This window comes from Nicotiana sylvestris, chromosome 10 (assembly GCF_000393655.2).
Source record: "Nicotiana sylvestris chromosome 10, ASM39365v2, whole genome shotgun sequence".
NCBI classification, from domain to species: domain Eukaryota; kingdom Viridiplantae; phylum Streptophyta; class Magnoliopsida; order Solanales; family Solanaceae; genus Nicotiana; species Nicotiana sylvestris.
In genome coordinates, this window is record NC_091066.1 from 171,412,110 (window position 1) to 171,484,198 (window position 72,089).

General features: G+C 35.7%; 5 protein-coding genes across 6 annotated transcripts in view; 3 read left to right on the forward strand and 2 right to left on the reverse strand.

The window, feature by feature from the left end:
- LOC104224805 (putative fasciclin-like arabinogalactan protein 20) overlaps positions 1-1,625 on the reverse strand; it is a 1,985-nt gene extending 360 nt beyond the window's left edge. The window contains exon 1 of the mRNA XM_009776513.2: positions 541-1,625. Coding sequence (XP_009774815.2) covers positions 542-1,615 — 1,074 coding nt within the window. The 5' untranslated portion in view covers positions 1,616-1,625 and the 3' untranslated portion in view covers position 541. The remainder of the gene's footprint in view (positions 1-540) is intronic.
- Positions 1,626-14,900: 13,275 nt separating this feature from the next.
- On the forward strand, positions 14,901-16,954 carry LOC104236148 (pentatricopeptide repeat-containing protein At1g71060, mitochondrial-like). Its single transcript, XM_070160792.1, has 2 exons — positions 14,901-16,586; positions 16,701-16,954. The coding sequence occupies exon 1, from the start codon at positions 14,925-14,927 to the stop codon at positions 16,446-16,448; it is 1,524 nt and encodes a 507-aa protein (XP_070016893.1). The 5' UTR covers positions 14,901-14,924; the 3' UTR covers positions 16,449-16,586; positions 16,701-16,954.
- A 9,885-nt stretch (positions 16,955-26,839) lies between these two features.
- Positions 26,840-32,273, forward strand: LOC104225054 (G-type lectin S-receptor-like serine/threonine-protein kinase At4g27290). 2 transcript variants are annotated; one of them, XM_009776814.2, is made up of 7 exons: positions 26,840-28,229; positions 28,986-29,117; positions 29,224-29,405; positions 29,899-30,109; positions 30,214-30,460; positions 30,697-30,847; positions 31,623-32,273. In XM_009776814.2, the coding sequence occupies exons 1-7, from the start codon at positions 26,879-26,881 to the stop codon at positions 31,935-31,937; spliced, it is 2,589 nt and encodes an 862-aa protein (XP_009775116.1). In that variant the 5' UTR covers positions 26,840-26,878; the 3' UTR covers positions 31,938-32,273. The 2 variants fall into 2 exon arrangements, with proteins under 2 accessions (XP_009775116.1, XP_009775117.1); XM_009776815.2 differs by having other exon boundaries at positions 26,841-28,229; positions 28,989-29,117.
- Positions 32,274-33,278: 1,005 nt separating this feature from the next.
- Positions 33,279-35,227, forward strand: LOC104225053 (heavy metal-associated isoprenylated plant protein 20-like). The gene is made up of 3 exons (XM_009776813.2): positions 33,279-33,466; positions 33,767-33,842; positions 34,857-35,227. Exons 1-3 carry the CDS (start codon positions 33,389-33,391, stop codon positions 35,147-35,149), a joined length of 447 nt encoding a protein of 148 aa, XP_009775115.1. The 5' UTR covers positions 33,279-33,388; the 3' UTR covers positions 35,150-35,227.
- A 5,992-nt stretch (positions 35,228-41,219) lies between these two features.
- LOC138880258 (secreted RxLR effector protein 161-like) lies at positions 41,220-41,672 on the reverse strand. The gene has a single exon (XM_070159937.1). It carries the CDS (start codon positions 41,670-41,672, stop codon positions 41,220-41,222), a length of 453 nt encoding a protein of 150 aa, XP_070016038.1.
- Between the last annotated feature and the right edge of the window lie 30,417 nt (positions 41,673-72,089).

Below are 72,089 nucleotides of genomic sequence, written 5' to 3' on the forward strand. Positions count from 1 at the left end.
TGCGTACACACTACCCTCCCCAGACCCCACTAAGTGGGATTATACTGGGTTGTTGTTGTTGTTGTACACTGTTCCAAACAATTTAACTATTTGTAAGTAAAAAATCAAAAACTATTTTTCGTATCACGATAGCCACTAAACTATTTTTGCATAACTACAAAATCTTTTATAGTTACCTAAGTATTACAATAAGTTACTAGAAGGAAGCAAATAAGTTATTTTTTTTATGAAACTTAGGCAATAAAATAAAAATTGAATTACTAATTATAAAATTTCCCAAAATTATTGCAACATCTTGTTAATTATACCTCAAAATTCACTAGGATCAATGGCTATGGAAACACACAAACACACACACTAATCTTGAAAATGGAAAAATCAATCAAACACAATGCACAACAAAATTACCACATTAACCCAAAATTCACTGCGTTCAGGGGCTATGAAAAAACACACACACACACACTAATCTTGAAAAAGCAAAATCAATCAATCAAAAATAATGCACCAAACAAACTCAAAAATAAATTACCGCATTACCTCAAAATTCACTGTGATCAGGAGCCATAGAAACATCAAAATTTACCGCATTATTACTCTCATCCTTACCAAAATTTTCACCCATTTCTTCATCAATCTCATCAGGCAAAGGAATCACACTCTGCAACCCATGCACAACAAGCCAATCATTATAATACAAATCCGGATATGTAATTTCCACTCCATTAACAAACGCCACGTCATTAACCTTCTTAATCATCATATTAAACCCACTAACATAATTCTTAATCTCAGTCCCATTATTCAAATCAGTCCAGTACCAAACACACGGTACTAAATGCCTCAAAAATAACTGCTGATACTCAGAAAAATCCCCTGCGTACCCAACAATCGCGTCATCCATTGGTGCAAATACCGTTAACTTTAACGGCGGTGAATCATTATTAATCTTCAAAAACCCAATTAACTGTAACTCCAAAAACGAAGCCATGATTAAGTACCCCTTTGACTTCAACATCAACGACACCTCATAAAACCGAGAAAATGGATCAAATGTGATACACTGAGGACTTGATTTGAAATTCGGGTTTTGATTTGTATTCGGGCGGGTAAAATTTTGGCTGAAAAAATCTTCAATTGCAAAAACGACAACATACCCGTCATCGTAAATCGGAGACCCAACGATTTTGATGTTGTTTATTGAAATTTGAAGATCAGTAGCTAAGCTCGTGATGTAAAGTGAGCTGGAAGGAGAGAGAGAAGGGATTTTGGACGAAAAAGGGAGGGATTGAAGTGAAGAGAGAGAGAGTGAAAGAGGAGAAAAATGGAGGAGAAGATGAGAGAGAGAGGGTTGACCGGAGTTAACGAAAGAGGAATCAGGTGGAGTGAAGATTGTGAGAGCGGAAGGTGAGAGTGAGTGTTTGGTGGCGCGTGAGAGAATGGTATCAGAGATGAGTTCGAGAGTGAGTGACATGGAAACGTAGCCGGAGTTTGAGAGTGTTTCGGCGGCGTTTAAGAGGGACTGCGGCGGCGGCGGCGGTGGTGGGGCGGTGGTTTGTGACGTGGAAAATGAGAGAACTGAACTGAAAATAATGAAGAAGAAGAATGCTGCCATTGTTGTTCGATTTTTCGTTTTCATTTTCTGTTGCAGAGTGTTGGGTTTATGTAGGGATTTTTTGACGGTTATTTTCAGGGAATCAGAATTAGTTGTAAGTTTGTAAGATTATAAAATTCGTACCTCTAGTTTTGATAATTACAGAATGGTCCTATAGGAATAATTGTGTGAACTCTGCGTCAAAAGTTATGGGTTCAGTTGAACTCGTAGGTTATACGCCGCATCCGCCACTGCTTATCATAATGATAAAACTAATGACTACTATATATTTTTAAACCTTTTAATTTTGTATTGTGGATGATTTACGTGGTTAGAAACTGATTGTAATAGCAATAATACTCCATACACTATATGCCAAAATAATAAAATTCGTTTAAGCTTTTATATATATAGGGTAAAAAAGGAGAACGGCATTTTGGTAACTCCCTAACCTTCGCAACCATGTGTTAGAAATTAATGTCTTCTATAACTTCGCCACTTTGGTAATGCATCTTTCTGAAAGCAAGAATACCACCGGAGGCGGAGCTAGAATTTTAGCTCGTTTTAATTACTGGGTTAGCAATTAAATATTTTTATATATTTAATAATTTTTTTAATACAAATACAGTGTTTAAACAAAAGCTACTGAACCTGTAGCTACCACACCAGGAAGGATCAATCACCCATAAACACGAGAACTACATACTCATTATCATAAAAATAACAACTTAGACCAAACAGAAAATTTGTAACTTCGATAAAATTTAAGTGAACGTGAGCATTCACTGGGTTGTTGTTGTTCATTTAATTTAAGTGAAATTCTTGGGCGCTGTCACAAAAAAGCGCCTGGATGCTTCCTGATCAAGAGTCTGATACTCTATTGGAATTATGAATTCTTTGTAGTTTTGATACGTCAATGGGATGCAACACGACAAACAAGGTATAAATATTCAAGATACATGAACTGATTGCACAATTTATAATAGAGACTTCACCAAGAGGATAATTTTTTTTCATGAAATAAGTAAAGAAATAAAGCTCAAATTTTGGGAAAGCCAAAAGCTAAAGGAAAAACTTAATTTAAATCGAAAATCATACCTAATTAGAGGCTGGCAGCGATTAGCAACTGATTGAATAGTTGTTTATTATAGAGTTTGATACCGTTCGCTAGCCCTAATTTAAAAAATTAAGTCAATAAGGAAAGATTTAATAAATACAATTTTAGTTGTTTTTAAAGTTTTAATATTGTTAAATTACTATTTTGTTCAATATAAAATGTACTTTTAAAGGGTAAAAAATGCGAACGACATTTCGCTAAGGGCCTTCGTGTTTTTAATATAATATACTAGTTTCTATGTACATGCGTTGCATGTATATTTCTCGCTAATTATTAAAAGATAAGGTAAAAAATGTTGTCTTCCTCCAGCTTTATATTAAAGATCAACCTTTTGCTCTAACTTTAAATAATATACATTGTTCACGTCATGTATCAAAATTGTGTTAATTATGACGACTTTAGAAAGACAACGTAATTGTCAACCAAGCGATGATTTTAGATAGACAACGTCATTTTGCTCTTCTTTGTCAAGTCTTCTTCTACGTCAAATTTCTTTTTTATGATATTTTTATTTGTCTTTCTGAATAAAAGCAGAAAAATCCAAGTTTATATTAAAAAAAAAACTTAATTACTATCTAACTTTAAACAATATATAGGTGTTTTTTTATGGCATGTATCAAAATATGCCAATTAAGCATTGATCTTAGAAAGGTGGCCATATACTTTACCCTTTTGATTATTAAGTTATTTTCCCATATATCTAATGTATATATATAGCGAGCCAAAAGTTCAATTTCATACAACTTATGTTAGTTGTATGATGTGATGTGAGAATAAACGATGTTGGAATCCAATTCATGTCTTATATTAGTAAAATTTTACCAATAGAGACATTCATATAACTACCAATTAACAAAATATTGTGCTAAAACACAAGGTGTATATCAAGAACCAATACAATATAAATAAATAACACCAATAATCTATAAAAGAGAATTTATCATACTTTTCATATCTCTGGGTACCCTTAACTGCATGCTCTCAATAACATATAGATTTTAAGAAGTTGAGATAGTTCAAAATTGTTATATTAACGGACATTATTTGGAAAAGAAATTGCTATAATTTGGGAGTACGCAAATACAGTGACAATATAAAAAATATCAGCAAACTTTGATTCAAACATATCCTGCACCGATAAAAAAGAAGAAGAAACATATATAATGACACGTTTTCTTATATTCTAAAGATTTAAAACATAAATACTTTTAAAAGGAAGTTTAAGGGTCCTACGCATATTTGATTCATATTACAATTAGAACTGAAGCAACTTCGTGGGAGTTTAAGCATTTGTGTATGTTTACTGCCTTGCTATTTGACTCATCTTACAATTAGAACTAATATTGTAGTTTAACAGAAAAAGAATTTTGGGTAATATTATTTTGAATATTTACAATTACATCTACCTTTAACTTGCTTCATTATACAAATATTATAGGGTATAAAAGTCAATCAATATTTCAGGGATATTTTTGTCGTTCAACATTTAGCATAAATTATTCGTACTTTTATAATAATATAGATATATAAATTATACTAAGCAATATTTAACGATAATTTCTAAATTTTTTTGTATACTTTTCTTCATTATAATTTTATGAGTTTAAGTGCTATGTACTGTGTAGTATAATACAACCAACCCCATTCGAATTACTAATTACTCCTTCTATTCTTATTTATGTAAATTTTTTTGCTTTTCGATAGTCAATTTAGCTAATCTTTGAAGTTAAATTGAAGTAGATTAACTCAGTATCCTCATGTCAATATGATGAAAAAAATGTATTTCAAAATGTAATTAAGAAACTAGGGATGTCAAATTTGGATCAAGCCCAAAATAACCCGCCCAACCCAGGTTGAGCTAGTTATTGACCCATCCATTTACTGAACTCAATCCATTTTGACCCAACCGATCTCAACCCATTTAAAATGGGAGAAATTCAAAAATAGCCAGATTTACAAGTGGTTATTTAAAAATAACCACGGTTTCAAAAGTAATTAAAATTTAGCCACTTTTCATGTAAAGATAAATCTGAAAGAAAATACTGTTCAAAATCTGGAAAAATACTCCGGTATAATATACTGGAGTTCTCCAGTATAATATACCGGTCCAACATAAAATACTGGAGATTGGAGCATCGGTACTCCAATCTCCAGTATATTATACTTGAACTTTCCGCGTGTTGGAGTTCCAGCATAATATGCAAGAAGTTCATATACAGGTTCACTGATCTCCAGTATATTATGCTGGAACTTTCCGTGTTGCAGCAAAATAGTGACATTTTTCAATGACTTTGTAAACGCTGGCTATTTTCAAATGACCAATCTAAAAACTGGCTAGCCCATGTTATTTTTACGTTTAAAGTTGGGCTAATTTTTAGCCCAAATTAATCCATGAATAACTTTGCCAAAATATTTTAGAAATCATAATAAAAGAAAAAAAAATCGTATTTAGGGTGTTATTTCGAACTTATCGAAATAGTAACCCGTCGTCGTTCGATCGAGGTTGAACTCTTCTCTTTTTGGTGAAGGCTCTTGGCCTTAAAGGTTGCTATATCGAACTTGTCGAAATAGTAACTCGTCGTCGTTCGATCGAGGTCGAACTTTTCTCTTTTTGGTGAAGGCCCTTGGCCTTAAAGGGTGTTATTTCGAACTTGACGAAATAGTAATCCTTCGTCGTTCGATCGAGGTCGAACTCTTCTATTTTTGGTGAAGGTCCTTGGCCTTAAAGGGTGTTATTTCGAACTTGTCGAAATAGTAACCCGTCGTCGTTCGATCAAGGTCAAACTCTACTTTTTGGCAAAGGCCCTTGGCCTTAAAGGGTGTTATTTCGAACTTATCAAAATAGTAACCCGTCGTCGTTCGATCGAGGTCGAACTCTTCTCTTTTTGGCGAAGTCCTTTCGCCTTAAAGGGTGTTATTTCGAACTTGTCGAAATAGTAACCCGTCGTCATTCGATCGAGGTCGAACTCTTCTCTTTTTGGCAAATGCCCTTGGCCTTAAAAGGTACTATTTTGAACTTATCGAAATAGTAACCTATCGTCGTTCGATCGAGGTCGAACTCTTCTCTTTTTGGAGAAGGCCCTTGGCCTTAAAGGGTGTTATTTTGAACTTATCAAAATAGTAACCTGTCGTCGTTCGATCGAGGTAGAACTCTTCTCTTTTTGGCGAAGGCCCTTGGCCTTAAAGGGTGTTATTTCGAAGTTGTCGAAATAGTAACCCATCGTCGTTCGATCGAGGTCGAACTCCTCTCTTTCTGGCGAAGGCCCTTTGCCTTAAAGGGTGTTATTTCAACCTTGTCGAAATAATGACCCGTCGTCAATCCCAGTTTTTGGAGAGCCAAATATCTTCTCTGAGAGTCCCAGTCCGTTTGGCATTGCTCGCAACAGAGGGTACAACGTTGGATAATGTGAAACGTTGCTATTTCGCTTAGGTTCGCTCTGCGTACAAATTATAGATTCCTTATCTGGCTCATGTCTTCCGGCTCGGAGGTATCACCGGCGGGCGGTATCACAGTTGCTTTGTAGTAGTTTTTCGTCCTTTAATTGAGGTGTTTCTTTATTCATTCGCCTGTGCGGCCATTGTATTCCTACTTGAGCAGAGAGTTGGAGACGAGTTAGAACGAAACTTTCCTTGCCCCCGTCTGGTGGTCCGATGGGGGAGAACTGGTTGATAACGTCGTTCGCCATGTTAGGCATATCGATGGTTGATAGGTCGAAGGTTTCTAAGCCTGGTTATTTTGTTCGACTCTCCTCCCCCTACTGCACTGCTCCTTTGTCTCACGTGGGTTGGATTTTTCCTTCGCGCTCCTTTTGGTGAGTGATCATATTTCTTGTCTTTGATTTGGGAGAGACTAGGAAATTTCACTAAGAAATTCCCACAGACAGCGCCAAATTTTTTGACTCAAAAGATATCGAAACTTTTTTGGGCAAATCAATCAAAGAAGATGAGGATGTAAATCTTAGTCAGACATAATTAATTTCAGATCAAAGAGCTAGCAGTATGGATCACATGTAGGATGAAAGAAATATAAATGATCTTATTGAGATTCAATATTGTATCCCTCATCGATCAATGGGGAGACAACTTTACATATTTTCCTAGAGATCTGTTCTTCTCTCTCAAGAATACAAGAAGAGAGCTTTTTAACTTCAAAGAGAGATAGGAGGAGCCGCCCCCTTTATTGAAAGCTTTCCATTGCTATATATAGTCGAGACACCCTTGCCCTTTGTTTGGACCGACGTCCGCATGCCTCCAATGTATCTTGGTCGTCCCTTTAAGCGCTGTTCCTTCTGGCTCGACGGATGTCGGGAAAAGGGTGTAGAGTGGGCTATGTTATCTTTCACTGCTCGGTCTCTTGGGTGGGACGTGTTAGGACCGAAAAAATCAAGCTCACGGGGGAGCTAGCAAAGCAAATCTTGAACGACGATAAATCAAACAACACAAGAGAAATATATCAAAAGAGACACAAACATATAACGTGGTTCGGTCAACTGACCTACGTCCACTGCGGAGATGAGCAATCCACTATATAAAAATGAGAGTACAAAATATTGAGAGAACAACCTCACGAAGAGACAAACCCAAATAACACACTAACATTTGTCCCGTAAAGTTCTCCCTCTACACACAACTCTCAAACCCCATATAGCTACATTGTGGATGCTACTTAATGAGAAAGACGGATTCTCAATTTATAGAAGTCCAAATATTTTCCTACAAAAAAAAGGACTAAAGTATAGGAGAATTATAATTTCCTTCTATAAAAAGGAAAACTCAATTAAGGTAATTATATTGCCCTTTCCTTCAACAAATAGGAAATCCAAATATGGTAAGAAAATTATGACAAACACCTAACAATTCTCCCCATTGGCCGGAATTTTTTGACAAAATAAACTTGATCCACCTTCTTCACATAGCCTTCAACATGTCATATCTCCAAATCTCCACCATAAAGTTTGTCTCAACGTGCGTAGCACACTGGTCAAATTTTTCAGAAAAAAATCACGATTATCGTCAAATATGTTGCGGCTAGAACTGAACCCGCCAAGATGAACCTGTCTTGAACCTCGCTCTGATATCACTTGTTAGGACCGAAAAAATCAGGTTCATGCAGGAGCTAGCAAAGCAAATCTTGAACGACGATATATCAAACAATACAAGAGAAATATATCAAAAGAGACGCAAACATATAACGTGGTTCGGTCAACTGACTTACGTCCACCGCAGAGATGAGCAATCCACTATATAAAAAAGAGAGTACAAAACATTGAGAGAACAACCTCATGAAGAGGCAAACACAAGTGACACACTAACACTTGTCCCATAAAGTTCTCCCCCTACACACGACTCTCAAACCCCATATGGCAACATTGTGGATGCTACTGAATGAGAAGGATGGATCCTCAATATATAGAAGTCCAAACATTTTCCTACAAGAAAAAGGACTAGCCAAGTATAGGAAAATTATAATTTCCTTCTACAAAAGGAAAACCCAATTAAGGTAATTATATTGCCTTTCCTTCAACAAATAGGAAACCAAATATGGTAAGAAAATTATGGCAAACACCTAATAATTCTCCCCCTTGGCCGGAATTTTCTAACAAAATAAACTTGATCCACCTTTTTCGCATAGCCTTCAACAGGTCGCATCTCCAAATCTCCACCACAAAGTTTATCTTAACGTGCGTAGCACACCAGTCAAATTTCTCAGAATAAAATCACGATTATCGTCAAATATGTTGTGGCTAGAACTGAACCCGTCAAGATGAACTTGTCTTGAACCTCGCTCTGATATCACTTGTTAGGACTGAAAAAATCAGGTTCACGCGAGAGCTAGCAAAGCAAATCTTGAACGACGATATATCAAACAACACAAGAGAAATATATCAAAAGAGACGCAAACATATAACGTGGTTCGGTCAACTGACTTATGTCTATCGCGGAGATGAGCAATCCACTATATAAAAAAGAGAGTAAAAAACATTGAGAGAACAACCTCACAAAGAGGCAAACACAAGTGACACACTAACACTTTTCCCGTAAAGTTCTCCCCCTACATACGACTCTCAAACCCCATATGGCTACATTGTGGATGCTACTGAATGAGAAGGATGGATCCTCAATTTATAGAAGTCCAAACCTTTTCCTACAAGAAAAAGGACTAGCCAAGTATAGGAGAATTATAATTTCCTTCTACAAAAAGGAAAACCCAATTAAGGTAATTATATTGCCCTTTCCTTCAACAATATCAACAAGCCACCTCGTGGCGTACATATCTCAGGCCCTCGGCCTCAAATCAGTATCAGTATTTCCTCACAACTAGGCCATCGGCCTTACTTAGTCAAAAATACTTACAAGCCCCTCGGGCATTAGTAAAACAGTATTTCTCAGCCCAAAACATCATTTGAAATATAATTCAAGTCTCAAAATAGAGTAAAAATGGCTGAGTAGTAAAACAGTGGAAAATAACATGACTGAATTCAATTAGTAAGTCAAAACAGTGAGGAAATAGTAATAAAAATCCCCGAAGAGTTCAAATAGTTGGCACGAAGCCCAAATATGGCAATTAGCCCAAATCATGATGATAACATATAAGTTTCAGTCAAATACGCGGTAAAATCATCAATCGGGACGGACCAAGTCACAATCTCCAATAGTACACGACCTCACGCTCGTCATCAAGCGTGTGCCTCACCTCAATATAGCACTACGATGTGCAATCCGGGGTTTCAAACCCTCAGAACATTATTTACAACCATTACTCACCTCGAACCGGCTAAATCTCTAAGTCGCGACGCCTTTTCCCCTCGAATCGACCTCCACGCGCGTCGAATCTATCCAAAATCAGAACGAATACGTCACAATATGTTAAAGGAACAAAGCCCAATCGAAAATAATCAACAAAGGGCGCGATTCCCGAAATTACTAAAACCCGAGCACCTGGCCCACGTCTCGAAATCGGGTAAAATTTATATTTTCAGAATCCTCATATCCTCACGAGTCTAATCATACCAAAATTATCCAATTCCGGTACCATTTGGTCCTTCAAATCATCATTTTATATTTTTGGAAGATTCCACAACTTTTCTTCCCAAATTCCATCCCAACTCACGAATTAAATGATGAATTAAATGATAGATTCATGTATTCTAGCCAAATTTGATTTAGAATCACTTACCCCGATGAATCTCTTGAAAAACCTTCGAAAAATCGCCAAAATCCTAGCTCTCTAGGTCAAAATATTAAATAAAACCCAAAACCTCGTATTTATAAAGTACCCCACAGATTTCCACCTCTGCGGACCGCACAAAAACGATCGTGGTCCGCACAAAACTAGTGCGGTCCGCACAAAAACGACTGCGACCGCATAGGTTTTCATCTGCAGTGACAAACTTTAGTATTTTGGCCATAACTTTCGCTACAAATGTCCAAATTGAGATATCTTTATTTTTCTGAAAACTAGACACGAAGGGCTATAACTTTTGTTTTTGAATCATCTCCAAATTCCTTGTAGATCAAAAGATATGAGCTTCCGAAGTAGGACCAGTGAAACGTTCCCCACCGCGGCCGCACAGTATTTTGTGCGGTCCGTACAACACCTGCCGCGGCCGCACTTCATTTTGTGCGGACCGCACTGGTGGGTTCCGAGGCCTTCAACCCTTCTGGACCTGCTATAGCTTTGATTTTTGGCCTAAAACATCCCGGAACTTCAAACCAATTGTACCAACACATCCCATGACATTGTTCAAACTTGTTCAAAACTTCGGAACACTCACGACAACATCAAATCACCAATTTAACATAGGATTCAAGCCTAAGAACTCCAAGAACTCTTAAATTATACTTTCGATCAAAAAGTCTATCAAATCTCGTCCGAATGACCTGAAATTTTGCACACACATCCCAAATGACATAACGAAGCTACTGCAACTCTCGGAATTCCATTCCGACCCCTATATCAAAATCTCGCCTATCAACCGGAAATTGCCAAAATATCAACTTCGCCAATTTAAGCCTAAATCTTCTCTACAAGTCCGAAAACACATTCTGATCGCGCTTCTAAGTCACAAATCACCTAACGGAGCTAACCAGATCATAAAAATTCCAATCCGAGGTCATATACAAATAAGTCAAATATTGGTCAAACCTTTCAAATTTCAAGCTTCCAAATTGGGAACTGTTCTTCCAAGTTTATTCCGATTATATTGAAAACTAAAACCAACGATTTACATAAGTTATATTGCATCACACAGGGCAATTCATGCTCGAGAACTGGCGAGCGAAATGCAAAAGCTCAAAACAACCGATCGGGTCGTTACATAGAAATATGAGCCATTACTTGTTCCTTCTTTACGTGCAGTCCTAACTGTTTTGATTGGCGCCTAAACTTTTATCCTTTAAACAACTTAGGAGGGTCTAGAACTGTCCAAAAGTAGAGGTCCTAAAATACCTCCAAGACCACAAGGAAGGGACGGGTAGTGCACGCATAGGACATTTATCAAGGCTATTAGAACGCTTTAGGCTATGACCAAGGGGAGGGAATTGAGTAGTAAGGATATGATGACTACGCGCTAATGTCACGTGTAGCCTCTCATTGAGGAGTGTTTATCGGACATTGTGTGGGGTGATCCTATAGGCCAACCAACCTAGGACCCCTCTTTCTCAACTCTTATAATTTTTTTTAAAAATAAATTTACTTCCCCTTATTTATGTTCCAACCTTTTCCCTTGTTTTCATTACTTGAACCTTACAATGTCCAAAACATGCCTTTATTTGCAAATATGTATTTAAACTATTTATTTGTTAAAATGACTAATTCATAAGTATAAGTTCGGCCGGAACCCACCATTGTGGACGGAGAGGGGTGCCTAACACCTTCCTCTCAAGGTTATTTCGAGCCCTTACCCTAAGTCTTTGGTAATACAAACTAGTCCAAGAGTTAATTACTCTAGGTGCCCTAACGCACCATAATCTGTTAGGTAGCGACTCTTCAAAAACCTAAATTTCCAAAAGGAAATGAGTTATTACCCCCCATGAATGTTGAAACCCGGACTTCTCTCTCCCCACAGAGAGGGAAAAAAGAGGGCGCGACACCTTGGTCAAACTAAATGTACATATAAGCTAAAAAATCATAAGTTGGGGGTGACCAACTTATGACTGATTTTAGCTTATAAGGACTTTGAGTGTTTACGAAATGCATATATAAGCAAAAAAGTGCTTATAAACCAGTTTGACCAGCTTATAAGCTTAGCCAAACACCCTCTTAATCAATTGTAATTTGATTAACACTTGTTTTATCTGAATCAATGGAAAAGTGAGTGAATGAAGAACAAAAACAAAACTAAAAGCGAACTATGGTTCTTATTTCTATTTTTGGTTTTTCTGTTTTGCTTATTGATTTATATTGGAGAAGGTCTAATTCTCAACTCTATAATTGTTTTTAGGAACAAAGCTTGATTTACACCTCAATTATGTAAAACTCAGCAATCTCAAAAAATACAGATTTTTATATGACTTTCATTAATTTATTTTTCTTAAAAAAAAATTAATCAGTTCAATTTTGTATGTGATGCTTATGGTATTAAATATTTACGGTAAGCCTGGGCTGTGCCCGGGCCCAACGACCATAGTCAAAGGTAAAAAATTTATGTAGCGTCCAGTTTTGTTTCATCCGTTGAATTTATGCCTACTTTTTAAGAAAAGTTTAATTGATACTCAAATTTTTTGCAAAATGAGTTTGTTAAATTTTTTGTCGTTTGGATAATTTAATGATTGGAATTTGTTCTTTATGATTTTTGAAGGTTATGTTTTAAATTTGAGCTCATTTGAAGTAGACTTACATTGAATCATGTATTAGTGGGCGTTTGGACATAAGAATTGTAAAATTTCAAAAAAAGTGAGAAAAAAAAATCAAGTGAAAATGGTATTTGAAATTTAGAGTTGTGTTTGGACATGAATATAATTTTGGGTTGTTTTTTAATTTTTGTGAGTGATCTGAGTGAAAATTTCGGAAAATAACTTTTTGGAGTTTTTCAAATTTTCGAAAAAATTCAAAATTCAAGTTCAAGTGAAAATTGGAAATTTTATAGCCAAACAATGATTTCGAAAAAAGTGAAAAAATTTCAAAAAAAAAAGTGAAAAAATTCTTATATCCAAACGGGCTCTTAGATTGTTGAAAATCGAAGAACAAGTTTATATTTAAGAGTTGTATTCAATAGATTGAACTACTTAAGATTCGAATTTCTGAAGTTGCATTTGAAAGATAGAAGAACTTCAGATTTGATTTCTAAATTTGCATTGAAGAAATTAAATAACTTCAAATTCGAGAGGATACACTGTATAAAATTTCGTGGAATGCGGGTATAACTTCAAAGGTTACCCCAAAAGTTAGTATATATAATATATTATATTTATTAGTAGTATACATCACATAAACCATTAATATTGTACATGAAAGGTATGTTGTGTTGTATACTTAAAACAATATTAAATATGTTTATATTATATAATATATTGTACACGATATTTATTAGTAATATACATCAGGGTCTTTTTCTCAACATATATGAGATATATTATGAATGTGAAAAGTTAAAAGTAGTTATAACTTATTTAATTAAATTTTGAATAAGTTATATTATGTGTAAATTCCTCATTTAGATATACCTATAACATAAATTTTACCTATAATATTGGTTATTTAAAATAATATTCATAGTTCTCAGGTAATGCTATATCTCCCATTCAGAATAAGTATCTTCTGGAATATTTTATCTTAAAGCGAAGTCATGAATTTTCTCAAGAGTGTTCAAATTAAAAGAAGTGAAAAAAAGTTCTTCGACAAAAGGTGTTCGGTATATATTATATACCTCTAAAATATAATATTTTGCCTATATATACAGTTTAATTTTTAGGCAAATGGTGGTCAATTGATCATCCTTTAACACATGTAGCTTCATCCCTGATCTTAAATGGCACTATTTTTTTTTTTCAATCCGAGGGGAAATAAGCTATTTAAATATGAACAACGAAAATAACATTATAGGTAAGATGGATACCTTTTTTCCCTTCTTTATGTCAAGTTGGATGCATATATTATTTTTCTGATTTTTGTTGTTAGCAAATATTTTATTGTCGATTTTCGTCTTCTTAAGCTGAAGGTCTTTTGGAAACATCCTTTCTATCCCTCCGAGGTAGGGGTAGGGTTTGCGTACATTTTATCCTCTTCATACCCTACTTGGAAAATTTTACTGAGTTGTTGTTATTGTTTTATGTCAAGTTGGTCTTTGTTTTACTCTAACCAAAATTGTTTTACCCAATAAGAAATTATACCATTATTTTTATAAGATTTTAAAGATGAATATACTAAAATTCGATCAATCTCAATATATAACGATTGAGAATAAAGATCGATTTTAAACTAGAAAGATGCGCTTTTTTGTTTAGTCAAAAAAGGACTCTACTATTATTTTTTAATGAAATTTTAAAAATAAATATGCTAAAGTTAAGTCAATTTTAATTTACAATATCAGACATAATCATCAAGTTCTAATTTATAAAATGAGATTTTTTTGTTGACTATGATATTTAAAACTACTAATTTTTAGATACACTTGAAACTTTAATGATGGGAAGAAGTTCATGTTTAAAAAGTAAACATATAATATTATATATATATATATATATATATATATATATATTATAATTAAATGTCAACAAACTATATTAGTCTTGTAATTTTAAATTTAGCTTTAAAGATTTAAAAAAATGAAAATTAATGATTAATTCACGTACCTATATAGACATGTTTTGAAGCGTCTTAATATCTGCACTTTCTCAAATTAGCATGTCTTGTCTTAAATCACATCATTTTAAAAATTTCTCAAGAAAAGATTAAAATTTAAACCTCCAAATGTTTATCACAAATGTTTTACTTAAAAGAAAGAATAGCTTTGAAATAATATAAAATATAGGATAATTAATTTATGCAAAGCACTAATGTTTTACTATTTTATATGTCAAAATATTTAAGCAAAAATTGGTTAATTATTTCTTTTGTGCAAATGTATAAAACAAAATGTCTGGACCAATGGGAATAATGTGTTTGGGTACAATTACTAAATTGCCCACACTGTTGCTTCTAATATATAAAGAGAATATAAATACGTTCTGTCCCGTCCAATCAAGAGAAAATATTTGCAATTCATCCCAAAAATGAGTCTCCATCGATCCCTTCTTCGCATACCTAAAACCCTAATAACCCCCTTTCGCAAATTAGTGCCCTTTTTTCAAATTAATTATTATTCAGTAAATACCCATGTCATTTCTAATGTTAATGACCAAAATCTAAATCCCAAAAACCCAAAAATTGTCCAAGAAGCAGAAAGAATCTGCAAAATTTTATTGAACACCACCTGTTCGACGAAATGTGTAACTGATGCTTTGGGTTCGGTTTCAGTAAATGTGAGTCCTTTATTAGTTGAGGAGGTTGTAAAGAAGCTCAGCAATTCTGGGGTTTTAGCATTGTCTTTTTTCCGTTGGGCTGAGAAACAGAACGGTTTCGTGCATACTTCAGAGAGTTATCATGGGTTGATTGAAGCTTTAGGAAAGATCAAACAGTTTAAAATGGTTTGGATTTTGGTTGATGAGTTGAAGAAAAAAGGGTTGTTGTGTAAAGAGTCATTTGCACTTATTTCACGGAGATATGCTCGTGCTAGGAAGGTAAAAGAAGCTATCGAGGCGTTTGAGAGGATGGAGAAATATGGGTTGGTTGTTGAGTTGCAAGATTTTAATAGATTGCTTGATACATTGAGCAAGTCTAGGAATGTTGGGAAAGCACAAGAGGTGTTTGATAAATGGAAGAATAAAAGGAAATTCAAGCCTAATATTAAGTCATATACTATATTGTTAGAAGGGTGGGGTGGAGAGAAGAATTTGTTGAGGCTAAATGAAGTTTATCAGGAGATGAAGGCTGATGATATTGAGCCTGATGTCGTGAGCTATGGAATCATGATCCATGCTCATTGCAAGGTTAAAAAGTATGGTGAGGCGATTGAGTTGTTACGCGAAATGGAAAGGAAGAAGATTAGGGTAACCCCTCATGTGTATTGCACGTTGATAAATGGTTTGGGATCGGAGAAAAGGTTGGTTGAGGCTCTTAAGTATTTTGAGCTATATAAGGGTAGTGGTTTTGATCTTGAGGTATTCACGTTTAACGCAATGGTGGGAGCTTATTGCTGGTCTATGCGTATGGACGATGCATATAAGTTACTTGATGAGATGAGGAGAAGTAAGATTGGTCCAAATACGCGAACATATGATATCATTCTTCACCATCTTATAAAGGCCAGAAGAACGAATGAGGCTTATTTGGTGTTTCAGAAAATGAGCAATGATCCTGGCTGCGAACCGACTGTGAGTACATACGAGATAATGGTGAGGATGTTCTGCAATGAGGACCGGACCGATATGGCTCTAAGGGTATGGGATCAAATGAAAGCTAGGGGAGTTCTTCCGGGAATGCATATGTTTTCGACATTGATTAACAGCTTTTGCCATGAGAATAGATTGGATGATGCCTGCACATACTTTCAAGAAATGCTTGATATGGGCATGAGACCTCCACTTCCCTTGTTTGATAATCTAAAACGGGCACTTCCTGAAGAGGGAAAAGAGGATACTGTTAAAGCTTTGTGGAGGAAACTTGAGAAACTAAGGAAAAGCAACTTAGTTGGATAGAGACAACTTAAGGTGGAACCACGGGTTCAAGCCGTAGAAATAGCGTCTTGCAGAAATGCAAGATAAGGTTGCATACAATAGACCCTTGTGGTTTGGCCCTTCCCCGGACCCCGCACATAATAGAAGCTTAGTGTGCCGGTTTGCCTTCTTTTTTTTTTTTTTTTGTATTCTTCACAATTGAATCGATTGAGTTTTTTTGGAACATCCAAGGTGCCTCATTATGTCCATTTTCACTTTTGTCCCCGCTTGCAGCCAATACAACCACAATCTAACTTGCACGAGATTCAACAACCGAAGCTATCGGTAGTCCCCAGGGGGCGGCATATTAGGCATGAGAGAAAAGCATATTGGCTAGTGATTGTGAGGCCCCAATTCTTGACTGGATCTCGCTTCATCAAATTCTTTTCAAAGAAATTGAGCACTAGCACATATGGCTATGGATACTACAAACAAGCTTTCTGCAATTACTGCCGAAATGGGCAATGCAAAGTGAACTTTTATGTTTAATGAGGATTCGAATAGCCAAATCTAACTTGTTTGGTACTGAATCGTAGTAGTATTTGTTTTTTATATTTCTTCTTTAATATTGTTATTCTACACTTTTGTAAGCGCCTCGCGAGTAGTTGGTGCTAAACTCAAACTAAAATCTTGACCTACATAGGATGTTGAGAAAAGAAATGCCAATTAAGTAATTCTAATCCGTTTAAAACCATTGCTAAGGAAAAGTGGAAACCTAGATGAAAAATAGAGTACAACAAATGTTTAGCATCGCAGAATATTAATATTCTCAAGATGGAGAGTGGTATTGAAATACATCTCAATTCTACTAGTCAAACTATTTCATATTACTCAAAGTCAAGAACCTACAATTTCATTCACTTTAACTCTAAAACTATTGTTACCAAAACCAGCAGTATAATTTCCAGTTTCCAAATGTCACAGCACTAAAGTTCCACCATCAACCTATCCTGTATCATAAAACAAAAAAGCACCAACATATCAAAATCAATTCACACACAAAATAAATCTTTAAAAAAAAAGGCAGAATCAATCAAACACAATGTTCCAAACAATTTGTAAGCAGTGGCGGATGCAGGATCTCCACGAAGGGGTTCAAAATTCTTCTTTCTAAATTGAAAAATAACTTATTAGCTAAAAGTAAGAACTATATATACTCTATTATAAAAATTTAATGAAAAGATAACATAACTATTGGGATTAATTTTTATGCATGTTGTATTGTCACAACCAATTGCATCTAATAGCTTTGACAATACTATTCCTATGTTCTTAATCTTTGACATCAGTCAATTTTATTTTAATTTTTATATGTATTTCTGTATCTTATCATCATAGGCAGATCCGGGATTTAAATCTTATGGGTTCAATTTTAAGGCTTTTAACATTGAACCCATTGTATTTTTAAATTTATGGGTTCATATCTACTATTTTTGCAATTTTAATGAATTTTTACATACAAATTTTTACGCCGCGTCGAAAGTTATGGGTTCAGTTGAACCCGTAGGTTATACGCCGCATCCGCCACTGCTTATCATAATGATAAAACTAATGACTACTATATATTTTTAAACCTTTTAATTTTTTATTGTGGATAATTTACGTGGTTAGAAACTGATTGTAATAGCAATAATACTCCATACACTATATGCCAAAATAATAAAATTCGTTTAAGCGCTTTATATATATATATATATATATATATATATATATATATATATATATATATATATATACACACACATTCACGGGTTATACGTATATTAATGCTTTCATGCTGGAAAAGTGTCACTTATATAGATTTAAATATATTGCAAAAGTATTACATAAAGAGAGTCCAAGAGGGTGAAAAATCATAGTTAACAGACAATTGTCCCAATTCAATTAATAAGAACATAATTTATATAAAATAAATTTTAATTGATTTTAAAGTTCTACATAGCATGACTAACTACATTCACACCTCAAATAAGAACCATTATAAAATTTTAGTTGACAATCCAAATAATTTAAAAATTATTTTAGTTGAATTTTCGTTTACGTACAGAGCTCAAGGACTCACATTTTATATAAAAATTTACCTTGTATAAATTATTTCCTTATTTGAATTAAGTAACATAACTATAACAATTTTCATGTTATTTTTTCTTATATATAGTATTTTAAAATTAACTATTGTGCATATGAAATAGAAGATTTATACAAACTTATCTCATAGGCTAGGCTTATATATAAGATTTATCGTGGAATTTCCTATTCCTTTTTCCGGTGTTTTTTCTCTTTAATTTCTCTATCCCTCGTTAATGATCAAACCATTTACATACAGAAATAAAAAATTAATAAGCTACCTCAAATTATTCTTTGTGCACATGTATAAATAGCACTATAAAATTTTAGTTGATGCTTGTCTTAATAGTTAATACTGATGTTGCACTTTGGTAATGCATCTTTCTGAAAGCAAGAATACTACTAGAGGCGGAGCTAGAATTTTAGCTCGTTTTAGTTACTGGGTTCGCAATTAAATATTTTTATATATTTAATAATTTTTTTAATACAAATATAGTGTTTAAACAAAAGCTACTGGGTTCGACCGAACCCGTAACTACCACACTACCTCCGCCCCTGAATACCACACCAGGAAGGATCAATCACCCATAAACACGAGAACTACATACTCGTTATCATAAAAATAACAACTTAGACCAAACAGAAAATTTGTAACTTCGATAAAATTTAAGTGAACGTGAGCATTCACTGGGTTGTCGTTGTTCATAAAATTTAAGTGAAATTCTCGGGCGCTATCACAAAAAAACGCCTGGATGCTTCATGATCAAGAGTCTGATACTCTATTGGAATTATGAATTCTTTGTAGTTTTGATACGTCAATGAGATGCAACACGACAAACAAGGTAAAAATATTCAAGATACATGAACTGATTGCACAATTTATAATAGAGACTTTACCAAGACGATAATTTGTTTTTCATGAAATAAGTAAAGAAATAAAGATCAAATTTTGGGAAAGCCAAAAGCTAAAGGAAAAACTTAATTTAAATCGAAAATCATAACCTAATTAGAGGCTGGCAGCGATTAGCAACTGATTGAATAGTTGTTTATTATAGAGTTTGATACCGTTCGCTAGCCCTAATTTAAAGTAAGGAAAAAGAATTTATATTAGGAAAAATTAAGTCAATAAGGAAAGATTTAATAAATACAATTTTAGTTGTTTTTAAAGTTTTAATATTGTTAAATTACTATTTTGTTCAATATAATATATATTTTTAAAGGGTAAAAAAGGCGAACGACATTTCGCTAAGGGCCTTCGTGCTTTTAATATAACATATATAAATTATACTAAGCAATATTTCACGATAATTTCTAATTTTTATGTATTTTTTTCTTCATTATAATTTTATGAGTTTAAGTGCTATGTACTGTGTAGTATAATACAACCAACCCCATTTGAATTACTAATTACTCCTTCTATTCTTATTTATGTAAATTCTTTTGCTTTTCGATAATCAATTTGGCTAATCTTTGAAGTTAAATTGAAGTAGATTAGCTCAGTATTCTCATGCCAATATGATGAAAAAAATGTATTTCAAAATGTAGTTAAGAAACTAGGGATGTCAAATTTGGACCAAGCCCCAAATAACCCCCTCCCCCCCCCCAACCCAGGTTGAGCTGGTTATTGACCCATCCATTTACTGAACTCAGTCCATTTTGACCCAACCGATCTCAACCCATTTAAAATGGGAGAAATTCAAAAATAGCCAGATATACAAGTGGTCATTTAAAAATAGTCATGGTTTCAAAAGTAATTAAAATATAGCTACTTTTCATATAAACATAAATATGAACGAAAATACTGTTCAAAATCCGGAAAAAAACTCCGGTATAATATACTGGAGTTCCAGTATAAACTCCGGTATATTATACTGGAGTTCCAGTATAATATACTGGAGATTGGAGCATTGGTGTTCCAATCTCCAGTATATTATACTTGAACTTTCCGTGTGTTGGAGTTCCAGCATAATATGCAGGAAGTTCATACACAGGTGCACTGATCTCCAGTATATTATGCTGGAACTTTCCGTGTTGCAGCAAAATAGTGACTATTTTTAATGACTTTGCAAACACTGGCTATTTCTGAATGACCAGTTTAAAAATTGGCTAGCCTGTAAGCACGTGATTTTTGACCCTCCCCGAGAATTTTCACATTTTTAGCGTGAATATGTGAAACTGGGTCTAGTATAGCTATTTTAACTATTTTTACTTTATTTCGTTGCAAAAAGAAAAATTACAAAAAATATATATATAATTTTAGTTTATGTATTTCTCATAAACTTGAAAAATACAAAAAAAAATTGTACTTTGTTTTGGTACTTTATATAAATTCGAAAATTACAAAAAAATATATATAATTCTATTAATATTTTGTAGTCGTTTTAATACAAAAAATATTATTTTATATTTTGTCTTTATTAAAAAAACGAAAATTACAAAAAATAGTTTTATTAATATTTTATAGTCATTTTGACTTTGATACAAAAATATTACTTCATATTTTATCTTAATACTTACGAAAATTACAAAAAATAGTTTTATTAATATTTTGTAGCTATTTTAAATCCTTAAAAATATTTAAAAAGATATAGTTTTGTTAAATACTAGTCTTATTTTTGGTAGTTATTTTGCTTACATAGGACTAGTTAAGCAACATTTTCTATTTCTCGGCTCCGGGCAAAAGAATAATATTCGGGTTCAAACTACCCGGTTTTTAGGCCTAATTTTCGGACCTAGCCCATAATAAACCGTGTCCAGGACACATGGGGAACCCCACCACGCGTGGGGGACATAAACCTTGAACCCCACCACGCGTGGGGCTCATTTTTCTTGGCAAAACATTACAAAACACGGACAAACACATTTGACAAGGGGAGGACTTTGAAAATTTTGGCAAAAAATACTGTTCATCTTCTTCTTTGAGAAGAAGAAGCAAAAACCCTAAACCATCGTGAAAAAAAAACCACCCTCCTCCTCCTAATCTTCCCACCGGAAAAACCAGACCCGTCGTACCCCCCGTCACCAAAACCCACCAGCTCCATCGCCCACCTCCACTGTCCGAACACCACCCCAAACAGCTCCCCCTCCTTGTCGTCAACCACTGCCCGTCGCCACCATCAAACGACCACCCCATCTCCTCCCAAACTCCCTCGCGACCACTCCGTCATCTTCCCCGGCGACATTGCTGCTCGTCGTCACCCCCACCAAACGCCACCACCCTCGTTCCACCTCCAAACCCTCTCCAGCTGCCTCGTCCGTCAAACACCCGTTAACAGCCCCCCCTCGTTGTCACTGCCCAGTCCGTCACTCCCCGGCGACCACCAGCAGTCTACCATTTCTGCTTCGTCCGTCGTCCCCCACACACCACAACCACACGATCAGTTGAACCTCCATAATTGGTCATTCACGCTACTGTCCAGCAGTGGGTTCCCTGCGTTCCATTTTGTTGTGCGATCTCTTTTGTCATTCAAAGTGTCGTTGCATCCCAGCCCGTTAGTTTGAGTCCATTTTTGGAGATCGTTTGTTGAGGTCTGTTCGGAGGCGTGTATCGAAGCTTCGAGGTTGTTGTCCGAGGTTTCGTCGCAGGTCCAACGCATCGGACGATAATATCAAGTAGGTCATCTCTGTCCGTGTCCTTCATATTTGTTGTTTAGTAACATGTACATGCGCTTGTTGAAATATAATCCTAGTTCATGCGGATAGTACGCGAAATTACGCGAGACATATATACATGATGATTGCGAATTGCTATATTTGATAATTAACTCCGTATGGTGTTGAAATTTGGCCGTGAATGTCTTTTCCGTTGTTTCGTTATTTTAAGTAGCTATTTGACATTTTGTTTCTTCATGTTTAAATTGTTGTTATCCAAATATTGGTCGTAATAGAGGTTTGCACATATTCTGAAAGGTGTTAATTATTTAGTTTGTCTTAATAGTTGTTTATACATGTGGTAGTAATGTTGAAATTATAGTAGCAATGATAATTCCGCGGAAAAATACTCGCTTCATCAAATAGGTTCAATCTATAACCTATGATCTCGCGATGTAGCAAAAAAAAAAACGTAGTTATTTTAGCCTTGTCCTATTTCTAAAAAAAAAAGAGAAAAATAAATAAATAAATAAATAAATAAGAATGAGATGAGCCTCGCCAAATAAAAATACAAAATTGCGGGGCCCTCAGTAAATATTTGTTTTCAAATTGCTTAGATTTCGGGATGGACCGTTTAGCAAAATTCCACGGTCCTACCCAAAATAAATACGCTAGTCGCTTTAGGCGCGCCTTTAATAATTTAATTTCCTTAAACTCGGGTGCACATTGATGTGACCCAAATCCAAATCTCAACGGAGTCAAAGTGTGTCGACGACCACGGGTACATTGATTGTAACGCGGTTCGAGATACATTTTCACAACGTTGCAATTCTTGATAAAAACAGTAAATGATAAAAGCGGTTAAAAGTTAAATTTTGCACATAAGTTCACACTTGTATAAAATCAGATAATCAAGCCGAATATAACAGTTGAGCGACCGTGCTAGAACCACGGAACTCGGGAATGCCTAACACCTTCTCCCGGGTTAACAGAATTCCTTATCCAGATTTCTGGTACGCAGACTGTAATATGGAGTCATTCTTTTCCTCGATTCAGGATTAAAATCGGTGACTTGGGACACCCTAAATCTCCCAAGTGGCGACTCTGAAATAATTAAACCAATCCCATTTCGATTGTCCTTTAATTGAAAAAAACTCCCATCGCGCCCCCGTGGGTGCGGAAAAAGGAGGTGTGACATAGCCCATGTTATTTTTACATTTAAAGTTGGGCTGATTTTTAGCCAATATTAATCCATGAATAACTTTGCCAAAATATTTTAGAAATAATTTTTTTTGATATATTATATATGAGCATAATAAAAGAAAAAAATCGTATTTATTAATTATACAATTTATAGAAAGCAACATATATTAAGTAAAGTTTGATAAGAGTTGGGCCGGTTGGGTTATGACCTAAATTTTAGCCCATCTTGACCCAATCTATCTTAGCCCAAATAACTTTTGGGCAGATCATTTGATCCACCCAATTATTGGCTGAACTCCTTTTGACCCGTTCAAAATTGACCCAACCCGCCCATTTGACCCCCTACCAGAAATGATGAAACTTAATTAGCTAAACAACGGAGCTTGTCCCTTCTGTTCTGAGAGAAGCAGGCATTGCAAAGTTGAAAACCAGGTGGGGGATTCCCGGCTACGTCGACATGCGACCGGCGGAAGGAACTGACATCGTTCACTTTGACCATCCTGGGTACTGTATATTTTACGTCTACCCCTTCCTGATCGGATACATGCTTCCTCTCCCTCTCCTAGTGGTAGACTTCTGCCGTTTTTATGAGGTGTGCCCCGCTTAACTTTCACCGTACATGTACAAGCTATTCCTTATGTTGATCAAGTTCGCGGAACTCGCCGGTCGTGAGATCACTTTGGATCATCTGCTCAGTATCTTCGCCCCTCAATGTGTCCTCGGGGATCGAGGAGTCTTGTGGTAAGAACGGATGACAGGACCAATCGCCATTTCTACGAGAAATATTTTTACGTGCGGACTGAGCACATTATGGCGGACCCAACGGGATTCCCTGGGAGGTGGAACTTTGCGCGTAAGTTTTTGTAATTTTAGTCGATGAGATGCCCGACCGTTTTCTGTTGTGATGCTAAACTTTATCATGTCTTTGTAGCTGAGAGATTGCCCCCTCCATCTGTCGAGGGTATTCGCGAATGGGTGAGTGTCATCCTTCCCCATACAGTAGGGGTTCGCACATGGTCGACGTTTTACGAAAGGTTCGGATGCAGGCCTCTTACAGGTGAGATGACGTTATTGTTTGCTATTCTTCCTCTCTTTTTACTTAGTTCTCACGTGTCGTTTATCGATGTTAGGGAGGGTGCAGAGAGCAAGGGATCCTCTGTTAGCTTTTCGTCAGCCGGCCTCATCTACTCGCCCTATCGCGGTGCCCATCGCCCAACCATCATCGAGGGCTGCTTTAGTTGAGTCTGCGGCCTTGGTTACTCCTGCGAGGGTGACTTCTCAGGTTAAAGTTCTGACCCGCATTGCTCGCCCAACGGGTGAATCTTCACCTACTGGGAAGATTGGGGGCCATCGAAGAGACAGCGAGTGGAGTTTGAGACTGCGCCCCCAATAGTGATTCATCTAGACGACTCTTCTACGACGAGATCTGGAGAGGGGGTTGTCGTGGCTCCCCCTGTTGGGACGGGACCAGCCGTTGCCTCGATTTGATCAGAGATTCCCACCATTATCGGTGGTCAGCAACCTATCATGGTGGAAGATCAGACTTCTGGGGCTACCGTTATAGTTTCGGACGTACCCTCGTCCTCTGCACTTGGTCGTGCTCCCCCTTTGGCTGCAGAAAGAGGGAAAGGCGTAGTGGTCGACAATTATGGTCGAAAGAGGGAAAGGCGTGGTTGAACGACCAGTTGTAAATCTGGCTATTTTTGAATTTCTCCCTTATTAATATCATACAAATAGAAATATCGAGTTCTGATAAAGACCACTTATGGATAAACAGGACGAAATTTAAAAGTAGTGAGTAATTGAAAGATAGCCACAGTTTCAAAAGTAATCAAAATTTATCCACTTTTTATGTAAAGCTAAATCTGAACGAAAACACTGTTCAAAATCCGAAAAATATTCCAGCATAATATAGTGGAGTTCGAATTTTTTACATGTGAATTTCGAGCATATTACACAAGTGCTTTAATCTCCAGTATATTATGCTGGAACTTTTCGTGTGCTGGAAGTTCATACACAGATACTTCAATCTCCAGTATATTATGCTGGAACTTTTCATGTGATGGAGTTCCAGCATATTAAGTTCATACACAAATGCATCAACCTCTATTATATTATGCTGGAACTTTCCGTATTGCAGAAAAACAGTGGTTGTTTTTTAATGATTTTGCAAACGCTAGCTATTTTGCAATTACCAATTCGAAAACTGATTAGCCCGTACTATTTTTACTAATAAACATTCGACAATACGGGAATACAATGGGTGCTCCCTAATAAGCTCCCAAAAATCATCATAAAAATTCGTATTTGCTTGTAGAAGTTTCTTTTACCCAAGCATATAGTTAATCAAAGATAAAGACACTCATCGTCTTGATACATATGTATATGATGCATTAGGTGAAGGTAATTGGAATATGATGGTAGTCAAGTTGGTGGTTTCTTACGTAAATTACTGGATCATTTTATTGGTCAAGACTTTTTAATGTTCATGATATTATAGATAAAATTATGAAAAATAGTATTAATTACAACGACCGATTGAAGCCGCCGTTTGAAACGCAACACTGTTTTACGCTCATTTGCCTTGACTTTAGTGTCAAATATTTGACCGGTGCAGTGACAAATAAGAAGGGGAATAAAGAAAAAATAAAACACTTGGCATTTTAAAATGTTGGTGGAATATATATATATATATAATTATATTTTTTTCCTTTCGTGTTCATTTCCTAACTCTTTTTACAAATTGACACAAAATTCAGTAGGGTTCTAATCAAATTGTGAAAGTAAAAGTGACGTATGTAAGTAGGTGAATTCTTCCTGTCCGTCTAAGTTTTGGTTGAAAATATTATTCGATATTTATTTTGGTGTGATGTAGTAAATATCTCATGAAATAGTAAGATACGATCAAACTGATCTCTCTTATTTTTTCTTTTTTGATGTACAAAGTATGCCGTATTCACGCAGGATTCGAGAAAGGGACGCATCTTATAGGTGTGATATAGACAACGATGATCTTATACATGATTTCAGCGAAGTGTTCAAGTCAAGGACTTAGGCGATCAAAGAAAAGAAGACTTGAAAGAAAAGCCTTCTATCCCACGGCCTACCTTAAGACAAATATCAGTGGCTAATTCTACAGTTCGAACCCGTAACCTATAGATCACACGAAAACAACCGATTAAAACATATCGCGCGATTATAATAAGAGTGACGTGTGTAATGCTCTCCCTTCACGAAGGAGAAAATTGTTGGTCCAACGAATAAACAAACCTCCAATTTTTGACCAAAAATAACATCAGAAAATCAGAGTAAGAACCTTCCATAGAAAATCTAATAAGATAGACTTGACTATGAGTCTATGACTCTCTTTTGAGTCAAATTTATTAAGTGGACAATTGTGATTTGTTCTTCAAACATATACTAACATAAATTAATATACACATCGAGTGCAGATAAATTTTTACAACCAAATATTCTAATCATATTCCTAATTCATAAATCTATTCTAATACACAAAAACCAATTTCAACAACCTTAAAAAATAGAAAGAAATGTCTTCTCTCTTTGTCTATCTCTTTGTACTCTCTTGCTTCTCTCTAAAAACCCATCTTCCTTTTGTAACAAGCCAGAAAAATTCAATAATTGGAGACACAATTGATGCAAATAAATGGATTTCTATTGCCTCAACAATAGTTTCATCAGGTGGAAATTTTGAGATGGGATTCTTCACACCAGGTAATAATTCCAATTATTACATAGGTATATGGTACAAAAAGTTAAGTATACAAACTGTTATTTGGGTAGCAAATAGAGTAACACCAGTTTCCATTTATGAAATGGATTTTGCACAATTCAAGATTCAAAATGGAAACTTAGTTCTACTCAATGGAACCAGACATATAATTTGGTCCACAAGTCTAAATTTCTCTACCGATTCTAATACTTCTCAAGTTGTAGCAACTTTATTTGATGATGGGAATTTGATATTGAGTAATGGAGATATTAATAATTCAAGAAATCATCTATGGACAAGTTTTGATCATCCGTCTCATACGTTTATGCCCGGTTCAAAATTCGGGTTCAATAAACGTACGAAACTAAAACAGGCTCTGATATCATGGAAAAACTCAAACGATCCTTCTCCAGGACCCTTTACACATGAAGTTAACATGGATAAATATAGTGGTCAAGGTGTTAATATGTGGAACGATAGTGTAATTTATTGGAACAGTGGACCTTGGACTGGTAACAATTTTACTGGTGTACCTTACGAACCAAATCCTATGTTTAATTACACATATGTTAACAATGATAATGAGGTTTATTATCAGTACAATTTCTTTAATCCTGCACTTATATCAAGATTTATTATGGATTTCGATGGACAAACGAAACAATTCCTATGGATGGATAGCACGAACGAATGGAAGGTGTTTTATGCTGATCCGAAACAAGTTTGTGATGTTTTTGGTTATTGTGGAGCTTTTGGTATTTGTAATGAACTAAGCTCCGCGGCTTCAGTATGTGATTGTTTGCCTGGTTTTAAGCCTAAATCGGACGAAGATTGGAATTTGAAAAGTTTTTCTGGTGGATGTATGAGGAAAATTGGATTGAAATGTGGTAATTCTAGTGTTGTTGATGGGGAGAAAGACAAGTTTTTGATGCAGAAAAATATGAGATTACCTGCAAATAATGAGTCTATGATAGTTCAGAATGAAGTTGAATGTGAAAATACATGTTTAAAGAATTGTGATTGTGTTGCTTATGCTTATAATAGTGGAAATATTGGATGTTTGATTTGGAGTGGAGAAATCTTGAATTTACAACAACTATCTCAAGATAATACAAATGGAAGCACAATCTATGTTAGGCTTGCAGCTTCTGAATTTTCAAGTAACAAAGGTAATGATTTGCAATTTCTCCTAAGTTTATAATTTTTGGAATGTACTACAAATTATTGTTTTTTATTAACTATCTGGTGTAATAACAACAACAACATATTCAGTATTATCACACACCGTGGGGTCAGGGGAGGATAGTGTGTACACAGATTTTACCCCTACCTTGTGAGTTGCGAGGATAGAGAGGTTGTTTCCAATAGACACTCGGCTCAGGAAAGCATAAGCACCACATTAATGAATTAACTATCTGGTGTCCAGAATATAGTAGTCGACTAATTCAGATTGTACCACATAAGGCCATTAAGGGGAAATATTCTCTACCAGGGATTTCTTCATTCTTGGAGTTGGAATCCGAGATATTCAGTGTAGGGGGATCTCATTCATCTTACCGCATCCTTTGATGGCTTAGCGGTCGTTTTTAATTACATACTTTTTTGAATCTACTAAGGATTTCTCCGGATTACTCCATCTGATGTTCGGAACTCAGTGGGTTCTACCGCATAAGGTCATTAAGCGAAAGCGCTCTCTATCATGGATCTCTTAATTCCGAGACCTCCAGTTTGGAGGGATCTCATCATCTTACCGCATCCTTTGGTGATAGACTGGGCGTCTTTAATTTATACAGTTCTTTTGAATCAAATTGGAATTTTTATTAATACATTTTTTCTTCTCTGTTTTTTTGTCTATTTATGAACTTATTAATTGTTTTCATTCTTTTTCCTAAGTAAATGTCTTCTTAATTTGTCCTCTTGATTAGCAGATGAACATCAAAAGCAAACATCAAAAAAGCTGAAAATTGCCATTCCTATTGGTGTAATTGCTGCACTTCTCTTTCTTTCATGCTTTTCCTACATATATTATAGAAAAAGAAGAAACAGAAAAATCAAAGGTAACAATAAACGTCTCTATTTTTTCATGGATCACAATTTTTCTCTTATTTTTCTCAATTTTTCATTAATAAAAATATTTTTTTTTGTCTTTGTTTAAATATACAGAGAGTACTACAAAATCTGTCATGCAAAATACTGAAGGAGAAGCAGAGCTAATTGATATTCAAGATGATGATAAAGGCAATATTGAAGTTCCATTCTTTAGTTTTGAAAGCATATTAATGGCAACAGATGACTTCTCAGAACAAAATAAGCTTGGACAAGGGGGATTTGGCCCTGTTTACAAGGTTTTTACTATATCTTTTTTTGTTAAAAGTTTTATAACCGAGAAATTTCCGAGAGCTAGTTGTTCACGGCTGAAATCGGTAGATAATGAGCCAGTTCCTCTAGCTTATTTCACTTAAATACAACACATTTATTTGTGACGGATCGAACCCCTGACGTGCGCCTAACTAACACGATCAGTTTATTTTTTCTTTAAAAAAAAAGTTGGGGGTATTATCACTTTCAGCCCGCGCCAGAAACTATTTACATTCGGTAGTCGAAAAAGTGTATAACATTTGTATAATTTTTGTATATAACATATAGAATATATATATATATATATATATATATATATATATATATATACACAAAAAAAATATACAAAAAATATATATTTTTCGGCTATTATTTGAGGGCGGCTAAACAGTGACATTTTTTCAAAGAATTGTGTCATGTTATTATCAAGTGGATGATTATTTCTTGATTGTAATATGACTCTTGGAATTTTTTGTTTAGGGCATATTTTCAGGAGGAAGAGAAATTGCAGTGAAAAGGCTATCAAGTCATTCTGGACAAGGCATAAATGAATTCAAGAATGAAGTAATGTTGATTGCAAGGCTTCAACATAGAAATCTTGTTAGACTTTTGGGTTATTGTATCCAATCAAATGAAAAGATTTTACTCTATGAGTATATGGCAAACAAAAGTTTAGACACCTTCATATTTGGTTAGTATCTTTTGCTTACGAGTTTAACGTAAATATCTTGTACTTTTTTACGAACTACTGATCTGATAGCGTAAAATTTCTTTACTTATTTCTTTGCGTTACAGCTCCGCAAGATCGAAAACTATGCATGAAATTGGATTGGAGGAAGAGATTTGAAATTATAGAGGGAATTGCTAGAGGACTTCTTTATTTACACTATGACTCAAGGTTAAGGATCATTCATAGAGATCTCAAAACAAGTAATATATTATTAGATGAAGAGTTGAACCCAAAAATATCAGATTTTGGCTTAGCAAGGGTTGTTGAAGGGAAAATTACACAAGCAAATACAAATAAAGTGGTTGGAACCTAGTAAGTCCTTCCTATTTTCCTCATATATATTATTTTGAAATTTAAATTGGAAAAATCTAGTGTCTACGTTACTCGGACTCTTCAAAAATATCATCACATTCGTGTCATCCTTCAAATATGTATTATTTTTGGAGGATCCGACATACATCCGGCGTCATTTTTAAAGAGTCTGAGCGACGTAGGCTAGTATTGATTTTCTCATCCATTAATATATTTGTTTAATACTATTTTTGCAGTGGCTATATGGCTCCAGAATATGCAATAGATGGATTATTTTCAATTAAGTCAGATGTATTTAGTTTTGGAATAGTTATACTGGAGATCATCAGTGGTAGAAGAAATACTGGATTTTTTCACCAAGAAGAAGCATCAAACCTCTTAGGCCATGTGAGTAAAGAACTACTTAAATTCTATATATTATTGCATCATATTACAACAATTACAACTAGGGATACTCAAACTTGTAACTTTTAAGTCTAAAAGAGCAGCTCGGTGCACTAAGCTCCTGCTATGCGCGGGATACGGAGAAGGCCCGGACCACAAGGATCTATCGTACGCAGAACAACCTAATGTAACTTTTAAGTCTAATACACAATATTCCAAAGAAACAAAAGGGTCGGATTTCGAAAAACAAAATATCATATTCATCATTTTCCCTTAAAGTAGGAGAGCCTTGACGTAATTGGTAAAGTTACTGCCATGAGACCAAGAGGTCACGGGTTCGAGTGGAAATATACTCTTGTAGAAATGCACGGTAAGACTGCGTACAATAGACCCTTATAATCCGATTCTTCCCCGGACTCTGCGCATAGCAGGAGCTTAGTGCACCGGACTGTCCTTTCTATCATTTTCCCTTAAAACTTTTTTCTTGCCATACCATCATCAACCTGGTTTCCTCCTTTAAGTACATCCTTGATATCACAAGTTACATATTGCTCGGACTCTTAAAAATGTCTTCAGATACATACCAAAAATATTATATATTTTTAGAGTATATGTCCCGAGTGCGATAACATTTTTGGAGAGCCCGTACGACATAAATTAGACTCCCAATTAAAGTCATGAGGAACTTGCAATCATAAATTCTTGATATTAAATACTTAAAAAACTTACTTCTTCTTCTCATATTATACATTTTGGTTAACATATGTTACCATTTTAGGCATGGAGATTATGGAAAGAAGATAAGGCAATGGACTTAGTGGATCAATCACTACAAGAATCATGCAACAAAGAAGAAGCAATTAAATGCCTTAATGTTGGGCTTTTGTGTGTACAAGAAGATCCAAAAGATCGACCCAACACAACAAATATAATAATGATGCTTGGTAGTGAAAATATTATTTCTCTTCCAAGGCCAAATCAACCAGCTTTTATGACAAGAAAATGTGCTAATAACACATCTTCTTCTGCTGCTGCTAAATCAGATATTGTTTCCAATAATGAGCTGACTGTCACCATTGAAACCGGTCGATAACAAGCTATGTTGCTCGAACTAGTTAAAAATTTCGCCGGCTGCATGTCGGTTCCTCCAAAAGTAAGTACGACAGTAATTTTGGAGACTCAATGCGCAACATATATAACAAGAGTAAGATGCTATCAATTTTGTAAACATTTTCATTAATTTATGTATCTTTACATAAGCTGCAAAGATAGTATAGTTAACACAACATAGACATGGTATGAGTAGCTACATTGTTAGTGTTAATGGGACTAAGAAAAGTCCCTAATTGTAACATGATGTGTGTGTACATATAAAAAAGAGCTCCTTGTAAATTAATGATAACATTTGGGAATTTGTTTGGGTTTCTCATTCGGCATCCAGTATCCTGTTAGGTCCCGACTAAATTTGAATTTGCGCCGGGAATCCTATATTAAGGGTAACTAAAGTGCTCCCTAATAAAGACGACTCCATATTCATGGCTCATATTCAAGACCTCTGATTAAAAATGTCATGGCTCATATTCAAGACCTCTGATTAAAAATGAAAGAATTGGTAACATATTGGAACTATATTCATAATGTACATGAGTGTCACAATCAATCAAAATTATAATAATGAAAGGGGCCTATGGACATAAATTAGTATTAATCAAAGTTGAAGCATAGCCATTTATTCCTATAATAAAAATAACGCAAGAAGATGGGCTAGTGAAAGCTAGCACTAGTAAATGCTGCATTTTTGGACTAAAAAACTATCAAAAATAATCATGTCCAAGAATCTAAGGGGAGATGCAACATTTAATGGAAACAATAAATAGAGAATGCAAGATCTGGTGGCAAGTAAATTAAGTTTCAAAAGATTATAATTTCTTAAAAAATTGTATTAAGATTATACTGGGTTGTTGTTGTTGTTGTTTTAAAAAAAATATATTTTCCATTTAATTATTGATTAATTATTTATTTGTGGCCAAGCAAATTCCCTCTAACTTGTCCCGTTATCTAGGTTGAAATACTAGGGCGTCCATCAAAGATGGAGTCAGAATTTAAAGTTTATAGGTTTTGAACTTGTCATCGAAACTCATAGCTCGTCTTAGTTATTGAGTTCGTAATTAAATATTTATATACTCCATAATGTATAAACTTGTTAATACAAAAACAGGGTATATAAACAAAAAATATTGAATTCGCCCCAACACGTACGTAGCTAATAACTAGCTCTGCTTTGCGTCCATCGTATGATTAGCACAGAGACAAGTCAAGTCTTGGCTCCGCCTCTGCTTTTAAATACAACTTGTATACAACTCCTCTTCTCAAAGTCTTCTTCCACAAAAATATTGGTATAAATATAGGCATATTATAGAACAGAGTTAGCCATATATATATATATATCCTCTCCTCCTTCAGCCACCCACACACACTCTTATATCTTCTTCTGAGAAAATAGAAAAGGGAATAATTAATAAGAGGTAATTAAGAAACAAAAAAATGGGATTTATGTATCATATATCAGAAATATGTGAAGTTTCAAGTAAAAGAAAGAGCAAAAAACACAAAACCATGCAGGTACGTCCTCATTTTATGATTTATATTATCTACTCCTATCTTTTATCTTTTTATAGTATTATTTTTCTTACATCGGTATAATGTTGATATAAACTTAAATGGAGAAACATGATCAGTAAGATTTATATATATAATCGAACTTAACTTATAGTCGAACTTAACTTATAGTCGAGCTTAACTTGTTTGATACTGACGCGTAAAAATAATAGTTGCTGTTTTTGTATCTATGATCGGATGACAGTAATATTTATGTTTTATTGGATAATCTTTATTTATCTCATTTTGCACAACAATTTTCAGACAGTTGAAATAAAGGTAAAAATGGACTGCGATGGCTGTGAAAGGAAAGTCAGAAATGCTGTTTCCTCCATGAAAGGTTAATTGCCTTGTTCTCTATAAGTTATTAGTCTTAATTTTTTATAAAGAATTATTTGTAATAATCTTTAAGGTAACCTGATAATGTAAAATACTTTCATATATTAGCGTATGAAAGTTAAACTATTACTGTAGAAGATTTATTTGATTCCCGATTAAATTAATTAGTTCAACCTTTTATGTATCGCCTCTTTTCATCTTCTTGAGCCGAGGGTGTTTCGAAACAGCCTCTCTGTCCCTCGGGATAGGGGTAAGGTTTGCATACACATTATACTCTCCAGCCCCACCAGTGAGATTTCACAGGATCGCTATTATTGTTGTAGCCTTTTATGTATCCTTCTTTATAATGTAATTGTTAGTCTCAAAATTATCTAGAAGATGAGGATTAAAATATTTCCAGTTTTTATTTTTTCACCCATCAACTTTTTCTATTACTGTTATTTTGGTCCTACACACACATCTTTCATAAATGCACCTTGTGTTCTCAACAAACAAAATTAAATAGACATATCTAATAAGAAAAAAATAAACAATATATAAGCCCTTTTATTTACAATCACAAACCTGCTTTTTCATATTTATTATAGGCTACTTCTTATGATAGCTACAATGTCCTTATCATATTAATTCTACTCACTCTCCGTAATAATTTACTATGTTGTTCGAACTCTTCAAAAATATTGATGAGTACGTTCGGATCTTCTCAAAATAGAGCATTTTTGGAGGATCCGACATGGATGTGGCAACATTAATTTTTGAAAAATTTAAGCAACATTTGATCTATTAACTACTAGTGAGTGTCAACTGATATCCTTTCGCCAGAAAATTACACTGTATTATTAGGTGTAATTTTTTTTTTATGCATATACTATATATTGAATCCCCTTGACTTTTTCGCATATTTGATTTTTTGTATTTTGATACCACGTAGCGAAAATTCTGACTCTGTCACCTAACAATACATGATTCCACTTTAATTGAGACTTATTTTTTCTTCCATATTTCTATCTTTTAGGTGTGAAATCAGTGGAAATAAACAGAAAAGATAGCAGGGTGACAGTGAGTGGTTATGTAGAAAAAAGCAAGGTGTTAAAGAAAGTAGAGAAAACTGGAAAGAAAGCTGAAATCTGGCCATATGTTAAATATAATTTAGTATCAAATCCTTATGCTGTTGGAGTATATGACAAGAAGGCACCTTCTGGCTATGTCAAGATTGATCCTCAAGTTCTTCAAATTCCAAATACACCTTCTGAGATATTCACTTCTATGTTTAGTGATGAAAACCCAAATGCTTGTTCAATTATGTAAAATTTGTCTTGGAAAATTAGTACAATACAGTAAAAAAAAAAAAAAGAAGAAGAAGAAGAAGGGATTGTTACACAAATAGCCGGCCAGATTCAATGTTTACTTTTTCTAGCCGGTATACATAGATTATACAATGATTATACATACATATATATATATATACATATATTATACATCAGCTGGCTATTTTTAGTTTAAGAGATTAGGTGGGAAGCTATTTGGGTTAATTCTTAAAAAGAAAAAGAAAAAGAAACATGGAAGTTGAATAGGTATCTTATTCTCAAGTGTCACTACAAGAAAAGGGCATTTAGCGAGGGAAAATTTGGTCGCTAAATGTTCTAATACGGTCATTATTGGTCAAATACAACAACAACAACAACAATAACCCAGTATAATCTCACAAGTGGGGTTTGGGGAGGGTAATATGTACGCAGACCTTACCCCTACCCCGAAGGGTAGAGAGGTTGTTTCCAGGGTAGAGAGGCTGTTTATTGGTCAAATACAATCAGAATAAATCTGGTCGTCACTGATCGCTAAAAGCTTTGACGTCAAAACTACATTCCGATGCAAAACTTGTTCCCATTCCGTGTTTAAATAAATAAATGAATGAAAAACGTGTGTATCTCATACATGTATTTCTCACTTAACCATATATATATTCTCACTTAATTTTTATCCACTCAAGCATATATAATCATATATGTGTAATTTGATATTATAAGATCTATAAATGTAGATGAGCTAGGGACATTGCAACATATGTCTAGGTTGACAAGATCAGCCTAGGAGTCAAAAAATTCAAGCAATTTTAGGTCATATGCATGCATGTATAACTAATAGTGGGCAATATACCTCTTTTGAGATTTCTCTTATGACATGTTAGTTATTTAAATTCGAGAAATATATATTTTTAGCCGTTCCTAAATGTGTGTGCGTTATATGCATATATTTTATACACTTTTTAGCTAATGAACGTAATTAGCTTCGACCGACATGTCAATTTTGTATTTTGCCCCTTAAATTCTCAATCATATTCAATGTAATTGGGCCTCAAAATGCCGATGCTATAATTGGGTTGTTGACCCACTTGTCTTCCGTACAGAAATGTCCTAAATAAGTTCTAACTTATCAATTTCTAGCCATTAATCATATACTTACCAAACCTAGCCAAAAACATATAAAAATTAAAAACTCAAATAAATAAGGTTCTTTCTCCTCAAGAATCACAAACTAAGATCTCCTTCCATATTTTTAAGCGTGATTAGCAACATTAGATGCAAGACGGAAAGAAAATCTCATCGATGAGGTGGCAAATAAGGTGATGAAATATATATATATATATATATATATCCAAAAATCTAAGCAAAAAAAGGATCTTTTTAAATGGGTATGGTTGAAATTCATTGAAAATATATAGATGAGTCAATATACAAAATTTGGGGACGATTAGAGGTGATTTGGACTGATTTGGTATCAAAATTCTTAGTTAAAATTGAGCTCAAAAAATTTCTTCGGCAACACATGTATCTCACATATACGTATACATGTGATATACATTTGATAAAAATATGATATATATATATATATATATATATATAGTGTGTGTGTGTGTGTGTGTGTGCGCGCGCGCGCGTGTGTGTGTGTGATACACAAATAATACATAGTGTGATACATACATCATTTTTTTTCACGTTCATTTTCTACTTTGAATTTTCAATTCAAACAACCTCAAAACTACACCAAACCATCCCAAAATTGAAATTCAAGCTCTTTAAGATGTACCCAATCTATTCTAATAAAACTCACTCAAAAAAGAGCAAATAAATTGACTTTTTTTTGCTACAAATAGCTAATTGATTAATATTAGTAATATTTGGCTAATATTAATAATATTTTATGAATTGGTTAATTTTGTAATAAACGACTTATAAATGGACATAGTTGATAGTTGTCGTAACGCAAATATTTAACCAAATTCGTCGGAAATTGGCTCGTAGAAATTATTTTTGACGGGCTTTTCGTCCAAAAAATCCTTTCCCGACTAGCTTATTTCTATCGTAATTCGCGCTTCGTTATTTGTGTCAAGTTCTTAATTTTGGTTATTCTTCTGAAAATCATTTTTTTTCATTTACCTACGACCTTCCAACTTAGAAGGATTACTTATATCTCATATGCATGTATAACTAAAAGTTAGCAATATACCTCTTTTGATATTTATCTTATGGCATGTGTTAGTCATTTAAATTCGAGAAATATATAACTTTTAGCCGTTTCCAAAAATAATAGTCAATAATTTTTTTTGTTTTTTATACATGTGTCTTATATACATATATTTCATATACTTATTGACTCACGAATGCAATTAGTTTCGACCGGCCGGCCAATTTTGTATTTTGCTTAAAATTTTAGGAGAAATTCAAAAATAGTCAGATTTACAACTGGCCGTTCAAAAATAGCTCAGTTTCAAAAGTAATCGAAATTTAGCCACTTTTCATGTAAAGATAAATCTGAGCGAAAACACTGTTCAAAAACCAAAAAATATGTCAGTATATTATACTGGAGTTCCAACATAAGTATGCTTGAACTCCAGCATATTATACCTGGAACTCCAGCATAATATGATGGAGTTCCAGCAAGTATACCGGTCCAGCATAATATACTGGAGTTTGGAGCACCGGTGCTCCAGTCTCCAGTATATTATACTGGAGCCAGCAAAGTATATCGGTCCAGCATAATATGCTGGAGTTCATACACAGGTGCATCGAACTCCAGTATATGATGTTGGACCGGTCTATGTTGCAGCAAAATAGTGGCAATTTTTCATTGACTTGGTAAACGCTGGCTATTTTTGAATGACCAGTCCGAAAACTGGTTATACCATGCTATTTTTACCTTGTCTCCCTGACCCTAAAAAGACGCAAATTTTCAAGGGGCAAGTGCACAAATAGTCATTCTAAGGGATGCTATTTAGAGATTAGCCAGTACTTATTTTGTCCAAAATTTTTCAACTAAAAATCTTAACTTTAGGACAATTCAGAATATTTTTGTCCTGAAAATCTGAACTAAAAAACTAAAATTCAAGGCGCACTGGCTAATTCCTAAATAGCAGTCCTTTAGAATGGCTACCAATTGGCTCATCGAAAATATTTTTGATGGGCTTTTCTTCGAAAATCCCTTCGGGAGAAATTCAAAAATAGCCAGATTTATAATTGGTCATTCAAAAATAGCCACAATTTCAAAAGTAATCGAAATTTAGCCATTTTTCATGTAAAGTCATAGGGATGGCAATGGGGCGGGTGCGGTGCGGGGCGGGGTGGGTTAAAACAATTTTTAAAACTTTTAAAGCGGGGCGGGGTAGGTTGCGGGTTTAATGCGAGGCAACTTTGAATTTTATCTTTTTTGAAATAAAGCAATCATTTTCACTATAATTTCACATTCTTCTTCACCAGCACGAATACTATTTTAATTTATAATTAACCAATTTGCATAAAAAACTTCTTTGTAGGGCATGCGATTCCCGTTAGTGAGTCTATTTAACACCAATCCAGATAATATCAGAGTATAGTAAGTGACTCTCATCCAATCAACCAACAATAACATATTTAGTGTGATCGCACAAATAAAGTCTGAAAAGAATATTGTATATACAGATTTTACCTTTATATTGTGAAGGTAAAGAAACCGTTTACAATAGACGATCGGCTCAACATGATTAAAAAACAATTTGATGTGATTGGCAGCTTCAGAATTTGAGTAACTATTCAAAATTGATGAATGTCATTGCCACATAATTGTTCATTTGTTTCTTCCTTTTGTAATTTACTATAGCAAAATAGGACAATTGCATGTCAAAAAAGGAACAACGTCAGTGGTCTACATAAGAGGGACATTATGTTACAAATAGAACTGTCTCTTTATATGTAGGGTATATACTAAGCTGTCTCCATATATGAGGATTCATTCATACAAAAACAAAAAAATTGAGTTGTCTATCAAACAACTAGAGGTCCTACTCTTTTATATTCTATTTAATTCTTTTATGTTGTATTTGAAATGCATGACTTCTCCGCTATCGTATTTCTTTTTAAATTAATTTGATTTTGCTTTTTTTAATCCGATGGTGTATCAAAAGGATTATATTTACATTATTCTTTTTATACCCTACTTATTGAATTACACTGGATGCATTATTATTGTTTATATTTAAAGAAGATAAAGGTAAGTAAAATTAATCAATTTGATATATTGTGGATTTTTTTTCAAATCTTTTTAGGGCGCTGTTTGGAGTCGTTTAGCAATTAAATGAAAAGGGATGAGGGAAAATTGAATCGCTACATATAAATCTTCATTAAGTTTAACTTTTGTAGTTTCGTAGAATGATCTGACCATATTGAATCTATTGAGCCCGTGACCTTTTGATCACACGCCACCAACTCTTACTGTTGCACCAACTCTAAGATTCCATTTCATTTTTAAAATTTTAGATATTTAAAAATTATCCGACAACATTCTTGTCACGAGTCACCAGCAAACTTTGGACTGAAAAAATTATTTGGAATTTTCTTTTTGTTTTTGGGACTCAAAAGAATAACTTAGAAATTTAGAAGAGATAAGGGCTACATCCATGTTTTTAAACTTGTTGACTTAATTTCCTCCATTCAAAATGAACAACAACATCAACAACAACCCTCTATAATCTCATTTAGTGGGGTTTGAGAAAGATAGTGTGTACGCAGATCTTACCCCTACCCTAGAGTAGAGAGACTGTTTTCAAATAGACTTCCGGCATCCTTCCCTCCAAGAACTTCCCATCTTGCGTTTGGGGAGACTCGAACTCACAAACTCTTGATTGGAAGTGGAGGTTGTTTACGATCAGAGCAACTCCGTTCAAAATGAAGTTATCAGTAATAGTACAGACAACTCATTTGTCATTTCCTTAACCTTCCCCCACATTTAGGAATTAACAATATCTAAAGAAGATTCTGGGCCTCCAAATCAAAGATATTAAATAGTGGGCCACCTGGACCTGTAGAATTATGTACCAAAAAGAGAATCCAATTCTCACAAGCAGCCCAATATGTTTATTTCTTTATAGTCGCCCGTCCAACCATTTAAACTAAAGATAATCGGTGAAGCTATAATAAATACATAATTTATGTATTATATGTGTATAACTATGTATATGATTAGAAAAAGTAAATAATAAATATAGCTGGCTTATTGTGTAAAGATCCGTAGTATTATTTGCTATATTATGTATTTGTTGATTTTGCTTTCTTGTTATATTGTTGATGTATTTTGAAATTTCCCACATAGATGAATGAATATACAATATGTATTATGAAAACAATAAAAGAATAAGAACAATATTGCAGAGAAAGAGAGAGAGGAAATTCTTATTGAATTTTGGGATGATTTACAATGGGGTAAGACCCCTCTATTTATAGGGGAAAAATGACTTAGCCACAAAGTAAAACTCTCTGCAAGATAGACATTCACTCTAAATAGAATTCTATTCATAACACTCCCCCTTAAATGTCTACTCAATAAGTAATGTGCCTCATTAAAACCTTAACTAAAATAAAACTCAATGGGAAAAACAATTCTAGAAAAGGAAAAATAGTACACATGTTAAATAATATGCCTTTTGGTTGCCTCGTCAAAAACCTTGCAAGGAAAACCCAGTGGGACAAAACCTTGTAAGGGAAAAAGAGTGCAACGCGCATTAAACTCCCTCCCGATGAGAGCATCATTTCACATCTTTGAGCCTTCGCATCCCAGTCTTGTGTACTAGCTTCTTGAAGGTTGACGTCAGTAGAGATTTTGTGAACAAATCAGCCATATTATCATTTGAACGAATCTGTTACACATTGATATCACCATTCTTTTGAAGATCATGTGTGAAAAATAACTTTGGTGAAATGTGCTTTGTCCTATCTCCTTTTATAAATACTCCCTTCAATTGAGCTATGCATGCTGCATTGTCTTCATACAAAATCGTAGGTAGTTTTTCACATTTCAAACCACATTTGTCTCAAATAAGATGTATTATAGACCTCAACCACATACACTCTCAATTTGCTTCATGAATAGCAATTATCTCAGCATGATTAGATGAAGTAGCTACAATTGATTGTTTAGTCGATCGCCAAGATATGACAGTGCCTCCACATGTAAACACATAGCCTGTTTGAGATTGAGCCTTGTGTGGATCGGATAAATACCCAGCATCGGCATAACCAACAAGATCAGGACTGCAATTATTGCCATAAAATAAGCTCATATCGGTAGTTCCTTTTAGATACCGTAATATGTGTTTGATTCCATTCCAATGTCTCCTTGTAGAAGCAGAGCTATATCTTGCTAAGACATTAACTGAAAAAGTTATGCCAGGCCTTGTATTATTAGCAAGATACATTAGTGCACCAATTGCACTAAGATATGGTACTTCAGGACCAAGTAGCTCTTCATTCTTTTCTTGAGGTCGGAATGGATCCTTATTCACATCAAGTGATAGAAAAACCATCGGAACACTTAGTGGATGTGCTACATCTATGTAAAATCGTTTCAATACCTTTTTTATGTAGGCAGATTGATGAACAAAAATTTCGGTTGCCAAATGTTCAAGTTGCAAACCAAGACATAATTTTGTCTTTCCAAGATTTTTTATCTCGAATTCCTTCTTTAAATAATCAATTGTCTTTTGGAGTTCTATAGGAGTTCCAATAAGGTTTATGTCATCAACATATCTGGCAAGTACAACAAATTACGATGTTGTTTTCTTTATAAAAACACATGGGCAAATGGCATCATTTATATAACCTTCATTTAATAAATACTCACTAAGACGATTATACCACATTCGTCCTGATTGCTTTAGACCATACAGTGATCTTTACAATTTAATTGAAAACATTCCTCGGAACTTTGAATTATTTGCTTTAGGCATTTTAAATCCCTCGAGAATTTTCATGTATATCTCATTATCAAGTGAGTTATAAAGGTAGGCGGTAACCACATCCATTAAATGCATGTCAAGCTTTTCATGGACAACAAAACTAATGAGATAATGGAACATTATAACATCCATAACGGGTGAATATGTCTCTTCATAATCGACACCAGACCTTTGTGAAAATCCTTGTGCAACAACGCGTGCCTTATATCTTTGTACCTCGTTTTTCTCATTTCTCTTGTGTACAAAGTCCCATTTATAGCCAACAGGCTTAACACCATTAGGTGTTTGGACTACAATCTCAAAAACTTCACGTTTTGCAAGTGAATTCAACTCTGATTGGATTGCTTCTTGTCATTTTGGCCAATCAAGTTTTTGTCGACATTCTCCAACAGATTGAGGTTCAAGATCCCCACTTTCTTGCATAATGCTAGATGCAACATTATATGCAAAGACATAATCCACCACTATATCCACTCGATTCAAATTTGTCTCAATATCGATTGGATTTATTGATAGTTCCTTATTTTCTTGAGTCTCGGGCTCAGTGGATTCCTCATGATTCTCAGAATTTATTAAATTGTGGATTTCTTCATGAGATTCTTTCGTAGTGTCATTTTGATCATTTGTTTTCCTTTTTCTAGGATTTCGATCTTTGGAACCTAATAGTCTGCCACATTTTAGGCGTGCTTTTGATTCATTAGCTATGACACTAAAAAATTGTCCAACAGGAACATCAATACGGATTGGAACATTCTCTGCAGGGATATGTGATTTTGCTATCCTTTTCAGATCCGTAAATGCGTCTGGCATTTGATTTGCTATTCTTTGCAAATGGATAATCTTTTGTACCTCTTTTCCACAAATAGAGGCACGTGGATCAAGATGAGATAATGATGGATTTTTCCACAAAATTTCCTGTTTGGTTTCACCAACTTCTTCCCCTAATTTTGGGAAAAGTGTCTCATCGAATCGACAGTCTGCAAATCAAGCAGTGAATAAATCCCCCGTTAATGTTTCAAGATAGCGAATAATGGAGGGCGATTCAAACCCAACATATATTACTAACCTTCTTTGGGGACCCATTTTGGTGCGATATAGTGGTGCTACAGGCACATATACTGCACGTCCAAAAATTCTTAAATGTAATATATTAGGTTCATGACCCAAAACTAATTGCAACGGGGAATATTTATGATAATTTGTCGGTCTGAGACGAACTAGCATTGCTGCATGCAAAATGGCGTGACCCCAATCAGAAGTGGGCAGCCTCGTTTTCATGAGTAACGGTCTTGCTATTAATTGCAGACGTTTAATTAAAGACTCTGCAAGACCATTTTGAGTGTGAACACGAGCTACAGGATGTTCCATTTTTATCCCAATTGATAAGAAATATCGTTAAATGCTTAGGATGAAAACTCAGCAGCATTATCAAGTCTAATAAACTTAATTGGATTATCGGGAAATTGTGCTCGTAATCGAATTATTTGTGCCATTAATTTTGCAAACGCGAGGTTGCGAGATGACAATAGGCACACATGAGACCATCTAGAAGATGCATCTATTAAGACCATAAAATATCTAAACGACCCACTAAGTGGGTGAATAGGTCCACGAATGTCCCCTTGTATACGTTCCAAAAACGCAGGGGACTCAATTTCAACCTTTGTTGGTGATGGTCTAATAATTAACTTGCCTTGATAACAAGAAGTGCAAGAAAATTCATTATTTAAAAGAATCTTTAAATTCTTTAATGAATGCCCATTTGAGTTTTCTATAATTCGTCTCATCATAATTGATCCAGGGTGTCCCAATCGATCATGCCAAAGTACAAAAGTATTGGAATCAGTAACCTTTTGGTTTACGGTAGAATGTGCCTCAATTGCACTAATTCTTGTCCAATACAGGCCACAAGATAAAGATGAGAATTTCTCAATAACCCTCTTTTGGCCAGAGACATTCTTGGTAATAATGAGATATTCAAGATTATTCTCATATATTGTCTTAATATGATATCCATTTCGACGGATATCTTTAAAACTCAACAAGTTCTTATTGGACTTGGAGGAGAACATTGCATTCTCTATGATAAGTATTGTTTTCTTAGGCAAATTTATAGTAGCTCTTTTAGAGACTTCAATTAATTTACTACTATCAGAAATTGTAGTAACATATGCTTTACACATATTTAAATGAGAGAAATATTTCTTCTTTTTGAATATTGTATGTGTCGTACATGAATCAATTAAACAAATATTTTTACAATTAAACTTTGATCCAAGTTTGTTTTATGAGATATCCATATTTGCTTAATCTTCTTAAAGAGCTTCTTGAGACGGTATAATATCGTGCTGATAACGTATTATGAAAACAGTAAAAGAAGAAGAATAATATTGGAGAGAAAGAGAGAGAGAAAATTCTTATTGAATTTTAGGATGATTTACAATGTGGTAAGACCCTCTATTTATAGGGAAAAAATGACTTAGCCACAAAGTAAAGCTCTCTACAACATAGACATTCACTCTAAATAGAATTATATTTATAACAGTATGCATATACTCTCTCGATTTTAATTTATACGTCTTATTTTTCATTTTAGTTTTTTTTTAAATATCACATTTTTATATTTAGTCCTCTCTAAGTTTTACTTCCAGCATTCACATCATATCTTAATTATACTCCATTGTAACTTTAATATGACATATTAAAAAACACAATTATTATTTACCACAAGATTTAAATTATACTTCAGATACGTTTTTAAATTTCATGTTCACTCAAGTAAGACACATGAAATGAGACAGGCGGAGTGTAATACAGTTAGATATTTCCATAACAAACTCATCTATAATAGCAGTCAATTATAATGACCAATTTTCTTTGGAATGAATTTTTCATGTTATATTGTAATATATGTTCTTTATAGCCGCACTTCACTGTAGCAGCCAAAAAATAACGAAATAAACTAGATTATTAGAGATTCGATTGCATTTTTATATTGGACGCTATTCTATGACGATGATCTATTGGAAATAGTCTTTCAATCTTCACTAGGTAGAGATAAGCAATCGTACACACTATCCTCTTTAAATCCCACTTGCAGGTATATACCGGGTTCAGAAGCAAAATCAGAATTTAATGTTTATGGGATTGGGGTTCTAGTCTTTTTAAGTTACTAAGTTTTAAATTAATAGTTTGTATATATTCACGGATTTTTTAAAACAAATATATTTATCGGACAAAAATAACTGGATTCGACCGAACCCATATTCGATGGAATAACTCCGCCCCTGATTGAGTTTGTTGTTGTTATCGTTTTTGTTAATACTGGACAATAGTCATATAAGAAAACTTTTGAGAGTTAATTTAAGTTAAAAAAATCCTTCATCTATAACACTATATTATAGCCTGTTTGGCCAATCTGGAGAAATCAGTTTATTTTGAGAAGTGCTTTTGAAAAAAGTACTTTTGGAGAGAATCAGTTTGTGTTTGGCTAATCAGTCTGAAAAATACTTTTGAGAAATAATTTGTGTTTAACCAAGCTTTTTAGAAAGTGCTTTTAAGTATCAAATTACGAATTAGGACATAAATAGATTTACTTAATAATTAATATTATAGGTAAATAAATAATATCAAAATTTTGTTATTACATGCAATAATTAAAAAAAATTCATTTTATTTAAGTAAACTATGAAAATAAAATTAAAAAATACTTAATTCTTTTAATATAAGTTAAATATATTAAAATTCCTTCAATAAATATAAAAACATTCATTCCTAAAGACACTATATATTAGAAAGTTTCCTAAAAGTAAGAAGAAATATTTATAAATTAATATCCTAAGTATTAGGTTTAAGGGTTATTTTGGTATATATACTATATTTTGGTAAGGGTATTTTAGGTAAGAAGAAAAGCCAAAACTGATTTTGATTCTGATTTTAGAAAGAAACTACTTTTTTCTGCTTCTCTAAAACTACTACTGCTTCTTCCCAGAAGTACCTTTTTTCCCAAATAAATTTGGTCAAACACTTCAAATTAAAAAAAAATACTTTTAAGAAAAAAAATATTTTTTTTGTCTCGAAAAGCTTGACCAAATAGACTATATTAATTGGTTGTAAAAGCACTTTAAGTATAGCAAAGTTTTAAAAAGAAGAAGCAGAAAGAGTTGCAGGTTAAGGGGGGCAAGTAATGATGACCATAATGCTTTAAAAGTCTAAGAACAGTACACTGCACTCTCACTCTTTCCAACTATTTTTGTGTATATTTGCGTGCAGTTATGTCTTGACTGACTGCTGCCTCCAAAATGTCTTCTTTTAAGTCTTTCAGACACAAAAACACACTCTTTTGAACAGAGGGCCAAAGTAGCTTTATTCACAAGTCTCCATTCTCATCTTCCCATGCACACCATCAATTACCCATTAGTCAAATGCTAAAACCTTCTTTTAACAATATAATAATAATACTACAGTATATGATTTTGTCCCCTCAGCCAATGGTATCGGAAATAGTTTTTATACCTTTGTAATAAAAGAATAGGATATACGTACACACTATAGGGGTGGCCATATATCGGGTAAAATCGATAACTCGAACAGTAAATTCTTTATTGGATTATAGGTATTGGGTTATTGGATTAACGGTTGGCAACGGATTAATTTTTTTTTTATTGGGTTATCGGTTCGGGTTCGGTTTGCATTTTTGTTATTGGGTAAAAACCAATAACCCAATAAGAATGATTTAATTTACTAATTTACCCTTAAGTATATACTAGGGTTATTTATTTTCCTAATTCCCTCTTCACTCTTCAGTCTTCAGTCGTTTGTCTCTCAGTTGTCATTCTTGTTTCCGTCGCAGCCCCCAAGAGTCAAGACGCAAGACTCACCACCAGTTCTCCGCCAGACATCAGTAGATACTGCACAGAAGTAGGAGCGTGCTTTTGTTAAGAAACAACAAAAGTTGGCAGTTTACACGTTCTGGCAGTTTGATTTTTTTGTTTTATATATTGCAAAAAAAATTAGTTGTTTTATCTTATCGGGTAAACCGGTAACCGAACCGATAACGATATATAACCAATTAATCGATAACCAATATCTTATCGGTTTGGTTATCGAATTATGATATTTGTAAACCGATAACCGATAGGCAAAACCGATAATATTCAAAACCGAACCGAACCGACCGATGCCCACCCCTAACACACTACTCTCCTCGGACTCTATTCATAAAATTATATTAAATTTATTATTATAATTGTAAAACTATAAATTGTTAAAAAAAATTGAACGACTTCTCAATTTGTGAGTGATATCCTTGCGTAGGGGCCGTTAAATTCAATGAAAGGAAAATTTTATAACAACAATAACAATAACAACAACAACAATAATAATAGGCCAAATACATAGACAGCCCATTAAATTTGGCCAATTTTTTATTTTGCCACTTTAGCTTAGCCTTGTTCTATTTTAGCTCTCCAACCCCATTTTTTTTGTTCCACTTTTACACAAAAGCTAGCTAGATTCTATTTGTGATTTGTCTCACCTTTGTAGGTGCGTGAGAGCCATTTTTTAAGCCAAATTTCATACTCCCAACGTAGAGGCGGATCCAGAATTTAAATCCTATGAATTCAATTTTAATATTTTTAACATTTAACTCATTATATTTTTAAAGTTATGGGTTTATATCTATTTTTTTTTACAATTTTAATGAATTTTTACATATAAATTTTTACTCTGCGTCGAAAGTTATGAGTTCAGTTGAACCCGTAGTAATTACTTAAAATATATATATAAAAAATATCTTTTCCACGGGAGGGGGCAGAAAAAACGAAAAGAATAATAAATTAAAAATACAAAAAAAAAAAAATTGCGGGAGGTGGGAGGGAAATGGGGTGGGGTGGGGGTAGCAGTTGGGTATTTGTCGGCGCTGTATTTTTAGTTGGGATAAAAGTTTTTGTGTCAAAGTGGAACAAAAGAACCCATTATATTTTTAACTGTTATGGATTTATATCTATTTTTTATAATTTTAATAATTTTTTACATATAAATTTTTACTCCGCGTCGAAAGTTATGAGTTTAGTTGAACCCGTAGTTATTATTGAAAATATATAAAAAAAAAATATTTTTTCCGTGGGATGTGGGCAGAAAAAACAAAAAAAAATTGAAATTACAAAAAAAAAGTAAAAAAAAAAATTGCGGGCAGGGGGGAGGGGCAGTGGGATGGGGTGGGGGTAGTAGCTGGGTATTTGCATGCGCTGCATTTTTACCAGGGAAAATTTTTTTATTTCAAAATGAAACAAAAAAAAATGAAATTGGCAGGCCAAAAAATAACAAGGATGAGTTAAAGTGCCAAAATACAAAAATTGGGTCAAGTTTATTGGTTTTGTATACGTATTTGGCCATAATAATAACAATAAATTCAATGAGTGCTTACAAGTGAGGATTGGGGAGGATAATGTGTATGTAGAACTTACCCATACTTGGGAGAGGGCAAAAAATTTATTTCCTCAGCCAGAGAAATATTACGTAAAATTTATTTACCAAAAATGATTTTTAATTGTAATGCCCCCATGGAGGAAGGGTCGATGAGATCATGTCACAAAGAAGGTTTGATAGACTTTTAGGCTGATAAGTTTCTAAAGAGAAAATGCACATAATACCTTAGACAATCCACAGACAATTCACACAAGGTCATATGATTTATGGACAAATCCTTAAGTCTGTTAGACGATATCGTACTCTATCACAACTGGAAATCGAGACCTCTAATCAAGAATAGAAATATATCATATACCCACTACATTTCTAAACAGATGTGGTGACCGATAGGTCATTTAGAATTTTAATATCTTTAATTTTGTATTTTGAAACCTCAAATAGTTCCTTTTAGCCCTCCCCGTTCTACGTGTGCAGTCCATGCTCTTTCCGAAAGGCTTTTATGTGAAAATTGATTAAAATATAAAATCGTGCTTTAAAACTCACTTTGATTGACTTCGGTCAATATTTTTAGCAAACGAAATCGGATCAGCATTTTGACGGTCCTAGTGGGTCCGTATCTTGATTTATGACTTGGGCGTATACCCGAAATCGAATTCGAAAGTCGCTAACTCGAATTATAGCAATTTATTGAAAACTAGAAGCTTAAAAGTTTAAAGAATTAAAAAATTTGACCGAAGTTTGACTTTGTTAAGATCGGGTCCAGATTTTAGTTCCGGAACTTGGTACTGGTCCATTACTATATTTATTAGTCGTTTGCAAATTTTAGTGCAAAAGGGAAGTGATTCGACGTGATTTAGACGTCTGGTTGAAAAATTAAAAGTTCTTAAGTTTTATTGAAAATTTCATTCGTTTTGACGTCCGATTCGTGGCTCTAGGTGTTATTTTTCTGTTTTGAATGCTAGAGCGAGTTCGTATAATATTTTTGGACTTATGTGCATATCTGGTTTGGAGCCACGAGATTTCGGGTGAGTTTCGGATAGGCCACAAGTGTTTTGAACTTAAGAAAAATTATGGTTTTTAGCTTTTGCTGGTTTCTGGTGTTTTCTTCTGCGATCGCGAAGAATGTCCCGTGATCGCGAAAGGTAGCTTGGGACAGGGTAGGAGATTGTTCTTCGCGAAAGCGCGGTCCTAGTCGTGAACGTGAAGTGGAGGGGGGATTGCCCTTTCCAAACGCGAGTGTTCCTATGTGAACACTGTCACACCTCCTTTTTCCGGCACCGCGAGGTGCGTAGGGAGTTTTTTTCCAATTAAAGGACAGTCGAAACGGGATTGGTTTAATTATTTCAGAGTCACCACTTGGGAGATTTAGGGTGTCCCAAGTCACCAATTTTAATCCCGAATCGAGGAAAAGAATGACTCTATATTACAGTCTGCGTACCAGAAATCCGGATAAGGAATTCTGTTAACCCGGGAGAAGGTGTTAGGCATTCCCGAGTTCCGTGGTTCTAGCACGGTCGCTCAACTGTTATATTCGGCTTATTTATCTGATTTTTAATACAATTATGAACCATGTGCAAATTTTATCTTTTTACCGCTTTATTATTATAATTATTATTTTTTAGGAATGTGAACATCGCTTAAAACATATCTTTGGATTGTGTCACATGAAATGCACCCACAATACGAAACATATTTTATTTGATGTTTTAGGATTTAGATTTGGGTCGCATGAAATGCGCATCCGAGTTTAAGAAGGTAAAATTAATTAAATCGCGCCTAAAGAGTCTAACGCGTCATCATCTTTGGGGAAGGAAGTGAAATTCACTAAACAATCCATCCCTAATTCTAAGTAATTTTTTTTTAATAATTAAATAAATAAATGAGAATGGAGAATCCTATACATTTGTATTATTTACATCTATTTATTTTTAGCGAACTCCTTTAATAGTATCCCTAATGACTACCTTTTTATTATTACTAATTTTTTTATAAATATAAAATCAATATCTACATTCTTGAAAATGACATATTAAATAGAAGGGAAAAACAAATATTAGCAGAAAATAATAAAATTATAATCATAGATACAACATGGAATTATCGGAAAGTAAAAAAATAAAAAAAAACTAATTATCCCATAGTTGGATTAAAATTCAAATTATTAGTAAGACTTAAGCTTATTGAAACTAATTATTTGCAAATACTGAAAATTGAAAGAAATAAAAATAAAAACTTGAGTACTAAATCATATTTCTAAAAATTTAAACAATTTAACATTAACTAACTTTGTTTTAATTCATCATGTCCTAATACTTGTTTGCAAACTAATTCATGTTATAACTGAAATTAACTACATGATTCGGATTAACTTATCGTTGATGAAAAACCTTCTGCATAAGGAACTTAGTTAATTTTTTGCCAAACTGATTCAATAACGCCATTTTTACGTTATTTCTTCTATTTTTTTTATTAAACAGTTTTAATTAATAATCAGGCTTAAATATATTTCCTAATAATCTGGTAAAGGCGTTATTTAATATGTCGCTATAATATGCCTAGTTATGCCGATGACAGTGATTTACAGAATAATAATACATGAATAACCTAAATACAATACAAAAATTAAATTAAACTAAATTAAAAATTTAACACTCCATTCTTCATTTCAGCTTACAAAATGCCAAAATTACAGTTGTGTACCTGATATTGTCAATATAAGAAGAAGAAAGTCAGCAACGTAATACGTAACACAGCAACAGCAACAATAACCAGCAATAACCAGTCAACGAAAATCCCAGTGACAGCTTTGAAAAATTCAAAATAAAATCCAGGAATGCCGAAAATAATGGACAGAAACCAAGGGAAATTTTCAGATTTTTGAAAGGCTATTTAATCTTCAACCCTTAATTTCTACACCTGTATACCAGAATATTTATCAGGTGTGTACTACTTTCTCTTCTAATTTTCAACTTTTTTTTTTATTTTCTCTTTGTATGTTTTTCTTTTCTTGAGAGTTTGAATGTTTTTTCGGAATAAATGTTCAGCTCCTTTTTTTTTTTTTCTCTCTTTTTTCTCTGTCTGTATTTCTTCTCCCTTTTGTGTTCAAGACTTCACACATATATATCCCATCCCATAAATCAATTAAAATCAATCCCTTTCTCTACCAAACCCATTATCTTCCCACTCATCCCCATTACATTAAATAAATATATCACACCACCCCATTATATTTTTGTCCCCCATGCTTTATTTAAAATAATGCAAGATTCCCCTTTAATTTAAATCTTGTCCCCCCTTTATATTAAATAATCATATCACAACCCACCCCATTTCATTTTGTCCCCCATGCTTCAAATAAACAATTTCAAAATGTACAATTCCTAAACTACCCCTTCCGACCTTACTGAAATTACCAAACTACCCCTGAACGTATTACAAATTTACCAAACTACCCATCAGCTATAACACATCAATTAATCAAACTTAACCAAAATATAGACAATATGATCAATTTCTAACAATGTTCAAACAACAATATGAACACGGATGAACATCATAACAACAATATCACATGAACATGATTTTAACAACATTTCAACAACAAATCACATGAACACAAATTGAACAACCAAGAACAACTAAAATTTGATTGAACAATATTTTAGCAACAAACAATCCTATTTTCGGATTCAACACCAACAATAAACAAAGTATGAAGATTTCTAAACTCAGTCATATTGAACTTAAAATCAACTCTAACAACATTACAACAAACAATTCTTATATTAAACTTTAAACAAAATTATGAGAACAATTCAAGAAATAATCATAAATGGTAAACAAGAAATCAAACTATACAAAATTTGGATTCAAGATCATCCAAACAAAGTATGAACATGAATTAAATCTATATTAAACAACAAGCATGACGGATTCAAACGATTAAATCAATATATTTCCTTCAACATAACTAAAAATTTTTTAGACAAATAACAAAATTGTTGTTAGAAACTATTATGAACTTAAACTTGAACTTAACAATATTAACAATTTCTAAAAATACATTAACACATGAAACAAATTGAAGAAATAATCAATTAAATTTCAATTTGAATCTAACAAACATCAAACTAACAAATATTTATTCTAACAATAAAACAAACATGAAATAAACATGAAAAATAACTAATTAATCCTTCCTTTGAAATCTGAAAAATTTATCTAACAAACAACATATGAACATGAACTAAAAATTAAGTCAAACGATAAACAAAACAAACATTTGCCGATTTTAGATTCGAAAATATCAAAAAAAAAATGCGGACAATATAAAACTCAAAAATCCACTAACCGGATCGACATGAAATATGTACGGACTGACTCGATGAACCTCGGCCAAAGCTCGACCAAACGGCAACGAACACGAACCTACGAAACCAACTGAAGCCGCGCCGATGCAGCAGCAACAGTTGTCGCGGCAGAAATGCATGAACAAAGCAGCTGGGATTCACTTGTTTACGTGAAGGAGACGGAGTGAAGCAGAAGTCATGAGAGCAAGTGGTCGACTGGTTCTGTCGACTGGTTCTATCCATCGACTGAAGACGCAGCAATGGGGAGGGGAAAAAACTGGACGAGGCAGCAGCAACTCGGAAGCGATGGTCGACGAAGGCAATGGCAGCAGTAGCAGCTGCGTGAGCAGTAGGTGGGCTGTTTGGGTCGTCCCTGATTGTCGACTGTAATCGATAGAAATGGGGGTTGACGACGAGGGTAAGGGCAGTCGGAGAAGAAGGCAGCGCAGTAGCAGCTGCGTGAGCAACAATGGCGACTGGCCATGGCGAGGGTGAACAACTTGGACATAAGACGTCGATGTTCGTTCGGACGAAGAAGATGAAGCAACGGAGAAACCATGGACGACGTCGACGGAAAAGATGAAGACGTGAAGATGGAGGGGAATGGGAGAGGGAAGCCATGGTTGGGCTTTGGAGTTTTGAGGAAGAAGAAGGAGAATAGGGGGGGGCGGATGCTTTAGGCATTTCTTAGGGTTTTCTTAATTTTTTTTTTTTTATTTTGTTTGTAAAATAAAAGGGGTGTTGGGTTATGGACTGGGTCGACCCAGTTCGAAATGGACTGGGTCGTAGGGAAGGTTGGGCCATTTTTTGGGCCTATGGCTTGAAATCGAAGAAGAGGCCCAATTCCGACTTTCTTTATATTTTCGCTCTCTTTTCTTCTTTTATTTTTCTAAAACTAAATTATAAAAATACTTAAACTATTATTAAGAACTAAATTAAGTTATAAAAGCGCAAATTAATTCCCAATAACAATTAACGCACAATTAAGTATTAATTAAGCATAAAATTGTATATTTGGACATTAAATGCTAAAAATGCAAACGATGCCTATTTTTGTAATTTTTAATTTTTGTAAAACAAATTTAATTATTATCAATTATAGAATTAAATCCTACATGCAAAATGCGACATATTTTTGTATTTTTTATTAATTTAGCAAATAAACACGCACAGACAACTACAAATAATTATTCAAAATATCACAAAATTGCACACCAAAGAAAATCATTTTATTTTTGAATTTTTGGGAGTAATTCTCATATAGGGCAAAAAATCACGTGCTTACAGCTGCCCCTCTTTGCCCGGAGACACGAAGGGTTTTCGTGCAAAGATAAAGCGAGCGATTTTTGCCCATCCGAGTACTCTGTTGAAGCATTTTTTGAAAAAGATTTGACCGAACCTTTGCTTCAAAGGTTTCCTACATATCCTGGGCTAAACAGGAATCAGGTCAATGTAGTTCGGGAAGTCTTGGTAGCTGGGACTACCATGGGACTGCAAAGTTACTGCTGTTGCATGCTACTTTTACTGTTTGCTGACCTCCTTATTACACCATGCTAAAAACAAAATAAGAAGCTAGACTAAGCTAGAAATTACAGAATCTTATCTGTTTTCCCCCTTGCTCTGGTTGCCTTGCTTTTTGTCGGTTTGTATTTCCTCTGGTGCCTTTTTACCAAGACTTCTGGCCCTTGACTTTTTTTTTTTTTAATTTTTTTTTTACCAGTTTTCGTCCTTTTGTTCGGTCCGCTGGGGACATGGCTTTCTTCATTAAGCTTTTTGGCGGTTCCTCGGGGGACACGATTATCTTCATCAGATTCATCAAGACGCGTCTTTTCTTTCTTTTGACTCATGCGCTTGAATTTGCGCTGGGACTTCTTGTTGCCACCTTCTGCCTTCTGGTGTTGGGATTTTATCGTTTCCTGCTGGGGATTCTTGTTGTAACCTTTGCCTTCCGGTGGGGTTACTGACTTCAAAATCTGTAGTATAAGACTGAAAAGTATTCCTCTCGTTATACAGGTGGGTGCTTGGAAATGGAAAAATGAAATGTATGCCCGCATTATACTGGTGGGCGACCTGGAAATGGAAAACTGAAATGTATGCCCGCATTATACTGGTGGGCGACCTAGAACTATGGAATGAACAGACAAAATGTATTCCCTCATTATACTAGTGGGCGACCTAGAACTGAAATGTATTCCCGCATTTTACTGGTGGGCGACCTAGAACTGAAATGTATTCCCGCATTATACTGGTGGGCGACCTAGAACTGAAATGTATTCCCGCATTATACTGGTGGGCGACCTAGAACTTAAATGTATTCCCGCATTATACTGGTGGGCGACCTAGAACATGAAATGAAAACATAAATGCATACCCGCATTATACTGGTGGGTGACCTAGAACTGAAATGTATTCCCGCATTATACTGGTGGGCGTCCTAGAACATGAAATGAAAACATAAATGCATACCCGCATTATACTGGTGGGTGACCTAGAACATGAAATGAAAAGACAGAAATGTATTCCCGCATTATACTGGTGGGCGACCTAGAACATGAAATGAAAACATAAATGCATACCCGCATTATACTGGTGGGTGACCTAGAACATGAAATGAAAAGACAGAAATGTATTCCCGCATTATACTGGTGGGCGACCTAGAACATGAAATGAAAACATAAATGCATACCCGCATTATACTGGTGGGTGACCTAGAACATGAAATGTATTCCCGCATTATACTGGTGGGCGTCCTAGAACATGAAATGAAAACATAAATGCATACCCGCATTATACTGGTGGGTGACCTAGAACATGAAATGAAAAGACAGAAATGTATTCCCGCATTATACTGGTGGGCGCCTAATTGGCAAAGAATAATTTGAATTTGTTTCCTCGATTCTCCGAGAAAATTTCCACTTGTGGTAGAAAATTTTATGCCCCAATTCTGGCGATCTTTCTTATGGCGTATCTTTAGGCCATCATCAACACTTTATTTTCCTGTTCAAATCAAAGAAAATTTAGTTAGTTTTTTTTTTTTTTTTGAAATATGGCGAATGGTCATGTCACTCCTGATGGGGATGATTGTTCCCTTTCCCTTATTCTTGTTCGGCGTTCTCAAAACTTGTTGGGGATGATGTTATTTGCTGGGGATAACATTCTGCTGGGGATGGTTTTTCCATTTATCCCTTCACCATTTTGTATCTCAAAAATTTCTGGAGGTTATTTTGCCGAAGATGAATTTTCCTTTCTTCCCTTCCCCTTCTGTGTTGTCCGACCACCTCGTAGCTTGGTCGATATTCGGTCGAAGTACTCTGGGGATCGTCTTGGAACTTGGCTTACAATTTCCTCAACATGTTTTTTTTCGGCTCTTCCCCGTACTTTCCTTGCCATTTTAGGACAGTATTATTCGGCCTAGCAACCAACGTCTTTTGCCTTATTGCCTTGTCTCTTGCCTGCCCTTTTCACTTTTATGTTGTACCATTTTGGCAACTGGTAGTAAGCTCTGAAAGACCTTCCTTAAAACATAAATTTCTAGAAAAATTCATTTAAACAACAAAATGAAAAGATAGAAAAATGAGAAAATCTTTCTGAACAAAAAAATGAACTTATCTGGGTGATACAACCGATTCCAATGATCATGTTGTGCATTCCGGATTAATCAACCCAGTCTATTTGTGTCGATCAAACTTTCTGATGTCTTCACTTGCTGGGGATAAATAGGTGCCCAATTCTTCGCAAAATACGGATCTTTTCCGTCAATCTATCTTGTCGCCTTATAGTGCCCTTCGCGGGGTTTTCACTAACAAGGCTCTCTCATTTCTCACAACTCCCGTCGCCTTATGGTGCCTGTGAAGGTTTTCACCGATAAGACTCTCTCATTTTGTATTTCTCAGCTTATGTCGCCTTATGGCGCCTGTGAAGGTTTTCGCCGATAAGACTCTCTCATCTTATTTTCTCAGCTTGGGATTGGAGTGTTGCCGATAAGATTTATCTCTGCCGGGAATTCTTTTGGCTAAAAATTCTTTCAATTCATGATCCTCATTCAGTCAGGGACCGATGTTTTATTCTTGGTTTTCATTTGCCTATCTTAACACCTCTCGGATACTGATCGGGAGGTCTTTTTTGGATATCAATATAGGTTTTAGAAGAAAAGGATATAAAATTCAAAATAACTTTGATGGGTAAAGTATTACAACTCTTGGAATCAAACTCTTTTTTTTTTTTTTTTTTTTTTAGAAACATAATTTCTGCCCCAGTTTTCTTACTTGGGGATTTTTCTTTTGATTTTTTTTTTTATTTTTTTTTTTATTTTATTACCTTATGACCGAGCCGTGAGGCGCCTACGTATCCTCTTTGAGGAATCAGGTCGAACGTAGTTCACTGACTCCTTTGTTTTCTTGCGACCTTCAAAAAGTTTTTTTTTTCATACATTTTTTCATTAATGATTCCAAGAGAGGGGTATAAAAAGATAAGTATGGCTCAAAGGGGTAAAGCAAAGGTTAAAAGTGTTTGGATAGAAGAAAGAATTGCCTCCGTCATTTCATTATCCGATAAGCACTAAGTACAAACAAACAAATAAACAACAAAAGAAATTACACATAATATCTTTTGACTGCATCAGAATTGATAGCCATGTCGACGCATCTTCCTTCAACATCCATCAGACGTAAAGCGCCATTGGATAATACTCTGGTCACAATATACGGCCCTTGCCAATTCGGGGCGAACTTGCCTTTTGCCTCAATCTGATGTGGGAGGATCCGTTTCAATACTTGTTGCCCTACTTCAAATTTTCTGGGGCGCACCTTCTTATTGTATGCTCTTGCCATTCTCTTTTGATACAACTGGCCATGACATACTGCTGCCAATCTTTTTTCATCCATTAAACTCAGCTGCTCTAGTCGGGTTTTGACCCATTCATCATCGTCAATCCCGGCCTCAGCGATAATTCGAAGGGAAGGAATTTCAACTTCTGCTGGTATTACTGCTTCGGTTCCGTATACCAACAAATAAGGAGTCGCACCTATTGAAGTACGAACAGTAGTGCGGTATCCTAACAACGCAAATGGTAGCTTTTCATGCCATTGTCTGGATCCTTCAATCATTTTCCTCAATATCTTTTTTATATTTTTGTTGGCTGCCTCAACTGCTCCATTCGCCTTGGGCCGATACGGAGTGGAATTACGGTGTGTAATCTTAAACTGTTCACATACTTCTCTCATCAAGTTGCTGTTAAGATTAGCACCATTGTCCGTGATTATTATATTTGGGATCCCAAATCTACAAATGATATGGGAATGGACGAAATCCACCACTGCCTTCTTGGTTACAGACTTAAAAGTTTTGGCTTCAACCCACTTAGTGAAATAATCGATGGCTACCAGAATGAACCTGTGACCGTTCGAAGCTGCCGGCTCGATAGGCCCAATGACATCCATGCCCCATGCTACAAATGGCCATGGTGCGGACATTGTGTGCAATTCCATTGGTGGAGAATGAATCAGATCTCCGTGTATCTGACACTGATGGCATTTTCGTACGAAACTGATACAATCATGCTCCATAGTGAGCCAATAATATCCCGCTCGCAGAATCTTCTTTGCCAACACATATCCGCTCATATGGGGCCCACAGACTCCAGCATGTACCTCTGTCATCACTATCGTGGCTTGACCTGCATCAATACATCTCAGCAATCCCAGATCTGGGGTTCTTTTGTACAACATTCCTCCACTGAGGAAAAATCCATTTGCCAGTCGTCGAATGGCTCTCTTTTGATCTCCGGTTGCCTGCTCCGGGTATATTCCTATCCTGAGGTATTCCTTGATATCATAAAACCATGGCTCGCCATCCATTTCTTCTTCTATTATGTTGCAGTAGGCATGCTGATCACGAACCTGAATATACAATGGGTCAACATGGATTTTGTCTGGATGGTGCAACATCGATGCTAAAGTGGCCAAAGCATCGGCAACCTCATTGTGAACTCTCGGGATGTGTCTGAACTCCACTGATCGAAATCGCTTGCTCAAATCGTGCAAACATTGTCGGTATGGTATAAGCTTCAAATCCCGTGTTTCCCATTCACCCTGGATCTGATGTACTAGGAGGTCCGAGTCTCCCAAGACCAAGACGTCCTGAACATCCATGTCTGCAGCCAATCGTAGGCCCAAAATACATGCCTCATATTCAGCCATGTTGTTGGTACAATAGAAACGTAGCTGAGCTGTAACAGGATAGTGATGTCCTGTTTCTGAAATAAGTACTGCTCCTACTCCAACTCCTTTTGCATTAGCAGCCCCGTCAAAGAAAAGCTTCCACCCTGGTTTCTCATTCAGTTCTAACTCCTCTATATGTATCACTTCTTCATCTGGAAAATACGTCCTCAAAGGCTCGTATTCTTCATCAATAGGATTCTCAGCCAAGTGATCGGCCAATGCTTGAGCTTTCATGGCCGTCCTCGTCACATAGACAATGTCGAACTCTGTGAGTAATATCTGCCATTTTGCCAATCTTCCTGTGGGCATAGGCTTCTGGAAAATATACTTTAATGGATCCAGACGTGAAATAAGGTATGTAGTATGTGACGACAGATAATGCTTAAACTTCTGTGCTACCCAAGTTAGAGCACAACATGTCTTCTCAAGTTGGGTGTACTTATTCTCATAGACTGTAAACTTCTTGCTGAGATAATAGATGGCTTGCTCTTTTCTTCCTGTGATGTCGTGTTGACCCAACACGCAACCAAACGAATGATCCAGGACCGTTAGATAAAGGATTAATGGCCTCCCCGACTCAGGTGGAACCAATACAGGTGGATTAGATAAATAACCTTTGATCTGGTCAAATGCCTCCTGACATTCTGCCGTCCATTCTATCGCGGCATTCTTTCCTCAACAATCGAAAGATGGGTTCACAAGTTGTTGTGAGCTGAGCGATGAATCTGCTGATATAGTTCAACCTTCCCAACAGACTCATTACTTCTGTTTTGTTCCTCGGTGGCGGCAATTCCTGGATGGATTTGATCTTTGACGGATCCAACTCAATGCCTCGCCGACTGACGATAAATCCTAACAGCTTTCCAGATGGAACACCAAATGCACATTTGGCTGGGTTGAGCTTAATGTCGTACCTTCGAAGTCTTTGGAAAAACTTCCTAAGGTCTGCTACGTGGTCTTCCTGACGCTTGGATTTGATGATCACATCATCTACGTACACTTCGATCTCTTTATGTATCATATCATGGAACACAGTAGTCATTGCTCTCATGTACGTTGCCCCAGCGTTCTTCAAACCGAATGGCATTACCCGATAACAATAAGTCCCCCATGGCGTAATGAAAGCTGTTTTCTCTGCATCTTCTTCATCCATCAAAATCTGATGATACCCAGCGTAGCAATCCACAAAGGAGCCGATTTCTTGCCCGGCGCAATTGTCGATCAAGATATGGATATTGGGCAATGGAAAGTTATCCTTTGGGCTTGCCCTGTTCAGATTACGGTAGTCGACGCATACCCTGATCTTCCCATCTTTCTTTGGTACTGGCACTACATTAGCCAACCAATCAGGATATCGAGAGACCCGAATAACCTTTGCTTGCAGCTGCTTGGTTACTTCTTCTTTAATCTTCACACTCATATCTGTCTTGAACTTCCTCAGTTTCTGCTTGACAGGAAGACAGGCCGGGTCAATGGGCAATTTGTGAACCACTAGCTTGGTGCTTAAACCCGGCATGTCGTCATATGACCATGCAAAAATATCTTTAAACTCAATGAGTGCTTTGATTAATTCTTCCCTGATGCCAGGCTCAATGTGGATGCTGATTTTGGTTTCTCGGACATTATCCGCATCCCCTAGATTTACAGCCTCGGTGTCATTCAGATTAGGCTTGGGTTTCTCTTCAAATTGGCATAGTTCTCGGTTTATTTCCTCGAAGGCTTTATCCTCATCATATTCAGACTCATAATCGATCTCTTGTATCATTAAATCAGAGTCAGATTGATTTATTAGACTAGGTCGAAGATCCGTCGTGCATGCCATGTCATTAGAACCAGTAAAAAGAGAACTGTTCAGAAAGAGAAAAGAATAAAACAAAATTAAAATGAGACAAGAAAAGAGTTTTATTAAAATGCGGGATAACAGGGTTCACACTTTTACAAGATAAAATGAGATTTGGATTACACCCTGAATAATCCGAAAAATAAAAAAAAGCAAAAATCAAAGCCTACTACCAGGACTCTCCCCGAGTAGGAAGAGGAGTAACCGTCCAATTGTTGGTTTTGGCTTCAGGCCCCATAAACTGTATGTCTGTTCCACTGGAACCCTCTCCGACTTCTACCATATTGACATTAGTGAACAATCTTTCGAAACTCTGATTCAGATCCCCGTCAATCCCAATCAATCGCCCGAGAACTTTCGGGACTGGTGACCCCTTGGCGCTTGCTCTAACAAAAGATCTTGAGAGACGTGGCACAGGTTTGGGAAGAAACCAAACTTTCTTCTTCATTTTCCGAGCTCGTTTTACATCTGCCGCAGTCGGTTTGAACCCCAACCCAAAGGTCTCCAAATTCTTGGGCAAGGAAACAGGTTGAACAATTCCCTGAAGTTCAGCTCCCAAGCCTTTTCCTGGCATAAACCCATTACCTAGCATTTCTGAAACCATCATAACCGTTGCGGAAGCTATCCTAGGATGCTGAATGATTTCACCCTCGGGGATCTTGTTTGCCGACACTGCATCAAAAATCTGGTAGACCCAGGGACCTTTGTCATCATTAGTCTCTATGAAGGGTACAATGGCGCCTCCTACGGTGCACGCAGTGTCCTCGCCGTGCAATACGACCTCTTGTCTATCCCACTCGAACTTGACCATCTGATGCAAGGTGGATGGCACTGCTTTGGCTGCATGGATCCACGGACGTCCCAACAGAAAGTTATAAGATACCGTAGCATCTAATACCTGGAATTCCATGGTAAACTGGACTGGACCGATGGTCAACTCAAGTATAATATCCCCCACGGTGGCTGTTCCATTTCCGTCAAATCCTCGGACGCAAATGCTATTCTTTTGGATTCTTCCGTGGTCGATCTTCAATTGGTTCAGGGTGGATAATGGACAAATATTGGCACTTGAGCCGTTATCCACTAATGCCCGAGTAACTGCCGAATCTTCACATTTGACAGTTAGGTAGAGAGCTTTATTATGCTCCGTGCCCTCCACTGGCAGATCATCATCTGAAAATGTTACCCTGTTCACCTCGAAAATTTTGTTGGCAATCGTTTCCAGGTGATTTACAGAAATTTCATTGGGCACATGAGCTTCATTCAGTATCTTCATCAGGGCCCGACGATGTTCATCCGAATGGATTAATAATGATAGCAGTGAGATCTGGGCCGGTGTTTTCTTCAACTGTTCGACCACGGAGTAATCCTGCACTTTCATCTTCTTTAAGAAATCCTCAGCTTCTTCTTCTGACACAGGTTTCTTTATTGCAGCTGGATTGGGTCTTCTCAACTCCGCCGGAGCAAAACACCGTCCTGATCGAGTCAGTCCCTGCGCCTCACAACTATTCTCCTCCACTTGTTGTCCCTTGTACATCACCACTGCCTTCTCATACTTCCAAGGCACAGCCTTGCTATCAATCATTGGTGTTTGGACTACTGGTTTTATGATGACCGGTTCCCTATAGACCCCTTTCACAACAACCACGGGTGCAGATGGTGCTCCCGTTATTACCAACATGGCTGGTTCTGGTTTCCTTGTAGCGGCAGATGGATTCTTCCCCAATATCACCACCGGCTTGACATCTTCCCCCTTCAATTGTACCCCTGCTTCCTCATTGATCGATTTTTCTTTTGGAGTGGCACGGATCATCATCACTGTCTGTGGGGGTTTCTTCGGCTCCCCTACTTCGTGCACAAGCTCGATCATGTGGGCTTCAGGGTGCTTTGGCAATGGGTTCTGGTTAATGTTAGGTGCCTCCGGTGCCTGTACCTCGATCTTGTTGGTATCAATAAGATCTTGTATTGCATGTTTCAGCCTCCAACATTTCTCGGTATCATGTCCGGGAGCTCCCGAACAATATTCACATCTTACCGAGTGATCCATATTTTGGGGTAAGGGATTTGGTAATCTAGGCTCAACAGGATTTAATAAACCCAACTGCCTCAATTTGTGGAACAAGGCAATATAAGTTTCCCCCAACTCAGTAAAAGTTCTTTGCCTCTGCAATCTTTCATTTCTGGCGGCCGGATTTCCCCTGAAACCCATCCCTGGAGGGTTCCTGTAGGCTCTTGGTGGTGGATAGGTGTTTTGTGGTGGTGGGTATGTGTTATGTGGAGGTGGGTATGTACTGTGGGGAACCGGCGCGCGCCATTGTGGGCGAACCGGAGGTTGGGTGTATGTCTGGGCTTGATGGACGGTGAAATGTTGTTCTTGTGGTTGGTAGTAGGGTTGTGGAGGGTAATTTGGAATGTGTGGGTAGTTCAGACGATGGGGTCTGGGTTGGTAATGAGGGGAAGGACCTCTAGATCTGGACCAATTGTCGGCCTCTAATGTCGTGACCTCCTCTCTCCTTTTCTTCCCTAGCGCACCTCCCGTGCCGCTCTGAATGGCCTGAGTTGTTGCCTTAATTGCTGAATAACTCAGGATCTTATTGGACTTAAGTCCCTCTTCTATCATACCTCCCATTTTCACAACTTCATTAAATGATTTGCCAACTGACGTCACCAAGTGACCAAAGTAAGTTGGCTCGAGAGTTTGTAAGAAGTAATCCACCATTTCTCCTTCTCTCATTGGGGGATCAACTCTGGCTGCCTGTTCTCTCCATCGGAACCCAAATTCCCGGAAGCTCTCTCCGGGTTTCTTCTCGAGCTTTAGCAATGTGAGACGGTCTGGGACTATCTCAAGGTTGTATTGGAAATGTCCTGCGAAAGCCTGTGCTAAGTCATCCCAGGTGTACCACCTGCTCGGATCTTGTCTTGTATACCACTCTAACGCCGACCCGCTCAAACTCTGGCCAAAGTAAGCTATTAATAGCTCATCTTTGCCCCCTGCTCCCCTCATTTTGCTACAAAAACCTCGTAGATGTGCCATAGGATCACCATGCCCTTCGTATAAATCGAACTTGGGCATTTTGAACCCTGCTGGTAATTGAACGTCAGGGAAAGGGCATAGATCCTTGTAAGCCACGCTGACCTGGTTACCTAACCCGTGTATGTTCCTGAAGGATTGCTCCAGGCTTTTAAATTTCCGCATCACCTCGTCCTGCTCTGGGCTCTTAGCCGGCTTTTCAATCTCCGCCGGGACCTCAAAGTGGGGATTATAGGTATGTGGCTCGGGTGCTTTGAATGTGAGTTCAGGGGGGTAGTATTGTGTATCGTGAGCCTGAAACAGTGGCTCACTAGATGATCTGTGCAATGGGGCTGGGGGAGGTGCCACAAAGACGGGAACATTTGGTGGAGGAGGGTTTTGAGTGGGTGGTGGAGCTTGGGAATCATAAGCCTCTCTTCCCTGATAATAGTGATGGCTTGGGAAACTTGTTGAAGGACCGGGAGAGGGGTATTCCGGCGTGTGTGTTGGTTGGAGGGTAGGAGTAACGGGTAGTTCTTGCCCCTTCTGGGCTCTAGCTAAGGCTATCTGCATTTCATTCATTTCTAGCCTCATTTTTTCCATTTTCTCCAGGGCTTCCTTCAGCATCTGATTGGCCGTTTTTTCTGACTCAACGCTGTTGTCTGACCCAGTCATGCTTTCTGGTATAGGACCTTTTGATCTTGTCTGATAATGGTACGGTGCCAGTACGCTCTAACAACTAACTGATATTGATTGGAAAAACAACAAACTTGTCAGTGTTAGAGTCTTAACAGATATTGTAATTGCACGTTAGGGGGATGCAATGCTCCTAGGCAGTTAATCATTTCTAACATGCTTTTGCTCCGATCCGCATGCATCATCCCGGCTTATTTTTGCTCTGACAAATATATATTCTTCCTTTTTTTTTTTTTTTTTTTTTTTTTCTTTTTAATTACGGTCGAATCCTATAGAGACTGCCTACGTATCGTGACCCCGCACGAATCAGACCAAGCGTAGTTCGTGCCATAAGACCAAATATATTTTTTTATTACTCAAAATAATGCTATTACAAGCCATCACAAAAAAAAACAAAAATACAGACTTTATATATATATATATATTTTTTTTTTTTGAGAATGTTTGAAGAAAAGGAAAAAAACATATGGGTAGACAACAGACTCGAAAATCAAACAAGTGCAAGATTGAACTAGGGATACATTAAAGCTTTGAATTTTGGTGCCCGCGAGGCATCATTCGGCCTTTCCGCGGGCTTGGGGGCCAGGCTTCTTTGCAAGCTTTTTAGTTCCTCCATGATCTGATGGACATAACCCATGATTGAGGCAAATAGGACATCACGAGGCATCTCTTCACATGTTAGGCACTTTGTGGTGATATAGCGCCCTATATCATTGATCCTACCCCTGATTCTATCCCTCTCTATGCACAAGCTGTTCTATCCGTTGATTCTTTAGTCCCAATATTCGAGTATTGTCAATGAGCTGCTCTTGGAACCTCTCCATTTGTTCTTCCATCCGGGCTATCGACTCATGGTAGTGTTCTCTATATGTTCTAGCATCCTGGGCTTGTTTGAGGACCCGATTATTGAGAATGGAGTTTATCTCTCTCAATGTCGCGACACTCATTTCGTAGTCCCTTTTTACTTGCCATAGGTGCTCTCTCCGTGATGTTGTAACTGTAGCCCATCTGACCCGCATTCTTGTTATACAAGCCTGGGATCTCTCCAAGTCTTCTCGGCTTTGGCTGACTTGATTTCTCAATTCCGCTATCAACCTTTCATCAGATAGACGTTTCTGTCGGTCGCTATCACTCTTACTGACTCGGCGAATTCGGGCTTTCAGTGCCTGGTTTTCTTTGGCTAATTTGTTCTTCTCACCCTGCTCTGAGGCTACTTGAACGTTGTTTTCAAACATAAGCCTTTCAATTTGTCGCTTCAGCTGCCCGATTTCAACCCGGTAGCCTTCCTCTCTCACTAACCAGCCCCACTGTTCCTGCGAATCATCCGTAAATTGTTGGACGTGAGCTCTTTTGGCAGGCCTCTGACGAATCTGGAACCTTTTCCCGAACCAAACATCGTATTTTGGGTCTACCTCACCCTTAGCCAGCTCTCGAACCATAGTCTTGGGTTCAAGGAATCTACATTCGTGCCACAACTTTCTAATTTTTCCTTCGGGGAACACGACTCCTGGACTCAACTCAATGGCGTGCTTGCTTAGATCCTCATCAGTGGGAATTACCTGAAATCTTCCTAGTTGGCGCAGTACCCGATGAGGAGCATATGGTTGGATGCTACGAAGTCCCATTAAAAGAACATGACATTCCTCGGCCGCCATGTATATTACCTCAGTATCATTCAACCACCCAAATGCCCATTCAACTTGGTCGGCTGTTGTTGACCTCAATTGTGCAAGCCATGCTTCGACGCCTTCGGGAAATATGACGCCTGTCATTCGTTTCTCAAAGCCGCTAATGCAGTTTTTCTCAGTCAACCCGTGGTTCATGTATCCCACTCGGTGATGGAGGTGTTCTTGCATCCACAGCTGGAGTAACAGATTGCATCCCTGAAAGAACTTGCCTCCTTCTCGGCATATAGTTAAAGCTCGGTAGATTTCAGACAAAATCAAAGGAACCACAGTACTGTCGGTTCTTTTGATTGCAACATCGGCCATCCCTACAAGGCCTATCTCTATTTTTTTATCTTTGCGGGGACAGACCACAACTCCCAGAAATGCTGTGATAAATGCCAAAGTACGTCTTGCTTCCCACTTGATTCTGTTCCCAGTGTGAATTAATCCGAGGTTTGGTTCTTCCAAACCCTGAGGAATTCCGTACCGTTGATACAAGAATTGGAGAGTACAACATCCCTTCGACAAATCATCATTCTGTACCTTCCGACTAATGCTTAGCAAATCCAAGAACGCGTGCGGAGATACTGGTCTTGGTGAAAGTAAATACTGCCCTCTTAGTTTCCCATTCAACCCCGCATATCCGGCGACTTCCTCTAGTGTAGGTGAAAGTTCAAAGTCAGCAAAACGAAACACGTTGCGTGTTGGGTCCCAGAACGGTATTAGAGCCTCGATGATATCTGTCCTTGGCTTGATATTCAACAGATCGACAAAACCTCCCAAAACTCTTTCCACTATCTTTATACTATCCTTTCCCATATCATTCCACCACATGTGGAGTTGCGAAGGGACCTCGCTACACACTGAGAATGGTTCATTTTGACTTGTGCTCATCCTGCACATTTATTATAGTGATTAAAGAAGGAAAAACTTTTATTTGACTTAAAAACTATCTATATTCTAAAGAAATATTTTTTGGATTTTAATAATTTTTTTTTCTTGAAAAAAAACTTTTAAGGAGAAAGGAAATATTTTTGAACCAATATTCTGAATTTATGAAAGAAATACTACAGAAAAAATATTTTTGAATTTTATTTTGAATATCTTTTAAACAAATAATTGGGATTTTGAGATTAAAAGGAAATATATATTTTTTTTTTAAAAAAAAAATTGAGGTCTAAAAGAAAAACTTTCTAAAGAAGTGAGTAATGTTAAATATTTTTGGATTTTTTTTTTGAATATGGTGAGCCGAAACCAAAGAGGTTTGCCTCTGATCTCACATCCGGTGAGAATCATACCCGCGTAGTTCAGGCTATAAACTAACTAATTTTTTTTTTTTTTTTTTTTGAAAACAAACAAATTTTTCCTCTTCCTTTTATATAAAAAAAACTATTTTCATTTTTCATTTTTTTTTTAAATAAAGCAAATTAAAATAAAAGACTTATTCCTACACACTTTCTGCTTTCTAGGCAAACCAACAATTCTAAAAGTAAAAATATATATATGTTTTTTTTTTTAAAAAAATTCGGCAGCACTTCGACAGTACTTGGACACTGATTTTTTCTAAATTAATCAAATAACTTTTTACTTGCTATTTTTATTTTATTTTATTTTTTACACTCCCGAGACTCAGAAGCCGGTCAACATGCAAGACCGAGCAAATAAATGCACATAAAACAAATAAGATGCATCAGGATGGTCATTTTCATTTTTGGTGCACCTGTCCTAGACAGACCCAACCCCTGTGTTGAGCCTCCAAAGTCAGATGCACGTGATGCAAACAAACGTTCCTACTAGGGATCCGACATGTGGTTTTGTTATACTAGGTTCAGAACCTGGGTGTTTGTTCTAGACCTGGCTTACCCGAGCGGACAGCTCGAGCCGAGGGGGGGTAGCGTACCGGGAATACAGAAGCTTCACCGGCTTAGCAACTTGTCCGAACCTCGTTCTAAATTGGGATTTGACACTATACAGAAAAGAAGTCGTACGAAGTACACCCTTCTTCATGATTTAGAAGACTCAGAGAGGAGATGGGTTTCGGCACAGTTTATACACAGTTCACGTAATATCAAAGCGGTAAAAGCAGCATTTAGCACATTAGGCTCAATCATGTAAAAATCAGATAAAACCAAATATAACAATTTATATGAGCTCGAATTTCTAACCCTGAACCACTGGTTCTGGGTTAAGTCCCCAGCAGAGTCGCCAGAGCTGTCACACCTCCTTTTTCCGGCACCGCGAGGTGCGTAGGGAGTTTTTTTCCAATTAAAGGACAGTCGAAACGGGATTGGTTTAATTATTTCAGAGTCGCCACTTGGGAGATTTAGGGTGTCCCAAGTCACCAATTTTAATCCCGAATCGAGGAAAAGAATGACTCTATATTACAGTCTGCGTACCAGAAATCCGGATAAGGAATTCTGTTAACCCGGGAGAAGGTGTTAGGCATTCCCGAGTTCCGTGGTTCTAGCACGGTCGCTCAACTGTTATATTCGGCTTATTTATCTGATTTTTAATACAATTATGAACCATGTGCAAATTTTATCTTTTTACCGCTTTATTATTATAATTATTATTTTTTAGGAATGTGAACATCGCTTAAAACATATCTTTGGATTGTGTCACATGAAATGCACCCACAATACGAAACATATTTTATTTGATGTTTTAGGATTTAGATTTGGGTCGCATGAAATGCGCATCCGAGTTTAAGAAGGTAAAATTAATTAAATCGCGCCTAAAGAGTCTAACGCGTCATCATCTTTGGGGAAGGAAGTGAAATTCACTAAACAATCCATCCCTAATTCTAAGTAATTTTTTTTTAATAATTAAATAAATAAATGAGAATGGAGAATCCTATACATTTGTATTATTTACATCTATTTATTTTTAGCGAACTCCTTTAATAGTATCCCTAATGACTACCTTTTTATTATTACTAATTTTTTTATAAATATAAAATCAATATCTACATTCTTGAAAATGACATATTAAATAGAAGGGAAAAACAAATATTAGCAGAAAATAATAAAATTATAATCATAGATACAACATGGAATTATCGGAAAGTAAAAAAATAAAAAAAAACTAATTATCCCATAGTTGGATTAAAATTCAAATTATTAGTAAGACTTAAGCTTATTGAAACTAATTATTTGCAAATACTGAAAATTGAAAGAAATAAAAATAAAAACTTGAGTACTAAATCATATTTCTAAAAATTTAAACAATTTAACATTAACTAACTTTGTTTTAATTCATCATGTCCTAATACTTGTTTGCAAACTAATTCATGTTATAACTGAAATTAACTACATGATTCGGATTAACTTATCGTTGATGAAAAACCTTCTGCATAAGGAACTTAGTTAATTTTTTGCCAAACTGATTCAATAACGCCATTTTTACGTTATTTCTTCTATTTTTTTTATTAAACAGTTTTAATTAATAATCAGGCTTAAATATATTTCCTAATAATCTGGTAAAGGCGTTATTTAATATGTCGCTATAATATGCCTAGTTATGCCGATGACAGTGATTTACAGAATAATAATACATGAATAACCTAAATACAATACAAAAATTAAATTAAACTAAATTAAAAATTTAACACTCCATTCTTCATTTCAGCTTACAAAATGCCAAAATTACAGTTGTGTACCTGATATTGTCAATATAAGAAGAAGAAAGTCAGCAACGTAATACGTAACACAGCAACAGCAACAATAACCAGCAATAACCAGTCAACGAAAATCCCAGTGACAGCTTTGAAAAATTCAAAATAAAATCCAGGAATGCCGAAAATAATGGACAGAAACCAAGGGAAATTTTCAGATTTTTGAAAGGCTAGTTAATCTTCAACCCTTAATTTCTACACCTGTATACCAGAATATTTATCAGGTGTGTACTACTTTCTCTTCTAATTTTCAACTTTTTTTTTTCTTTGTATGTTTTTCTTTTCTTGAGAGTTTGAATGTTTTTTCGGAATAAATGTTCAGCTCCTTTTTTTTTTTTTCTCTCTTTTTTCTCTGTCTGTATTTCTTCTCCCTTTTGTGTTCAAGACTTCACACATATATATCCCATCCCATAAATCAATTAAAATCAATCCCTTTCTCTACCAAACCCATTATCTTCCCACTCATCCCCATTACATTAAATAAATATATCACACCACCCCATTATATTTTTGTCCCCCATGCTTTATTTAAAATAATGCAAGATTCCCCTTTAATTTAAATCTTGTCCCCCCTTTATATTAAATAATCATATCACAACCCACCCCATTTCATTTTGTCCCCCATGCTTCAAATAAACAATTTCAAAATGTACAATTCCTAAACTACCCCTTCCGACCTTACTGAAATTACCAAACTACCCCTGAACGTATTACAAATTTACCAAACTACCCATCAGCTATAACACATCAATTAATCAAACTTAACCAAAATATAGACAATATGATCAATTTCTAACAATGTTCAAACAACAATATGAACACGGATGAACATCATAACAACAATATCACATGAACATGATTTTAACAACATTTCAACAACAAATCACATGAACACAAATTGAACAACCAAGAACAACTAAAATTTGATTGAACAATATTTTAGCAACAAACAATCCTATTTTCGGATTCAACACCAACAATAAACAAAGTATGAAGATTTCTAAACTCAGTCATATTGAACTTAAAATCAACTCTAACAACATTACAACAAACAATTCTTATATTAAACTTTAAACAAAATTATGAGAACAATTCAAGAAATAATCATAAATGGTAAACAAGAAATCAAACTATACAAAATTTGGATTCAAGATCATCCAAACAAAGTATGAACATGAATTAAATCTATATTAAACAACAAGCATGACGGATTCAAACGATTAAATCAATATATTTCCTTCAACATAACTAAAAATTTTTTAGACAAATAACAAAATTGTTGTTAGAAACTATTATGAACTTAAACTTGAACTTAACAATATTAACAATTTCTAAAAATACATTAACACATGAAACAAATTGAAGAAATAATCAATTAAATTTCAATTTGAATCTAACAAACATCAAACTAACAAATATTTATTCTAACAATAAAACAAACATGAAATAAACATGAAAAATAACTAATTAATCCTTCCTTTGAAATCTGAAAAATTTATCTAACAAACAACATATGAACATGAACTAAAAATTAAGTCAAACGATAAACAAAACAAACATTTGCCGATTTTAGATTCGAAAATATCAAAAAAAATGCGGACAATATAAAACTCAAAAATCCACTAACCGGATCGACATGAAATATGTACGGACTGACTCGATGAACCTCGGCCAAAGCTCGACCAAACGGCAACGAACACGAACCTACGAAACCAACTGAAGCCGCGCCGATGCAGCAGCAACAGTTGTCGCGGCAGAAATGCATGAACAAAGCAGCTGGGATTCACTTGTTTACGTGAAGGAGACGGAGTGAAGCAGAAGTCATGAGAGCAAGTGGTCGACTGGTTCTGTCGACTGGTTCTATCCATCGACTGAAGACGCAGCAATGGGGAGGGGAAAAAACTGGACGAGGCAGCAGCAACTCGGAAGCGATGGTCGACGAAGGCAATGGCAGCAGTAGCAGCTGCGTGAGCAGTAGGTGGGCTGTTTGGGTCGTCCCTGATTGTCGACTGTAATCGATAGAAATGGGGGTTGACGACGAGGGTAAGGGCAGTCGGAGAAGAAGGCAGCGCAGTAGCAGCTGCGTGAGCAACAATGGCG

Coding starts and splice junctions, on each gene's coding strand:
- LOC104236148 (XM_070160792.1), top strand. CDS start 14,925: ATGAGTCTCCATCGATCCCTTCTTCGCATACCTAAAACCCTAATAACC.
- LOC104225054 (XM_009776814.2), top strand. CDS start 26,879: ATGTCTTCTCTCTTTGTCTATCTCTTTGTACTCTCTTGCTTCTCTCTA. Junction 29,406..29,898: donor GATTTGGCCCTGTTTACAAG/GTTTTTACTATA, acceptor TTTTTTGTTTAG/GGCATATTTTCAGGAGGAAG. Junction 30,461..30,696: donor AATAAAGTGGTTGGAACCTA/GTAAGTCCTTCC, acceptor CTATTTTTGCAG/TGGCTATATGGCTCCAGAAT.
- LOC104225053 (XM_009776813.2), top strand. CDS start 33,389: ATGGGATTTATGTATCATATATCAGAAATATGTGAAGTTTCAAGTAAA. Junction 33,467..33,766: donor AAAAACACAAAACCATGCAG/GTACGTCCTCAT, acceptor AACAATTTTCAG/ACAGTTGAAATAAAGGTAAA. Junction 33,843..34,856: donor TGCTGTTTCCTCCATGAAAG/GTTAATTGCCTT, acceptor TCTATCTTTTAG/GTGTGAAATCAGTGGAAATA.
- LOC138880258 (XM_070159937.1), bottom strand. CDS start 41,672: ATGGTTTTTCTATCACTTGATGTGAATAAGGATCCATTCCGACCTCAA.